Source organism: Trifolium pratense, linkage group LG5 (genome assembly GCF_020283565.1).
Source record: "Trifolium pratense cultivar HEN17-A07 linkage group LG5, ARS_RC_1.1, whole genome shotgun sequence".
Lineage (NCBI taxonomy): Eukaryota > Viridiplantae > Streptophyta > Magnoliopsida > Fabales > Fabaceae > Trifolium > Trifolium pratense.
The window spans coordinates 24292065-24364153 of record NC_060063.1 but is presented as its reverse complement, the minus strand read 5'-3'; the positions used below and the strand labels follow the sequence as shown (position 1 = coordinate 24364153).

At 36.3% G+C, this 72089-nt stretch overlaps 3 protein-coding genes and 3 long non-coding RNA genes across 6 annotated transcripts; all 6 read left to right on the top strand.

Annotated features, from left to right (window-relative positions):
* The first annotated feature begins 5509 nt into the window (after positions 1 to 5509).
* LOC123882999 (G-type lectin S-receptor-like serine/threonine-protein kinase SD2-5) lies at positions 5510 to 8299 on the top strand. Its single transcript, XM_045931681.1, has one exon. The coding sequence runs from the start codon at positions 5538 to 5540 to the stop codon at positions 8037 to 8039; it is 2502 nt and encodes an 833-aa protein (XP_045787637.1). The 5' UTR covers positions 5510 to 5537; the 3' UTR covers positions 8040 to 8299.
* A 17530-nt stretch (positions 8300 to 25829) lies between these two features.
* LOC123882998 lies at positions 25830 to 46234 on the top strand. The gene is made up of 4 exons (XR_006800090.1): positions 25830 to 25925; positions 26307 to 26443; positions 45757 to 45884; positions 46054 to 46234. It is a non-coding gene; the product is annotated as an uncharacterized LOC123882998 (long non-coding RNA).
* Positions 46235 to 47250: 1016 nt separating this feature from the next.
* Positions 47251 to 49624, top strand: LOC123882997. The gene is made up of 5 exons (XR_006800089.1): positions 47251 to 47289; positions 48231 to 48343; positions 48532 to 48628; positions 48974 to 49093; positions 49184 to 49624. It is a non-coding gene; the product is annotated as an uncharacterized LOC123882997 (long non-coding RNA).
* A 10464-nt stretch (positions 49625 to 60088) lies between these two features.
* Positions 60089 to 62110, top strand: LOC123886301. Its single transcript, XM_045935631.1, has one exon. It carries the CDS (start codon positions 60089 to 60091, stop codon positions 62108 to 62110), a length of 2022 nt encoding a protein of 673 aa, XP_045791587.1.
* A 3199-nt stretch (positions 62111 to 65309) lies between these two features.
* Positions 65310 to 65983, top strand: LOC123882996. Its single transcript, XM_045931680.1, has 2 exons — positions 65310 to 65582; positions 65676 to 65983. Exons 1-2 carry the CDS (start codon positions 65324 to 65326, stop codon positions 65828 to 65830), a joined length of 414 nt encoding a protein of 137 aa, XP_045787636.1. The 5' UTR covers positions 65310 to 65323; the 3' UTR covers positions 65831 to 65983.
* Positions 65984 to 71211: 5228 nt separating this feature from the next.
* LOC123882995 lies at positions 71212 to 71690 on the top strand. The gene is made up of 3 exons (XR_006800088.1): positions 71212 to 71272; positions 71366 to 71465; positions 71556 to 71690. It is a non-coding gene; the product is annotated as an uncharacterized LOC123882995 (long non-coding RNA).
* Positions 71691 to 72089: the final 399 nt, after the last annotated feature.

Below are 72089 nucleotides of genomic sequence, written 5' to 3'. Positions count from 1 at the left end.
TGTTATTCCTCCTCAAATCCCCAATAGTATTTGATTTAATGGACTCATCTACCTAATAAAGAGTATATAACCTTTCTCATTGAACAATAAGAACAATAAACCAAATCATTAAAAACATATACCTAAAATCATAAATAACACAAAATTGTTAACACAGTTCAGCATAACAACCTACTCTGGGGGCATACCAAGCCAGAGATAAATCCACTAAATAGTATCAATTCGAAGACCGCACAACAAATTCCTCATTTACGATCTTCTCACTTAATCACTATCCATGCTATACTTTCTACCTAAGACTCACCTAGGTATGATGCCCTCTTCAACTCCCTCTTCAATCATAGACAGCGATTGGATCAACAGAACAATTTTGAACAAACAGTATGGTGGAGACCCACTCCTATAAAACGAACCTATTTTGAATTTTCTATACTCTTTCGCATTAACCTATTTTCTTCCAATTGAAGCAAAATCAGAAACTACATCATGAGAGAATTGCAAAATTGATCTTGGATCATAGATTTTGACTTCGCTTCACTAGGCCTATTAGGACAACTGTAAAACAGTGAAATCACATTGTTTGATCAAATCATAACACAAAAAAACTTATTGCTTTAATCCTTACACTTGAGTGAATTACTCTAATAATAAAACACAGCCAGAATCAAAAGTAAAACAAAACTACTAAGGAATTAAAAAGATAAATCAAGCCAAGCACAGTCTTATAGTTCTAAACCAATTCATATGCCGCGAATGGAAAACCTACGCTTATACCTCTGAAGCGAGTTATATGTTCCTTCCATCGCTTTCCAGTGAAGTTTTACTAAATCATTTACTTTTTTTCGGTTTGTCCCTATGAACGCCGCAGAGTCGCCAACATTATATAAGCTTGATCCATCTCGTCCCTTCTGCAACTCTAGTGCTACAGCAAATAGAGTAGGAAATCTCGAACGATCAAAATGGTGAAGATCAGAAACAGAACAAACATGATTGAAAATCTGAGGAAAATGAGATGAAGAAATAGATACAAGCCTCCTCAAATTTGTCCACCTCAGCCAAAACCCGAAAGTCAGAGAGAACTGGGGATCTAGTCCTTTCCAGCATATCCTTCAAGAGAGTGATGACACACATGTCTCCAGACCAAGATAAAATATTGACGCTTATATAACGATGCAGATCAGTCATTTTTGAATCCAAATCCCAACTATCAAATTTTTCCATGAGGAAAATTGCAGTTTGGCGAAGACTTTGTGAACCGAGCATAGTCCTAATGATTTTTTCTTTGGAGGAACAAAATGGTATATCCAGTCTGTTGCTTGGAGCAACTCCAACTTTCTCGCGTAGTTCGGAAATCCATTTCTTCATTTTGTTTATAAAATCATATTCATTTTCGTTAAACTTGATAAGCTTAAAAAGAATAATGAAACAATACCCAAAGATAACAAGAATTGAAGGCCAGTCCAATGGAGGAAGCTTAGATTCGACGATATTGTAGGCATCAGCCTGTGATGGTAAACTCACGAAACGTGGCCTTATGCCTATTCCAACCAGTGCATCCTCGACAGATTTTCTGAGTCCAGGAGCTACAGAGCATAACATTGATCCTACAAAAGCACATAACTTCTTCTCGTAATTAAAATAACATGCCGTGGCAGCTTCATATGCGACACGAAAAGCCAGAGCAGTGTTGTCTCCTGATTTATCCGGGATATAGAAATCGCAGTCTGTCATGTTTCCCATCACATTGACTTCAAATTCCATAGTTGGCTGATTAGTTGCAACCGTGTTACTCTTAATTGTTAACGGGACGATGCTGAGATTTGGAATCAATGGGACCAATTGGTTACTCATATTTAATATATCAAGAACTACGTACACCAGACTATATTAGTTGAAGAAGAAGAAAGATTTTTGGAGTAGTGTATATTAAACTAAGAGAATGCACTGTATATATTGCCATATTGGAGTCCATGAAATGAGTATTGGGAAAGAAAAAATAGGGAATAGTAAAAAGCATATTCATTCAATGCTCATTATTTGAACCTTACTACATCAATTGAAAAAATAGGGAAAAGTAAAAAGCATATCGGAGTCCAGTGTTAGTTTTGTAATAAAATATAAATTTTAAAATCATTAATGAAAAAATTTATTAGATCTGGTGTGATTTTTTTCAAAATGTTCTTTATAAAAATGATCCGAGAAACAATTTTTTTTTATTAAATTAAATATGCATATTCATAAACCAAATTAAGATGAGTGTAAGATGAGCCTGCAGGTAGAGTTAATTTTATATTTACTGCATTTTCTTTTTACTTTCCCAATATTTGATTTTTCCTTCCCAATATTTGATCGATGGACTTCAAATATCTCATTTGAGTCATTTCCAATGAAAACGGCTAAGTATCTGTCTCTGGTTATTCCCAATACTCTCCATAATTAAAGAAGCACAAATATTGCACTTATATATGTAAACATCTTCCACTACTATTTTGGCAGAGAATGAGGGTAAAACCAAAAAAGAAATTGAAAATGAAAAACACCACTAATCAAAGTAAGGCTACGGTCGCAGATGAAACAAATGCATGGATTCAAAATCTCAGCATCGGACCTTCAACTCTTAAGCAGCCAAAGTTGCAGTTTGATGAGATCAATGTGATGGGATAGATGACTGATATTGATTTCTATGTCCCAGATGTGAATGGTGGCGACAACACTGGTATGGCTTTCTGTATGGCTTATTATGCTGCCAAGTATTATTGCAAGCATAACAAGGAATTATGCGTTTATGTGGGATCTATGTTGTGCTCAGTGGTTCCTGGATTTAGAAACTCTGGAGAAATCACTGAATGAAATATGCGTAAAACCTCGTTTCGTTAGTTTACCATCCCGAGCTAATGAAACTAACATTAATGTTCCTCAATTGGGCTGGCCTTCCATCCTTGTCGTCTTCGGCTACTGTATCATTCTTCTTTTCAAGCCTGATGGTGGATATAGCACTTATGACAGTTATATATCTTACTGTATTGATGGTCTTCAAGCTGAAGTTAAGTGGGATCCAAGCAACAAACTTGTTATACCATTTGATGCTACACAAGCAAAATCAGTTACCACTTTGCTTGGCTCACATGATCTTCGTCATACTGTAATGACATTTCTCATTAACAACTCCAGTCATCCTGATTCACAAATTCGTAACGTGTGTACACATTTGTTGAAAAGGTTATCTTAATCTGAAATGCTGGTTAATTCTATATTCTATGTTTAGTAAAGTTGGGGGATTAATGCATCTACAGCATTTTTGTCTCACTTTTTTCCAGATGTAGTATTTTAGTCATTTATGTTTGGTTTGTGAACTTCTCATGGTTGAAAGTTTGAACTTTCAACTCTTTTCTGATGTACTAAGTTGGATGGTGTTTGTACTTTATTGTTATGTACTTCTCTTTTTTGAATGCATCCTCTATTCTACTCAACTTAATTAATATGATTTTCTTTTAATTCTGTTTGTGCTAAGATTTGTTACTACTCCCTTTGGTCTAATATATTTAAAATACTATTTAGTTATGTCTTAAGCTTTAGCCCGTTTAGGTAATTTTTGGTTTTTGCCAAAACTCTGTTCTGAATAAAAACTTATGATGAGATATTTTAGGGAATTTAATTATGATATATTTGAGAAATATATTTATTTAATTTTTGGGAAACAAATCCGTTAAGAATCCTACTTGTTCCAAGGAAAAGGAAAACATAACCTCCTCTAGAAATAGATCAAAACAACTCAAAATTAGGATTACCACAATTTACACACAAAAATTTGTGTACCCTTTATTTATAACAATATATAAAGTAGATATGGGAGTTTGTGCTGACTTTTTGTTTGGTTCATTTTACCCTTCACTATTATTTGAAATAACACTTAACAATAATACTAATAATGCCCTTGATTTTTTTAGTAGCAATAAAAATCTTTTATTAACAAACTCACAATAGCATAAGACATATGTTTTTTTTTTCCGACATAAGGTAGACACAGGCAGGCGCAGAACGCGCTTGCCTGACCTGCCGCTATGATCAAATAGTGAGATTTGAGAACAACACTAAAATACTCATACTTAATTATGGGGTGAATTTATAAATATTGAAAGTTATATTAACATAATTGAAAATTACTTATATTTTAATGTGACATTTTTTATCAACCAATATATTTATGACATTTAGGATGGGCAAACCAGCCCAATTTTATGAAATGGGTAGCCAAGTATTCACCGAGAAAAAAAGGTTAAAGTCATAAAATGGACCCACACAGCAATGCAACTTGAGTTGGTTGCATAAGCTTCGACACTATTTCCATGTTGTCCAATTCTACATTGAATTGTAGTGATCGCCAACTCTTTATTTATCTTTGTCTTTTCAGGAAGTGGATTCAATTTAGGACTGAGCACGAACCCGCGTTCTTTCTCAAAATCGATATAATTGACAATACGTTGAAGCATTCGGTCGGGTGCGGATTGAGTTTCAGGTCAACAATTACAAAAATCGAACATAAACGATTGTATACAGATGAGTGCGAGTCTCTAAAATTCCATCTTTTGGTAATCGAAACCAACCGAACAATCAATAAGATGAAAATTAATTTTTTTTCTTCTCTCCTTATCTCTATTCTCAATCTCGTATACTTTTCGCTTTGTTATAGAGAGAAATGTTCTAGGAGAGAAATGTTATATTTTACAAGCTTATAAATATGTTGATGAAGTAGGTGTGAAATATATTCTACTCCCTCCGTCCCAATTTGATTGACACAGTTGACTGTTGTGCACTATTCACACATATTGTTTTGACCTTATTTTTCTACTAATAAACAAAATAAATATATTGGGTGCGTTTGATCTGCTAAAAAATAAGGGACTGGACAAGACAATTTCTGTTGTACTGTGTTTGATTTTAAAACTGTTCCTGGTACTGGACAAACTAGGGGCCAAGGGACAGGACAAAACTTGAAATTTTTGTCCCCCACAAAACCACGGGACAACTTTTTGTCCTCAGCACAAGTTGTCTAAAATACCAAAATAACATTTTATCCACCAAACATCGTATAACACAAAGTTTGTTCAATACCTTAAACGTTTGTCTTGTGTTGTTCTGTCTTGTACTGTTCTGTCTAGTATTTATATTTTGCAGATCAAACGGACCCATTGTTTGATTCGTCTCGATGAGTATTGTCAAAATATCAAATTTTTATCATTTTTACTATTATAAAATTAAAAATATTAATCATCAAAATTATGCATCGACATGCGTGAAACAGTCACACGAGTTAAGAATTCAAAAAGTTAAATTTTGTCCGGGTCATCGGTCCGCATTTTTCTTAAAATAATGTAGCCACCACACGACTTTTCCAGCCGCCACACATAACATTTAAAGCGGTTGTTCATGGATATGTCAATTCCTCGTCAACTAATTAACTAACTAACAACCTTTTAAACACGGTGGTGATGCTAAATCAACTAAAGTCAAAGTCAGATATATTACATACACGCTTTATGACATATCCACAAACCCCCACTAGTTCAAATTCTTATCCCTTTTACACTTTTCCAGCTACACCACTCTTTCTTCTACTATTACAAACTTTCATCATGGTAGTAGTAGTAGTAACAAAAACAAAACATTGGTTTTCATCATCCAATCTTATTGTTCTTGTTCTCTTCATTTTCATCTTCCTCATGTCAAAACCATGTTTCTGTGGTGGAATTCAATATATCAGCAAAATCCCACCTGGTACTCAATGTTCTCCATTGGATTGGATTGACTTAAATGGAAAATTCCTCCTCTCAGAAAACCTAAATTTTTCTTGCGGTTTTACCTCCACCGCCAACGACGTAACCAAGCAACTATTAGTAATCGTCCATGTATCAAGCTCCACTGTGGTTTGGACTGCTAATAGAGCAAAACCTGTTTCTGATAATTTTGTCTTTGATAAAAAGGGTAATGCTTTTTTACAAAAAGATGGAATTTTGATCTGGTCTACAAACACTATTAACAAAGGGGTTTCTTCAATGGTGTTGCAGAATACTGGAAATTTGGTTTTACTTGGGAGTGATAATAGTACGGTAATTTGGCAAAGTTTTGATTTTCCTACTGATACTTTGTTGTCTGAACAGGTTTTCAAAGAGGGAATGAAACTTACTAGTGAACCTAATTCAAATAATCTGACCTATGTTCTTGAGATTAAATCTGGTAATGTTGTTCTTTCAGCTGGTTTCAAAATTCCACAGGTTTATTGGACTATGCAGAATGATAACCGTAAAATCATTGACAAGTATGGTCATGTTGTGGTTTCGGCGAATCTCAGTGATAATTCTTGGAGATTTTATAATGAGAAAAAGTCTTTGTTGTGGCAATTCGTTTTCTCTGATAGTGTAGGTTTGAATGCTATTTGGATTGCTGTTTTGGGAAGAGATGGTGTTATTACTTTCTCCAGGTTTAAAAGTGATGGATCAATCGGTTATTCTACGATAAGGATACCGCAAGATCCTTGTGCTACACCGGAGGCTTGTGATCCTTACTATATGTGCACAGGCAACCGTATGTGTAGTTGTCCTTTTGTTCTTCCTAGTTGTAAACCTGGTTTTGTTTCTGCTTGTGATGAAAAATCAGAAAAGTCTATTGAATTTCTGAAAGGTGATGATGGGCTTGATTACTTTGCACTTGATTTTCTTCAGCCCTTTTCAAAAACAAATTTGGTAGGTTGTCAAACGTCTTGCCGTGGAAATTGCTCTTGCCTTGCAATGTTCTTTCATAAAAGTTCAGGAAACTGTTTCCTGTTGGAAAGTGTAGGAAGTTTTCAGAAATCTGATGACGGCGATTCTGGTTATGTTTCTTACATTAAGGTCTCAAGCGATGGAATCACAAAAGGAAGTGGAAGCAGCAATAAACACATCATAGTTGTTGTAACTGTCATATTAACTTTGTTTGTAATTTCTCTTCTGCTTGGGGTTAGATACTACAGGAAGAAAACAAGGTTACCAGATTTTCCTAGAGAATCAGAGGAGGACCATTTCTTGGAGAATTTAACCGGTATTCCGATCCGTTACCGATACAAAGATCTCGAAGTTGCAACTAAAAACTTCTCAGAGAAGCTTGGCTCAGGAGGTTTTGGTTCAGTGTACAAAGGAGCTCTACCTGATGGAACTCAATTAGCTGTGAAGCAGCTAGAAGGTATTGGTCAAGGGAAGAAAGAGTTCCGAGCTGAAGTTAGCATCATTGGAAGCATTCATCACCTTAATTTAGTAAGGCTCAAAGGTTTTTGTGCTGATGGAACACACAGGCTTCTAGTTTATGAGTTTATGGCTAATAACTCATTGGATAAATGGATATTCAAGAAGAAAAAAGGTGAATTTCTTTTGGATTGGGATACAAGGTTTAACATAGCAGTAGGAACAGCAAAAGGGCTAGCTTATTTACATGAAGAGTGTGACTCAAAGATTGTTCATTGTGACATCAAGCCTGAAAATGTACTCCTTGATGATCATTTCACAGCTAAAGTTTCAGATTTTGGTTTAGCCAAGCTCATGAATAGAGAACAAAGTCATGTTTTTACAACAATGAGAGGAACACGCGGCTACCTTGCACCTGAGTGGATAAAAAAATATGCAATATCAGAGAAAAGTGATGTATACAGCTATGGAATGGTGTTGCTGGAGATTATAGGAGGAAGGAATAATTATGATACTAATGAGAGTTCAGAGAAAAGATATTTTCCTAGTTATGCTTTTAAGATGATGGAAGAAGGGAAAATGAGAGATATACTTGATCCTGAGCTACAAATTGACGAGCATGATGATAGGGCTCAATGTGCTATAAGGGTTGCATTGTGGTGTATAAAAGAAGACATGTCTATGAGACCTTCAATGACTAAAGTTGTTCAAATGTTGGAAGGTCGTTGTGCTGTTCCTATACCTAGTGAAGGTGGTAACTCTTCTGGTCCATCAGATAGTAATAGTGAAGGTCTATCAGCAGTTCGTCTTTCTGGCCCAAGATAACAGCAACAACAACAACACTATGATTTTTCTTTTTTATTTTTGGATATTTTGATTTAGTATAATATTGTAATATTGAAGTGAGCGGGTCTCAGAGGCCACATCATCATACGTCGTTGATATTAAATGTAGATCAACACGCAGTATACATAGCTCACATTCATTAATTCATAAACATTTGGATTTCCAATGATATACGGAAATCCACATAATCTGTGGACGAATGCCCACAACATATAGTTCAACCGACTAATTTGTCTTAATATCATTGTCTAGCCATTGGAATCCCATGACCCGGGGTAACCTACATACATATCTAAGGTTCTCATGATCTTAATGCCAACTCATATTCAGCCGTTGACGATATCTGATAAAACACTGAATTAGTTAACCCTCTCACTAAGTTTTAAGGAGTCTTTGGTTATTTAGTTACTAGGGAGTATGAGTTAGTTAAAAGGATATTCCTGGATTTGTTGAATCAAATCTGTCAACTGATCAAAACTCGACATGGTTCCTCCACCATATAGGTGCAAAATTGCAGTTTGAAATTAAAAAGATTGGATTTGTTGTTGATTATGATTTCTATATACCAGACGAAGGAGATGACACTGGTATGGCTTTCCGTATAGCTTATTATAGAGCTAAAAGGTGTTATCCGAACAACGAGCTATGTGTTAATGTGGGATCTATGCTTTGCTTAGTGGTTCCTGAATTCAGAAGCTCTGTGGAGAAATAACTGAATGAAATCGGCATCAGGCCTAGTTTCAGGAGTTTGATGTTACAAAAGCTTATGCAATAAGTACCATGCTTGGTTCCGATGATCTTTGTGCAACTGTCAAGAAATTCCTGATTGATAACTCTGATCATCTGGATTCACAAGTTGGAATTGTGTGTAAATATTTGAGTGTCATTTTATCTTAGTCGGAGATTCTGGTTGTGAATTTTTCTGAAGCTTTTAAGCATTTGGATTTAGTATCAGAGGTAAATGTCTTCTATTATCTGCAAATATTGCCAACCTTCGCAATGTAAACATAATTTCATCTTGACACAAGATCGAAAAAATGGCAAAATATGATCCACCAAAATTAAAGTGAACACAATAACAATAGAAAAAGAGGATGTCCAACTAAACACAAAACATTTGAGTACAAAATATGAAATGAAATGTTAAAAAGGCCTAACAACTAAACCTGTGAAGATTCACCAAAGCTTTTATTGTTATAGGGTTTGCCCCTGCAGTTAAAATAACATCTCAGTTAGTTCCTCTTGAACTTCCACCATCAGTGTCTTCCTCTTCCTTCTTCACCTCCTGTGCAATGGCAATCAATGTAGGAAATCTCGAAGAATTAATGCACCATCATCATTTCAAAGTATGAAGCCACAAACATGTAAAACTGAGGACAAATGTGAGACACAACAGCTTCACACATCGTAACTCCAAATTCGACGAAATTGAAATGACAACAAGGGTAATTTCGTTAGCTTTCCAGACATGTAAATACTATTAAAAAATGAGTTACAGGGTGAGAGACATGACAAAAATACCGGTAGTAGTTCCATACAATAATTAATTTGGACAGACCTTCACTAAAACGATAATTAATCTCTCTATGTAACTCCAAATTTAATGGAATTTTATTATGTGGAAAATTAACTCGATTGCGGTCATTTCGGTACCAGTTTGTTGAATTATGGATCCAAATTGAATTATGTGCGAAACTTTGAAGTTGAGACTCGAAAGCAGATTTTGTGCAAAATTTTGGTGGGGGCAAAATCCAAAAAATTTTAAAACAGGGGGTAAAATTCCGATTTAATCAAAATAGGGGGGCAAAACTGCATTTAAGCCTAAATAATTTTTTAAGCCAAGACTTCTAATTGTATTACGAGCAACGTTGCCACGGCACCGAGTTTCTTGTAAAGCAACCATGTCAACTTTGTTTTTCCTGCAAAAATTATTAAGTGCTCTTCGGAATTTTTTACCTTGAGCACCTCTACAATTCCAATTAATCACAATCATTAAAAATAATAATAATAATAATAATAATAATAATATGAAAAAATACTGCATAAAAGGTTTCATTAATTTAAAGACATGTGGGTATCATGAACCGAGCCCGTTCTTGCTCTGCACGTGAACTCCCTCCATTTCTTGCATTCATAAAGGAAAGGATTGGAACTTGATTTGAAACACCCTCCCTTTGTTGTCCCAAGCCAATATGTTGGAGTTGACTTGTTGGTATGCCATCTATTTTATTGTTGCTGATTTTTGGGTCAGTCTTTAAGTTGTTACTATTTCTCACATGCACTTTTGTTGAAATGTTTTGAATTTTAACAGTGGTGTCTCCTTTGTACACGCCCACTGGAGATGAACTAGTGATGTTGTAGCTCTCATTGACTTTGTTGTTGCTAGCTCCACTATAATCATTCCATAACCGTTTTTTCTTTTCTCTATTAGTATTGCGCGCATTAGATATTGCAGTGTCATTTCCATCATCTTTTTGTATATGTCTCTACATATCCACCTTCCCTACCATATTTAGAATGTCTAGATGTGAATTCTGATTTTCTAGTCCTCTAGACATCCCACCAGATTCGCTCCCATTGTTTTTGTTGTTTTTTTTTTCCTACTCTCCACCTTGATCCAATCTCCATGCAATTTTTCTGGAACCTTTTCCACATTAATGTGATCCGCTAAATCCGCCTTTCCGATATGATTCTCGGAATTTAGTTCATCAGAATTGTGGAACGATTCTCCCCCTTTGTTTCGTTCACCGTCGTGAGTGTTGGCAGCGATATGGTTCACAACATTTTCCTCAGACTGTACAACTTTCTCGCTTTCCACCGTCGTTCAACTCTTTACTTTCAAGGCACAATCTTTAAGCACTTGTCCGTAGCAACCACACTGTGTACATATTATATGAAGGCCTTCGTATTGAACTTGATACCATTCTCCATTGATACCGACGCGCCCTACCACTGGAATAGTAAGATCCACTTCGACACATATCCTAGCAAATCGACCACGAGCCACACACAACGTATGCATATCAACTTTCACAGGATTACCTATCATTGTTGCTAATGCCCAAAGAACACTCTTATCGTAGTAGACAAGGTTCAAGCTTGGAATTCGTATCCAAACCATTGTTTTATTAATCGTTGTGGTTGCCACATTGAACGTTGGGGACCATTGGCTCACAGCGAGGTAGCGATCGTAAATCATCCACAGACCTCCATTTGATCATTGTATTCTTGTCTTTCTCACCATCAAACTTGACCATATAGTAACCGTGCCCAATGTTCATAAGTTCAAACCCACCAAAGAGTTTCCAAACATTCTCAAGCTTTGTTTTCATGGTGTTGTAGCCCAAATTTTTTCCTAGGATTTTGACAACCAATGCATCTTTCCATGGAACACTTAAATCATCGATGACTGAGTTCTCTAGGTGAAGCATTGGCATTAATCTGTTTCCCTGCACAAGTTCAACCTGTGCCATTTTTTTAGCAATAAGATCCACCTTTTCCCTTTCCATAGTAGCATGATTTCCCAATACTTTGTCTCTAAAAGACACTGTTGATTTCACGTGTTTGTCGTTCTCATGGATTCCGCCCTTTCCGCCACGATCCGGTGGATCAGGAGGAGTTTTCATATGACTATTTGGTGGCCTTTCAGCCGTGAACGTGAATGCCATAGAGTTGGAAGCGTTGTTGTTAACCAAAAAACCTAGCAGAGCAAGAGAGCGGCGCAGAGAAAGGGAGCGTTGCTGTTTAAAAGCGCTTATTTTAATTAGGAGTAATATCAAAAAGTTCCAGAAGTTGTACTGCTGATTTACATCTTGCTCTATTTCCTTCCTTCATTTTGGGCTTTACACAAACAAAACATTTATTACTTGTATTCAACAATGAAGAATACAAATGTCCCTCCCATTCACACTTCACCGGAAACTAACCTCAACCGTCTCAAAACCACTTTGAATAAACTCATGCCAAAATACCCCACCGTGTACTTTAAATACATTCAAATTATTGTTTATGGAATAAACTAAGACTATACAATGGTGGATAAATAGTGTAGTTACATTGTAGTTTCATTTTATATAGTTTGTGAAATTTCAAAATAATTTCACACCGCAACAACCGCATTGCGTGTTGCAGCAACTGCAATGGCCGCATTCCAACAACCACACCCACAATTTAAAACCTTGGTTATACCCAGTCACAACATCCACTCCAATAGGAAACTTGACTGATTATACATTTTATCTCTCAGAAGACAAAGTTCATTGTGGCATGGCCTTTTCTGTGGCCTACAACACTGCAAAGAACACTAAAAACAACAAAGAGTTATGTGTTAATGTTGGATCGATGCTATGTAACGTGTTTGTTACTCCAAATCCAACTATTTTCAAAACTTCAGTGGAAGTAGCACTGAGCAGAATTGGGGTAAGACTTAGTAAAGTTGTTTGTGTTGAATATTGCCTTGAAATAATGTAAAAATCAGAAAATCATGTTTTGGTAGTTTCTGTCTGCTCACGCCCAGGCGTGGGAGCTGGCGCCCAGGCGTGAAAAACTAGGCTGAACTCTGCCTGCTCACGCCCAGGCGTGGGAGGCTGCGCCCAGGCGTAGTGTCTGCAGGCCTATATATATGTTATGCGTTTTCTGACTTTTTTAAGGGGATTTTAGGGTTTCAAAGGCTAACAAAAAGGCTAGGGTTGAGAGATTTCATCTTGGGAAGACTCTAGGGTTAGGGAAACATTCTATCACCTTGGGAAACACTTTCATATTGAATTTCTTGGTCACGGGAAGAAATTCGGGCTTAGGGTAGATTTAGGAAAAACTCTAAATCTTGTAACTCTTGTGGTGAATTTCATTGTAATCAAGGAACAAGTTTGATAGTGGATCGGAGAGCTGCTCTCTCCCCCAGAGTAGGTCACATTGACTGAACTGGGTAAACAATTCTCTTGTGTTCCTTTTCTTTATCGCTTTATTTTTGTTTTTTGATTATTATTGCCGATCTCATTATTTGATTGCTTAATCGTTATTTGCTCCACACATCAATTATTTTATTGGTGTGATTCAATTCGAATTCACAACAGTTTGCTTGGCATATATGGCTAAGGAATGTAACATTGACAAGAACGAGATTCCTCAATTGGAATGGCCTTCAATACTTGTTTACTTTAGTTGTTGTATTCTTGTCCTTTTTAAGAAATTTACTGATGAAGAAAGTTATAGTGATTTTGTGAGAAGGTGTATTTGTGAATTAAGAGAGATAGTTGGATTTGATCCTGATGCTACACTTGATATTCCTTTTGCTACACTTGATATTCCTTTTGATATTCCTTTTCGACTCTTTGTCATGATGTGATTAAATTTATTTTGAGGAAAAGTAACTGGGGAGATGAACAAATTGGCGGTGTTTGTCAATATTTGTGTGCTGAGTTAGCATGGTCTGGTATGCAGCATTTCATTCTTATCAATGATGCGTTGGTTAAGCCCCAATCTCCTGTTCTGTTTGATGATCGGGTTTTGTCAGAGGTGGAAGATTTTACCGAGGCTAGTGAAGCTGTTGTGTCTCATATTTGTCCTCAGTTTTACATGTTTGTTGCTTCTTATTGTGAAATGTTGATGGTTCATTCATCGAGGTTTCCTACATTGATTTCGGTAGCCAACTCTTGCATGTTACCAAAGGAGGTGAAGAAGAGAGACACCAGTTGTTCAAGCTCAAGTGTTACCAACTATGAGGTTATTTTGACTGCAGGGGCAGACCCTATAACAGTTAAAGCTTTGGTGATAACTGTTAGGCCATTTTATCATTTCATTTCATATTTTGTACTCTAATGTGTCATGTGTTTATCTATTATTGTTTTTATGTTTGTGATCATTTTAATTCTGATAGATCATATTAAGCCATCTTTTGGTGTACCATGTCAAGACAATATGTTGGTTTGTAGTGTTGCTACATAGAAGTCATATACTACTAACTTTAAGCTTAGGAGACAACGTAGATCAAGAAATTCAAAATTTTATAACACATTTCACAGAATCTTTGCAAATGTCAAATATACTCTCTTCAAAGTTTATAGTGAGACCAAGCATATTCTTAATGACATTTGCTCTTCTAAAATTAACGGCAATTATATCCAACTAACTCTCAATTTACAAATACACTTACTCATAAAGTTGCTATTTCTTGCCTCATCAACTCTCAATCAAAATGAACTAGCTTCCCAGTGAAGTTCAAGTAATTTTTTTACTGCTTTATGGTTAACTTCTGAAACATCTGCAGAGCTGTAATCATTAGCATAAGAACTATCAAATGTTCTGTCCAGGTCGAGTGCAACAGCAAACAAAGTCCTAAATCTGGAAACATCAAGATGGAAAAGTTCAGAATCAGAACACAAATGACTGAAATAATGTGGATAAGTGTGAGCACCGATTGCCTTCATAGTCTCTTCCAAATTATCCACCTCCGCAGTAATTGCAGAGTGAGAGAGAACAGGGGACTTAGTCTTAATTAGCCTCTCATTGATAACAGCGAACACACGCATATCACCTGACCAGGATAGTGTATTGCTCAAATATTGACACAAACTACAAATCTGTGAGTCAGGATGATCAAATTTGTTCATGAGGAATGTTATAACAGTTTCACGAAGATGACGAGTGCCAAGCATGGTCCTAATGGCATATTCATCGTTCTCATTAAATGGTATATTCAAATATGAAGTGCATCCAAGTTTTTCCTTCAGTTTAGAAATCTTGACATGGCTGGGACGACTGAGGCACATATACTTAAAACAAAAAAAGTCCTCGTTGTCAACCTTGAAAAGAAGAAGGACACAGTAGCCAAAGATAACAAGAATGGAAGACCAATCCAATTGAGGAACTTCAGAAATCACAATGTTAATTTTACGAGCCTGGGATGGTAAACTCACAAATTCAGGTCTGATGCCGATTCCTTTCAGTGCTGTCTCCACAGAGTTTCTGAAACCAGGAATCACCGCACATAACATAGATCCCACATATGAGCATAACTGCTTCTTAGTCTTGTTACTATCATATGACTTGGCCTTATCATATGCAACACGGAAAGCCAAACCAGTGCAGTCTCCTGCTACATCAGGGACATAAAAAATACAATCAGTCATGTTCCCCATCATGTTGGTTTTTGGAACACTTCCTATTCTTGGAAGAGTTGAGCGGACAATGCTTCGATCCAATGCATTTTCTTCCTCTTCGTTGCTGTCTGGTGATTGAGTGGATCTTTTTCTCATTTTTTCTATAACAACTCCAAGAAAAGATAGACGTGGATGAGTGAAGATTTAGCTTTTGGTTAAACGAAAATAAGATAACGTGCTATATATAAATGTGGCCTAAGTGTGGGAATTGTGCTGTAACTTAATATATTATGGAGTCCATCAATTAGTTGTATAGGGAAGGAATACAAAAGATATATCTTAATAAGCGAGAGCATTAACGATTCAATTTTCTCATTATTACTATATTTATTATTTAGTGCTTTACTAACACCATTTCCTATGAATGCCATATCGATCTATTCCAATTCTAAATGAAGCATCATAATGCATCATCCACAACGGAGATATTCATTTTTTAGTACTTAATTGGACCTACACATCACTTATTTATTATTTTTTAATAACAGTACCTAATAAGTACTCAATCACTCCAACCCAAATCTCTTAAAAAGTTCTAAGACCATCCCCAATGGTGTAGTACCTATTAGGTACTCATGGTACTTATTAGGTACTACCATTGGAGCACAACACATTTTAGTACATAATAGGTACCACTTCTAATATAAGAACTCTCTCTCTCTTCTTTTTATGGGACCCACTTTATTTAATATATTCAAAAAAATTAATTTGGCAATATTATTTTAAATTAAATTTCAAATTTTAATGATGTGGAGTTCTTGATGGGACCCATTTTAGAACTTTTTAAGAAATGCTCCATTGGAGGGGTTGAGTACCTATTAGGTACTATTATTAAAAAAATAATAAATTGATGATGTGTTTATGTGGGACCATTTAAGTACTCAAAAATGGAGTGCTCCATTGTGGATGCTCTAAATAGGTCTTACCAATAACACATTCTACCAATAACTATGCATCATTATAAATGAGACTCACAAAAATAAAATATGTACCACTTCTTGTTGTAGAACCAATACCTATTAGGTACTCTTTGTGTTTTGCTCCAATGAGAATACCTATTAGGTACTAGTATTTAAAAAAAATAAGTATCCACTATTGGAGATGGTCTAATTCTGTTTCACTTCAATTCCTCCTGCTCAAGTGCTACCAATTTTGGTTTATAATTAGGCGATAAGCTAACTCATAGAGTTATTATTATTATTATTATTAGTATAGTAATACTAATACAAGTTTATAGCGGTTAAACTAACTAATTAAATTTGTAGTGTCAGATATATTTAGTGGTTGAACTAGATTGAAAAATATGAAATGATATAAAAATAAATATGATTAACTAATTAATTTTTTTCCAATTGATATAAACAAAAAGTGATAAGTTGTCAACTTGAGGCCGTTTGTTATAGGTTTTTTTTTAGAATTTTTTTATTTTTTTTATAAAAATAACAACTTTTACAAATATTGCATCTGATTGAACCTCATCCAATGTAATAATGCATTAAAGGAGTGCATCCTGGAAATGCTCATAGGATCTAGGTAAGCAACTCAACAAGAGGAGAGCCTTATCCTCATCATCAAATTTGTTGAACTCTGTTATTTGCTTCACTATGGATTGAGACTCTACTATTCAAAACGCATAGAGTTGTTGCTTCAAACGCAAATGATGAACTAGAGACTTGTTCATGTATAATATACTCCCTCCGGACACATTTATAAGAAAAAATTGACTTTTTTGATACATATATTGAAAAATGGATGTATGTATAAACTATCACATTGGTGATTTTTTGGGTTTTTTGGTACATTATGATTTTTTTATCGCGTTGAAGATATAAACTGTCACATTGGTGATTTTTTGGGTTTTTCACTTCCTTTAGTTTTAGGTTAGTTTTGTGTTTGGTGCTTTGAGTTCTCTGTGTATTTTGGTGCGTTGAGGATATAAACTGATATCATTGGTGATTCTTCTATAACAGGCGGCTCGGTCTCCACCGTATGAGAACATACTTATCACATGTTTAACCGTTAGACTTAGTTTGATCCATCCAGGTCGCTTCTTTTACAGTCAAGTTATATGTGAATTCAGGCGGTTTGCGGGTGCTTGTCCACCTCTCTGCAAAATTACTTTGAAGCCTTGGACAGGTAGTCATCTTGATCATCATCGTCATCATCATTTCATTCTCATCATAATTTTAAATAGTAGTCACTTTAAAAATTCAATCGATTTATGAGTTGTAGTAGTTTTGACAAAATAAAAATTGTTGTGTCGTGGCCTAGATCACAATAGCAGAACTCTATTTAAAACCATAATAGATCTATGATATTATGGAGAATTGTAATCAAATGTAGTTTTAATCGATGTCATGTTGTATTTCCTGCAACATCAAAACCGTTATGTCGTGGCCCATATCTCAATTGCAAACATCTATTTAAAACCCTAATCATAATCATTACATTTATTTTTGTTACTACATACTATCTTCTTACTTCTCATATCTAAAACATTAGTTAGTCTTAGATTTTATTTAAGTATTTGTGAAAATGTATTAGAATATTTCATGGTTGTTTATTTTTCTATAATGTTTAAATAATCTCATTTTTGCTCAGAGATAATAAAGTGGCGGCTCTTGACTTTTATTTGTGTCTAGGCTAGAGCAAGTATCTACTCTCTTCTTTAATTTGAAGTATTTTGAAGAGAAAATCCTCGTTGGACATTGGGATGAGTGTGAGAGTACCTCAATGGTTTTATCAAATTTTTCTTTAGAAACTCAAAAAGTGATATTTTTATAGCTTTATGGCAGATGAAAATTAGTCACACATACACCAAATACCATACAAATCGACCAAGCATATCAAATTGGTCTATATATATATATGGAAAATAATAAAGACATTATTTACAACAATCAACTTTTCTTTTTTTTTAATTTTCTTTTACTTTTATTATAGTCACTACATTCTGACTAGACAAAAGATGAAAATTAATGATAAATGATGAAAAGAAAATTATTCACTAATTTTCATCTTTTGTCTAGTCAGGAAGTAGTGACTATAATAAAAGCAAAAGAAAATAAAAAAAAAAGTTGATTGTAATGTCTTTGGTATTTTCCACATATATATAGACCAATTTGATATGCATGGTTGATTTGTATGTTATTTGGCATATGTATGTGTGACTAATTTTCATTCGGCATTATGAGCTGTGAAATATTACTTGTTCTGTATACACTAAAATAGTCCCACATTGCTTGGTAATTGAGGTTAAGGAGTGTTTATATACAACACACACACCTTTCAAACCACCGAGGCGCCTTTTCTACAAAGGACAATCTCTCGGAGATGTGGACTTGAGGTCGGATCGGAACATTGGCGCCGTCCGTGGGAAACGAAATCGCGCATGCTCGCTGTTCGACACCCTGTAGCCCCTTAGCCTCGACTAGGGGACTACTGTTCTGATTTTAACTCCAAATTAAGTGGACAATCTCTCGGAGATGAAGACTTGAGGTCGGATCTGAACATCACTTTTTTGAGTTTCTAAAAAGAAACTTGGGAATCTAAAAATGACCAGCACTATAGTTGATATAGCATCTCTATATTGTGATAAATGATCATTCTTCATGCGTTTAAACCAAATCCATATTTAAAGTGCAACCAACTTTGAACATCTCTTCGATCCATAGTCAACCACATCATAGAAAAAGTATAGAAATAATTATGCTCCCTCTGATCCGTTTTATAAGAAACATTTTGAAAAAAAAAATTAGACAGATCAAATAAACTAATTTTTCTCATTAATAATTCTAAAATTTTATGTTTTATTCCAAAACTAACCCTGGACTAGTATGGGAATAAGTTTCTTAGTTCCATTTTTCCACAAAGTTTTTTAGTTGTTAGCAAGTCTTGGTGCTAAATATGAAGATCTTCGCTGTTATATTTTCGTGTCCTCAGAATTGTCATCCCTATCATCTGTTTGTTCCACAATTCAAAGAGAAGAAGTGAGGAAGAAAGTAATGAATATAAAAAATAAGTCTCTATTATCATGTCTGTTCCGCCAAATTTAATGCTCATGCTTTTACCGTCAATAGTCAACCCAAAGCAGAAGATTCCTACAAAGGCAATAGACCAAATTTAAAGTGTTAACATTGTCGTTATCCCAGGCATGTAATTGAACGATGTTGGGTTTTTATCCAGAACGAAAACCATAGTTTACTAAGGACAAGGGACCTTTAAAAGCACAAAACACATGTTGCTGAGACTTTGCAAGGAGACATGGTAAATAATTCTAATCCAATTTCACTCATCAATGACTTTGCTGCATTTCTTAAGCTAGGGGAAGAAAAATGAGCTTCAAGCTCTACTAATTCTATGCCACTTCTTGGAAATTTGGCAGGTCTCGCAGATATGTCGGAGAATCCTTTTTTATGGAAAAATTGAAGGTATGTCAAATGCACTCCCTACTACCTTGAAATTTAATATTGTGCATGATTTTTGGATTGTCAATTCTGGTGTGATTGATCACATGATAAATAAATTGACCAACCTAGTAGATTTTGAAAACATTTCTAGTCCTTCTCATTTTGTTTCCTGATCAATTGCTCTCGGTTTCTAACTTACTCAAGCACCTAATTGTCGTGCTATTTTCTCTTCCTCGTGTGGCGCTTTTTCAGGACCTTATTACCAACCAAGAAAACAATTGGTGAAAGATTCTTCTTAAAAGGACTCTACTAAGAAAATTAGGAGAATCTAAATTATAAACTCATCTATTCATCATCATATCATATCCCTCCTTGAATTTCCCACAAGGTGGAAAACATTTGAACCATAACCTCCCGTCCGTAACTCACTAACTCTTGTACCACGTTGTTAGAAATAATATAAAACCATTGATATAGCTCTATCCTAACACCTTAAGGTTTTGGGATAATCGGTTATTTGACATGGTATCAGAGCCTCTATGACTAAGTGGTCTAGAGTTCGATCCCCGCTCCCCTCACTTTCTAATTAAAAAGTGGAATTTAAGCATATGGTAGGTGGGCCTATGCATTATCCACGCTTCAAGCCCAAGTGGGCTCTTGCGTGAGGAGGCGTGTTAGAAATAATATAAAACCATTGATATAGCTCTATCCTAACACCTTAAGGTTTTGGGATAATCGGTTATTTGACACACGTAGAGTCTGAAAGTAAATCCAAATGCTGAAAGCTTCAGCAAAATCACAACCAGTATGATTGGTAAGACACGTTTGGTAAGTTTATTTGGCTATAAAGACATGTTTGGTAACAATTTTTGTTAATTCCCAGTTTATAGAAAATCGATTAAAAAAAAAATAGGTAAGGAGAAATTACTGGCCGAGTTGCAGTTCGATACGCTCTCTCTTTAAGACGTTTCACGGCACTACCCAAAATTGTGCAAGGTAGACTATCAACCGTGAAGTCCACAGGATATCGTTTTCTACTGCACTGTAGAAACGGGCAGAAAACACCTTCGATGGTTATTCTATACCAAGTTCTTATATAAATTGTAGATTTGTTCCAACAGTTTTTGAAAAAGAGTTTATAGCTTATTATTTTACTAACTTATAGCTTATAATTTTTTCTTTCAATTTTACCTCTATCATCTTACTTAAAAAAAATTAAATATTAATTACACATATATTTTTTATGTCATTTCACACTTATAAGCTAGTTCAACTGTTAATTTTACCAAACGGTACAAATTCAATTAGTTTTGAGAATATAAATGTAAAAGTTTGAAATTAAGTGAGTCCAAATATCTTTTATACACTCCAAAATATTTAAAAACTTTAGTAATGAAAGAAATGTTAAGATTAGGAAATAAAAAGGATCCCAACTCCAATTAATTAGCTTATTCGTTATAAGCTCATCCACTATGAACTACTATTTTTTATTTTTTTTTGGCTTCCAATATTTGACAGACAATTGGACTTCCCAAAACACTCTTTTAATGGTTCCCAATGTTTGGTTAGCTAGCGTGATTAGAAAAGCCAATCTGAAAAGGCACCTGCAACCTACTACACATGCATATTGTCACTTTCAAACCACCCAATTAAACACTATCAAGAAGTTCTATCGTTAGTTATTTTCATCCTTTTCTTTGCTCCATTAAACAAACACAACTGTTACCTGTATCAAGAATGAAGAAAGCAATTGTTCCTCCCATTCACACTCCAAAAACTACTAATCTCAACCGTCTAAAAACAACCATGAACGAATTAAAGCCAAGATATCCCAATGATGATGAGTGGCTATTCCCAATCAAGGTTTTAAATTGCGGTTGCGGTCGTGGATGCGGTTGCGGTTGCAGGTATTGCGATTGCGGCTAATGCGGACACTGCGATGCAATTGCGGCCGTTGCGACGTGAAATAATTTTTTATCCGCACAAACACAGAAAAAATACTATAATTATTGTAATTCCTTATATATCTTTTACTTATAATTCTATATAAATTTTAATTCATTTTTAAGTCATCGAGACATAAGAAGACAGAAACTCTAAAATGAAAGGACATAAAGGAAAAAATAAAGGTGAGATTCTCTGAATTTTTACGAAAAGGAATATTGGATTGAACCGTTGCGGCCGTTGCAGTCAAAACTCCGTTCTGTTGCGGTGAAATGCTGTTGCGTTGCGGTTGCGTTGCGGCATCACGTGTGATTTGAGTTCACACCGCAATTGCGGTCCGATGCGGTTGCAGTGCCTACCGCATCCGCAATATTGCGGCCGCATCAGGTGATGCGGTCCGCAATTTAAAACCTTCCCAATAACAACATCTGTTCCTATTGGAAACTTGACAGATCATACATTTTATATATCAGATGATAAAGTTCTTTGTGGTATGGCTTTTTCCGTTGCCTACAACACTGCAAAGAACTCTAACAACAACAAAGAGTTATGTGTTAATGTATCTTCTATGCTATGCAATGTTTACGGTTCACCTACTGTATTCCGAACTTCAACTGAAGCTGCTTTGAACAGAATTGGTGTAAGACCTAGTAAGGTTGTTTGGTTACCATACATGGCTAAGGAATGTAACATTGACAAGAACGAGATTCCACAATTGGAATGGCCTACAATACTTGTTTACTTTAGTTGTTGTGTTCTTGTTCTTTTGAAGAAGTTTACTGATAAAGAAAGTTATAGTGATTTTATGAGTAGGTGTATTTGTGATTTGAGAGAGTTAGTTGGATTTGATCCTGATGCTAAGCTTGATATTCCGTTTGATTTTAGAAGAGCTAATGTTATTAAGACTATGCTTGGTTCTTGTTCGACTCTTCGTCATGATTTGATTAAATTTATATTGAGGAAAAGTAACTGGGGAGATGCAGAAATTGGCAGTGTTTCTCAATATTTGTGTGCTGAGTTAGCATGGTCTGGTATGCGGCATTTCAGTCTTATCAATGATGTGTTGGTTAAGCCCCAATCTCCTGTTCTGTTTGATGATCGGGTTTTGTCAGAGGTGGAAGATTTTACCGAGGCTAGTGAAGCTGTTGCGTCTCATATTTGTCCTCAGCTTTACATGTCTGTGGCTTCATATTTTGAAATGTTGATGGTTCATTCTTCAAGGTTTCCTACATTGATTGCCGTTGCACAGGAGGCGAAGAAGGGAGACACCAGTTGTGCAAGATCAAGTGCTTCCGACTCTGAGGTTATTTTAACAGCAGGGGCTGATCCTATAACAGTAAAAGCTTTGGTGAATCTTCACAACAGTAATTGTTAGGCTTTTTTCCGATTTCCTTTCGTATTTTGTACTTGATATGTCATGTATTATCTGGTTTCTGGACATCCCTTTTTAATTATTGTTATCGTGGTTATGTTCGGTTCACTTTGATTTTAATATTGGATTTTATTTAGTCATTTTTTGGTGTACCGTGTCTAGAATACAAGGAAATCTGTTTCTCGTGGTAGTAAATTTTTGTTTGTAATGTGCTGCTAATAGAAGACATGTACCTCTAATTTAATTAACTATATGATATTCTTGCAATTCACCTTAAGCTTTGGAATAAACAACTGATGATGTAGCTAATTTTGTAGAATGGATTCATTATGTTTTTCTAATTGGCTACCCTGAGTGTTACTTTTACTTATCTGTTTTGTGCTACAAAACATTCTCAAACAGTTTGTAACAGCACATATATGCAGAAGTATTTTGAGGCTGCAACTCAAGTTCTTCAATACATCAAAGGCCACACTTGTAAATAATTATTCATCTTGTCTTCTTAATTTCTTTTTTGATGCAATCTTGTCTTCTTAATTATGAATGCAAATTAATGTCATTTGGTGATTTTAACTGATCATGTCCTAAATGTAGAAATACAGTCACTAGTTTTACTGTTTTTCTGTGCTTCTCCCTCATCAAAACAATTTACCATATCAAGATCATCATTAGAGGCTGAATGTTGTATTTGCCTTGAAATTGTGATCAGAAAAAAACTGGTTGAGCTGCAGCCTCCTGTGCGAGGCGCAGGGTATTCTGCGCGAGCCGCAACTTTGATACGCAGGTGGAGCTAAAAGCTCCTGCCTTCTACGGGAGGCGCAGCCTGCGCAAGCATATTTATAGGCAGTGCATTTTTTCTGATTTTCAAGAGGTTTTTAGGGTTTCTGAGGCCAACATACAAACTAGGGTTATAAGATAAACATCTTGTGAAGACTCTAAGGTTGGGTAACCATTCTATCACCTTGGGAAACACTTTCATATTGAATTTCTTGGTCACAGGCAGAAATTCGGGCTTAGGGTAGAATTAGGATCAAGGCTAATTCGCATTGCTCTTTTGGAGAATTTATTTGTAACAAGTACTTCAAGTTTGATAGTGGAACGGAGAGCTGCTCTCTCCCCAGAGCAGGTCACTTTGACCAACTGTGTAAACAATTTTATTGTGTCCTTTTTCTTTCTCGCCGTTTACCGATTATTTTGTGATTATTATTGCCATTCGCTTATTTGATTGCTTAATTCACAACACTAAATATAGTCTTTCCAGACCTTTGTCTCAGCCTAACTATATATAATGCCATTGGTAAATGGGGGAATATAATCATCTTCCAATCTTTCATCTTCTTTCTTGCACATTTACATGTAACATTAGCCTAAAAGGACAAAATCTTTACAGGGGTAATATGGGGAAAAAGATTACAGGGGTAAATCAAAATTGCCTAACATCACAGAGTGTAAACACTACTAGTATATATTTTTTCTATATTTTATCTTTTTTTGAAATACCTAAAAAAAAATTTTCATTCTTATATTACTGGGAGAATTTATTCAAGAAAAAAATTTAGTAAACTTGAAAAACACTTTTTATGTATTGAGTTGGAGAACTCTTTATACTATAGCTCAAAAACAAAAAACAAACTCTATACTAAATAACGGTATAAACTTCTTCAATGAAGATGCCTACATTTTAAGAAAGATGATATTATATAGAGAATTAAATCAACATTGTCAAAAAATATGGTGACATGCTAGGTAACTAATATTGATCGAAAGATCGAAACAGTAAAATTGACAACTTTTCAAATACTGATAAATTCAAGAGAAAGATTACGAAAACAACAAAAGAATGATGATGGCAAAAAACGACACTACGTACTATTGCTACAGAATATTATTATGGAGTCCATCAAATAGTATTGGGAAGGAATACAAAAGGTCATCTCTGTTGAAATATGATGCACATTTCTAGATATTTCTAGAATACATTAGTAGTTTATAGAATAACTTAGCATTGATGCACATGCTAGAATTTTCTAGAACTATAACACTTTAGAAGTTGATCATGAAATAAATCAATAACATATATGTATTAGGAAAATGTCATGAAAATTCTAGAATGTAGTATTTAGAATATACACTCATACCTATAAATAGGTAAACTATGTGCAATTGTACTCAAGCCTTTGAGATGCAATGACAATAACAATAAGGCTTCACCATGCTACCACTACTCTCCTCCTACTACTAATGTGTTAGCTCTTGTTCCATGTTACTGAATACTTCTATATTAGCTTTCACACTACTTGTTACTATCCTTCAACTATCAACCAAAGTCTTCTACAATATCAAACTAATTCTAAACTATCACTACTACCTCAACTACTAACAGTGGTATCAGCACTAGTACAAATATGACATATTACTAAAGAGTTTTACATCAGTGGAAGAGATGTCAGATGTGAAAAGTAATATGGAGTACTCTTTACATCTGGTTTCAATTGTACTTGATGTGAAAAATACATAGACGCAACTTATTACATCTGATCAAAATATCCCCATATGAAAAGCTAAACGCGGTGGCAATTCTGTAATTATGGTGAAAATTGTCTAAAATACGTTTATATCTGGCCCATAATATGCTATGATGTAAAAAGTCTTTAATGTGATTTTTTATTTTATTTGAATGGAAATTAATATAAACTTCACGCACGAAAAAAAAAAACCCTAATCTTCTCGAACTCGTTCTCTCTCTCTCACACTCTCTCGAACCCTAGCCTCCAATCCCTAATTGAAGATCAAGGCTTCCTGAACGCGGAGTACAGATTAAATTTCATCTTTGTTTTCACGATTTCCCTCAAAACAAAACCCAGATCCTCTTCCCTGCCATAATTTTTCTTCGCCCTGGCTCTTCTTTGCCTTTGTTCGTCTTCATCGTAGCTTCTGCCACCGCAGTTCCTCTTGTCACCGCCATATCTCTTCCTCAACGAAGGTTTCACTACTCTCTCTTCCTCCCTCTCTCCCCGTGTCTTCAATTTTTAATTATGTTAACTTTTGTCTTCCATTTATTGAATCTTCTCTTGTTAATTTATGGATTCTTCTCTTGTTTGATTTTGAGTTTATGTGTTCAATTTCCATTTCCATGTTCTATAATTTAGGGCTTTTGAGTTTAGTGGTATAATATTGTTCAATTGTTCAATTTGTATCCATTAATCTAGGTTTTTGAGTTTAGTGGTATTGTTCAATTTTATTATCCTCTGCCTTAGTTTGCAGTTTATATAGATCTAGGTATGTTTGTGCCTGCTTTACTGTTAATTGTGATTTTAACAAGTTTTATTATCATTGTGTGTTTTAATTTCTCTAATTTATACAGGGCAGCAATACTCTATTTTCGCTTCTCATAAACCCATAGTGCTATCGCAAAGTTTTTTATGCTAAGGAAGTGTCAACTTGGTAGGAAGTGTCAACTTTCTCTTGCCAGATTTCTTCACATAATTGAGGCTCTTGCAGGTATACTTAAAAATCATATATGTGGTTGTTGGTTTTTCAAAATTACTATTGTAATTCCTATAGTTATATAGTTATATTTTTCTCCCAAAATCACAGAATCTATGAGACTTCACAAACTCTTCACGGAGCATTTGTGACGATCTTCAAAAACTCTCGTGATTCTTCGATGGGAAGACATAACTCTTAGTGTCCTTCCTTTCCAATCGAATTCACTCATTAACAATTATATAATATATTACTAGATTGTTATAGAATATTATAAATGAGTTAATTTTGTTTTGGCTTAAATGCACTTTTGATCCCCCTATTTTCAAAAAAATGAAGTTTTGGTCCCCCTATTTTAAAAACCAACTTTCTAGTCCCCCAATTTTAATTTTTTTTTTAGTTTTGATCCCCCATCCCATTTTAAGGCTAATTTTTTTGATGTGGCATTGCCACTAATGCATATCAGCGTCCACGTGGACAAATTTAATATCCATGTCATTATTTATTTTTAATTCAATAAAACTTATTTTATAAAATATTTTAATTATTAAAATTATAGTATTTTTTAAAAATAAATCAATCAAAAAATAATTCAAAAATATCAAAAATCACACCAAACAATCCATAGCCCTCTTTCATCATCATACAACTTTATATAAAATCAATCTAGAATTCAACTTCAAATTTAAAACAATTTATGGGTTTTCATTCAAACTCATCCAAAGTCATAGATAGTTTAAAGAGTATGAGTAATTTTTATTGAAACACAAAATCATCTCTAATTTCTTTTCGTTTTTAAAAATCCAAAAATTGTTGAATTTGAACGGAAAGATTCTCTCTGACGGTGAATAAAATTCTAGTAGTTGAAGGTTTGATAATTAGGGTTTCAAATTTCATATTTTATAAGATTTAACAATTATATAATTCTAATAATTAAAATATTTTATAAATAAAGTTTTATTGAATTTAAAAATATAATAATGACATGGATATTAAATTTGTCCACATAAATGTTGCCACATCATTAGTTATAAGGACACATCAACAAAATTAGCCCCAAAATGGGATGAGGGATCAAAACTAAAAAAAAATGAAAATAGGGGGACTAAAAAATTGATTTTTTAAATAGGGGGATCAAAACTTCATTTTTTAGAAAATAGGGGGACCAAAAATGCATTTAAGCCTTTTGTTTTATATTTTCTCATTATTGAGCCAAATTATGATTAAGTTTGTTTGTCATCTTTCCCCTTTTTCAATATTGAATAATTGTTCTTCCTGTTTAGTTAAATATGAAGGAAAATCGTGTTTAAAACAGAGTGTAAAACGCAGCGGAAATTAAAATTTTCCTTCGATGGATCCTTGCGAATGGACATGATCAGGGTTTCGGTTATTACCTTTGAAGAAAAATTCCTCGATTCTGAATTGATCACAAGCACCGCACGATCGCAGCACCTCTAGCCGGTCCACACGAACAATTTCCGTTCACCTCTTAGTGCTAGCTGCGAGACGACGATAGAGGGAGATTTAGTGCGGTTAGGGTTTTATAGAATTTCAGGGTTTCTCTAAAATTCGGATTATATGTGTAACACCAGACTGAATTGCATAAGGCTCTATTTATAGAGCTTCTTATGTTGTCTTCAGGCCAAAGCGGTTATTGGACTTCGCAAGCCCAATAACCTACTGTTACTAATCGCACCCCACTAATAAGTCATACTTATTTCTCCCGTCATTAACTGTCCTTATGTGTGTGACCCTGTAGGTTCCTATGATGTTGGCAATAATATTAATCTCAATATTATAAACAGTGAGCGGTATCTAGCAACACATCACTGCTACCCAAGTCACAAGAATGTCACGTGATCTGACAAACCTTTCCGTGATAAATATCTTGTGTATAATTACCCTTTTACCCTTATGTCTATATTGAACACAAGGCATAGTACGTCACCCTTGTTAAGTTCAATATTGGGCCCATAGGCATATCTCCTGTTATGTAGGAGGGGTAAATTCCATCTAGGTCACTCATGTCCCTTAGCATGATTCGTGGAATACCCATCAACCAACTTTATAGTCATCCTGTTACGGATAACTTTGAATGGCAACAAAGTACTACACTCCTACATCTAGGGAACATAGTGGTTTCAGGTCGAAGGGTGGAATACACCACTTATCACTATGAGAATATCTTATGTCATTTCATAACATACTATGTAGTATTCTCATGGTGGGTCAATCCGATATAAATATTACTCTTAATATTTATATCTATGTGAAGACTTGATAACTCTTTATCTATGATCCGTGAGACGTGATCATCAGTCTACCAACATAATAGTCTCTATGCTTTGATGTTATCCCAATTCACATTAAAGCTCGACTACGGATGTTTTAAGAATAGTGTTCTCATGTGTAATGGATTCTCACGATTAAGTCACACTTAACGTTCCATTCAATGAACTTACTATTCTAGGGACTCTATTATTATTTAACACATAAACATAATAAAGAAAAGCCTTTATTTAATAATTAAATTATCCAATACAAGTATCATGCAATTATAAATAATTGGCCTCTAGGGCTTACACCAACAATCTCCCACTAGCACTAGAGCCAATCAGGCATACTCCTAATACCTATGCCCCTAGTGTGGCCCTTATGCTTCGGCTGAGCAAGAGGCTTTGTAAGTGGATCAGCAGCATTGTCAAGTGTTGGTACTCTGCATATCTTCACATCTCCTCTATCAATTATATCTTCACAGCGCCTGAGTATGTGTTTCGACTTTTGGTGAGATCTAGGTTCCTTAGCTTGTGCGATTGCACCATTGTTGTCACAAAATAATTCAATGGGATCCACAATGCTAGGGAATATGCCAAGTTCAGTAATGAACTTCTTTATCTAAACAGCTTCCTTTGCTGCATTTGATGCAGCAATGTACTCAGCTTCGGTTGTAGAATCAGCAACTGTATCTTGCTTTGAACTCTTCCAGCTCACAGCGCCACCATTTATGCAAAACACATAGCCTGATTGCGACCTAAAGTCATCCCCATCTGTTTGGAAGCTAGCATCAGTGTAACCAATTACATTTAGCTCTTCTTGGCCTCCATATATTAGGAATGAGTCTTTAGTCCTCCTTAAGTATTTAAGGATGTTCTTGACAGCCACCCAATGAGCCTCACCAGGATCAGACTGATAACGGCTTGTTGCGCTTAAGGCATATGAAACATCTGGTCGAGTACATATCATGGCATACATGATAGATCCTATAGCCGATGCATAAGGGATCTTACTCATGCGGTCCCTTTCTTCCTTAGATGAAGGAGACTGTGTCTTTGAAAGACATAGGCCATGTTGCATAGGAATGAATCCTTTCCTGGAACCATGCATATTAAAGCGTCTTAACACTTTATCTATGTATGTACTCTAGCTTAGGCCAAGCAATTTCTGTGATCTATCTCTATAGATTCTTATTCCTAATATATAGGCTGCTTCACCCAGATCTTTCATAGAAAAGCAATTCCCTAACCAAGTTTTAACTTGTTGCAAGGTAGGGATGTCGTTTCCTATTAGTAATATGTCATCTACATATAATACTAGGAATGCGACTATGCTCCCACTAACCTTCTTGTAAACACAAGGCTCATCTTCATTTTGAATGAATCCGTACTGCTTTACAGTTTCATCAAAACGAAGATTCCCACTTCTGGAAGCTTGCTTCAATCCGTAGATTGATCGTTGTAATTTGCATATCTTTTTGGCTTCTCCTGGAATGCAAAAGCCTTCAGGTTGTGTCATGTACACATCCTCAAGGAGACTCCCATTAAGGAAGGCAGTTTTTACATCCATCTGCCAGATTTCATAATCATAGTATGCAGCGATGGCAAGTAAGATCCGAATGGATTTGATCATCGCAACTGGTGAAAATGTTACATCATAGTCTACCCCATGAATTTGTTTGAAACCTTTAGCAACCAATCGCGCTTTGTAGGTCTGTACCTTTCCATCCATGTCAGTCTTCTTCTTGAAGACCCACTTGCATCCTATGGGTTTGATCCCATCAGGAGCTTCCACCAAGTTCCAAACTTGATTTGTGTACATGGAATCCATTTCAGATTTCATGGCTTCTAGCCACTTCTCAGATTCAGGGCCAGTAATAGCCTCTTGGTAAGTCACAGGCTCATCTTGATCCATGAGTAATACATCACCTTGCTCCGATAAGAAATATCCATATCTTTCAGGTTCTTGACGTATCCTGTTAGACCTACGCGGTTCTTGTGTTACTTGAGTGGGACTCTCTGTCACAACCTCTTGTGCATCCTGCTCTTGTTCCTCCATTGGTGTGTCATTACTTTGTGGATCATGAATTTCTTCAAGATCTACTTTCCTCCCACTGATTCCTTTGGAAACAAAATTCTTTTCTAGGAATACTCCTGTCCTAGCGACAAACACTTTGCCCTCGGAAGGATTGTAGAAGTAATATCCTTTTGTCTCTTTAGGATATCCCACAAAGAAAACTTGTCAGATTTAGGTTCAAGTTTAGTAGAAATTTGGCGTCTTACATAAACTTCGCAACCCCAAATCTTTAAGTAAGACATATGTGGTTTCTTGCCACTCCACATCTCATATGGTGTCTTTTCAACCGTTTTAGAAGGAACACGGTTAAGTGTATAAGCTGCTGTTAATAGGGCGTGTCCCCAAAAGGAGTTTGGAAGATCAGCGTGACTCATCAAAGACCGCACCATGTCCAACAAGGTTCGGTTTCTTCTCTCAGACACACCATTCCATTGTGGTGTTCCAGGAGGAGTGAGTTGGGATAAGATCCCACACTCTTTTAGATGGTCATCAAACTCTAGGCTTAAATACTCACCTCCTCGATCTGATCGAAGGGTTTTGATTTTCTTTCCTAGTTGGTTTTGTACTTCATTTTTAAATTCTTTGAACTTTTCAAAGGATTCCGACTTATGCTTCATTAGGTATACATACCCATATCTACTGTAGTCATCAGTAAATGTGATGAAGTACTGAAAACCTCCTCTAGCATGTGTGTTCAATGGTCCACATACATCAGTATGTATGAGAGCCAAGAGATCATTTGCCCTTTCACCTTTACTAGTGAATAGAGTCTTTGTCATTTTTCCCAATAAGCAAGATCTGCATGTTTCAAAAGATTCATAATCGAATGAATCCAAGAGCCCATCTTTATGGAGCTTTGAAATGCGTTTCTCATTTATATGGCCTAAACGACAGTGCCAAAGGTATGTAGGATTTAACTCATTAGGTTTAATCCTTTTTTGTATCAATGTTATAAATTGGCATTTCAAGATCAAGAATATATAATCCATTACTCATTTGTGCTGTGGCATAAAAGATATCATTTAAATAAATGGAGCAACAATTGTTCTTTATTATAAATGAAAAGCCAAGTTTATCCAAACAAGAAACAGAAATGATATTCCTGCTAATGGCAGGTACATAAAAACAGTTCTCTAACTGTATTATTAGTCCACTAGGTAAAGTTAAAGCATAAACTCCTACAGCTAATGCGGCAACTCTTGCTCCATTTCCCACTCGTAGGTCGACTTCACCTTTAGCCAATACTCTACTCCTTTGCAGCCCCTGCACATTAGTACAAATGTGAGAACCACATCCGGTATCTAATACCCATGTAGAAGAAGTAGATAAATTAATTTCAATAACAAAGATACCTGCTGAATTGGAGCTCTCTACTCCATTCTTTTTATCTTCCAGGTATTTTGGGCAGTTCCTCTTCCAATGTCCAGTCCTGTTACAGTGGAAGCACTTACCCTCCTTTGCAACTCCCTAGTGGGCTTAAAAGCTTGAGGGGTAGGTTTGGGTTTGGCAACTTCCTTGCCCTTCCCTTTGCCTCCCATCCCTTTGTTGCCCTTCCCTTTGTTTCCATTGCCAATCATAAGAACATGGTTGGACTTCCCTTTTGCTTACATGTTCTGCTCAGCTTGCCTCAACATGCCTAGCAGTTGTGGCAGAGTCTTCTCCATGTCCGACATGGTGAAGTTCAGAACAAACTGATTAAAACTCTCCGGCAACGATTGCAGGATCAGATCAGTTGCAAGCTCATTTCCGAGTGGAAATCCCAATTTTTCTAAGTTACCCACGTACCCAATCATCTTGAGCACATGTGGACTTACTAGAGATCTCTCAGATAGCTTGGCTGAAAACAGGGCTTTGGAAACCTCAAACCTCTCAATCCTGGCTTGCTCTTGGTAGAGCGTCTTCAAGTGTTCGATCATATCGAACGCATACATGTCCTCATGTTGCTTCTGAAGCTCAGAGGTCATGGTAGCCAGCATGAGGCACTTTGCATCAATGACATCATCAAGACGCTTCTGATAAGCATCCCTTTGAGCCTTAGGAGCATTGGTCGCAGGTTCATCCTCAGGGTTAGGTTGGGGTTCCTCAATAGCATACAGCTTTTTCTCGTGCATGAGGACTATCCTCAAGTTACGATGCCAATCAAGAAAATTTGTCCTAGACAATTTCTCTTTGTCAAGAATGCTTCACAAAATGTTGTTCGCAGTATTGGTGTTTGACATGGTGATCTACAATTGTAAAAGTGAAAATATAAGTATTGAACAATTTTAATACACATTTAATTAGGCCTTTAATTAAACATGTGCTCCCACTATTTTACTCAAAACAAATGACCCTCGATATTTGATTCGGAAAATCCCGTTGGAAGATTTTCTAGTGAGAATGAGATCCATATTTCACTTTGTAACACCCTAACCCATACTACCCTTAAAAACGTAATTTTAAAAACTTTTCAACAAGTGTAAAGGCCGAGTGCCACGCGGTAATTAAAACACAAGCATACACACAGAGCGTCATGAAATTTAACATGAAAAGCAACAGCGGATCAATCACATCAAGCATGCATATATATACATATATATGTACATAAGCCATATTCATCCCTAAGGATGTCACTTATACAAAAACTAGCATATCAAAAGGTAACACCGATATACGATGAAATCCAAGCGTAAACCCCTACTCGATGTTACATTACCAGAGCATTTACTATTTACAAACTCTAGTCAAAAGCTAGTACTAAGAGGAGTAATCTATTCTAAGTCTCCTCACCAAAAGGTACTTCAACACCACGCTAAAACCGCAGTCTAAACGTCGGCACCGTCCTCAGCCTGAATATCTGAACCCCCAAAGGTCCAGCAAATAACACAAAGCAGAGAGTTAGAAAACATAACCGCATATCATACGAGTATAAGAAAGGTCTTACACTTTCGAACTACATCATACATATTCTAACTCACGTCAAAACATCGCACCAAACAGTTATCAATTAATAAAGTTTAGCACAGTTCAACCAGATAATGTCACATACCATTTATCAAATATATGCGCATTTACCCTAATGTATCTAATGCCAATCATTCTATGTCATGTCATCCCTAGACACGACTAATGCATGTGGTACCAATTGCCTTTTACCCCTCATGGATAAGTTAAACAGTTTTACATCTTGCCGGATTGTTCGGAACTTACCAAACCTTCATATCCCTCATGGATAAGTTAAACAGTTTTATATCCTGCTGGATAGCAGCTCTAGACCTTATGGATTCATCTAATCCGATCCTCGGCTTCCTTATGGACTCAAAAATCCATTTAAATCTATTGGAACCCTAGTTTCCAATTCAACATATATATACATGAATGCATGTATGTTTACACATATCATCAATATGATATTTCTCTAGCTCGAAGCTACTCTTTTATGAACGCGGGAACACAATCCTAACACATTCACTTAACATTGCAAATTAATGCCAAAACATAACATTGCTCACATTAAGCTACAATCTTATTGCATATACGTTTATCAATCATATAACGATTAACAATAAGCATTAACAGTATCAACATGTATCAACAATCATGTAAGGATACCCTTAAACCATGTTACAAGTGCCTGAATACACTTACAAACATTAACAAAAGTTGCAGGTTCAGTACTGTTCGCTAAGCGAATCCATAGCGAACAGGTAGCGAACTCATTCGCTAAGCGAAGCTCAATTCGCTGTAGCGAACTACATCAGAGGATTACAGGTACATGGCGAACAGGTAGCGAGCTTGTAGCGAGCTTATTCGCTGTAGCGAGCTACTGTTCGCTAAGCGAACTACACCAGAAAGAAAATATCTGTTCTTGAGCTATCTAAGGCGGTTTAACCTCAAATCAACTCAAAAATGCATCCAAACATGTTATAAATTCATATAAACAGCCATTCCAAACATATATGGTATCAAGGAACATTAATCATCCCTTCCAAACATCCAAATACCTCAAATGACCAAAATCATGTCAATTTCTTGGGTTTTAAGTAACTTTCATAAACTTTTCAAAAATGATCCAAACATATACATATTTATCATGGAATCAAGTTAGTGATTAACACATACAAAGTGATGATGAAGAACATCACACTCACATACAAAATCTTAATCAAAGGTCTAAAAGAAATTGAGTGGGAGAGTTCGGGAACGGAGACATAGACAATCTCCCCCCTCCTTGTCACTCAAGAATCATGAATTCTAATCTCTTACCTTAAGCAAAGATGATGATCCAAGCCTTCTCTTGCTCAAGCTTTCTCTCTTGATCAAACCCTAGCTTAGCTCTATGGTTTTGCTCTTGCTCTACTCACTCAAAACTCAAGGAAATGAAATTATGATACTATTCAAAGTTGATATTGCTACTTATACCATTCCCTAAAGTCATGGACCAAGCCCAATTGGCTTAGGCCCATATGGCCTCTCACGCCCCTTTAAGCCCAAAACAAGGTTCTCGCGCCTAATAACTTACGATCGGCTAAATAATTATTCGTCGCTCACTAAAATAATAAAAGCCAATTAATAAATAAAATAACATTTAATAAAATATACGAATACGAAAAATGGGTCGTTACAATCCTACCCCCCTTAAAAGAATTTCGCCCTCGAAATTACCTAGAAACAGATCGGGATAAGAATCTCTCATCTTGCTTTCCAGCTCCCACGTTGCATTCTCACCAGCCGGTCCTCCCCACACGACTTTCACGGATGCAATCTCTTTGTTTCTCAACCTCTTCACTTCTCTTCCTTCGATTCTCAAAGGCACAGTCTCGATGGTCAAGTCATCCCTCACTTGAACATCGTCCGATTCAATCACGTGTGTCGGATCAGACACATACTTGCGCAACTGTGATACATGGAAAACATCGTGCAAATTCGCCAATGATGGCGGTAATGCAATCCTATATGCAACTTTCCTAACTCGCTTCAAAATCTCAAACGGCCCAATAAACCTCGATGTCAACTTCCTTGACTTCAACGCACGTCCTACTCCAGTAGTCGATGTAACTCGTAGGAATACATGATCCCCCTCTTGGAATTCAATGTCCTTCCTCCTCTTATCATGATAACTCTTCTGTCGACTCTGAGACGCTTTCATCTTCTCACGAATCATCCGAATCTTCTCTGTTGTTTCTTGCACAATCTCTGGTCCAAGAATTGCACCTTCTCCAGTTTCATACCAACACAGAGGTGTCCTACACCTTCTCCCATACAAAGCCTCAAACGGTGCCATTCCGATACTAGAATGGTAACTGTTGTTGTATGTAAACTCTACCAACGGCAAACAAGAATCCCAATTCACGTTTTGCTCCAAAACACAAGCTCTCAACAAATCCTCTAAGGATTGTATCGTCCTCTCCGATTGACCATCTGTCTGAGGATGATACGCTGAACTCAACCTCAACTTCGTTCCTAAAGCTTCTTGCAAGCTTTCCCAAAATCTGGAAGTAAATCTCGGATCTCTATCCGAAATAATACTTGTTGGAATACCATGTAGCTTCACAATCTGCTCCACATAAATCTCGGCCAACTTAGGCACCAAGGTACCTTTCCTGATAGCAATGAAGTGAGCACACTTCGTCAGACGATCTACCACTACCCAAATCACCTCGTTACCTTTCTTGGTCTTCGGTAAACCTCCCACAAAATCCATTGCAATGCTATCCCATTTCCATTCGGGTATAAACATTGGTTGTAACAAACCAAACGGCTTCTGATGTTCAATCTTCGATTTCTGACAAGTTAAGCAGGAATAAACAAATTCAGAAATTTGCCTCTTCATTCCCGGCCACCAAAATAACTTCCTCAAATCCTGATACATCTTGGTTACTCCAGGATGAATACTCAAACCACTTCTGTGACCTTCTTCCATGATCATTCTCTTCAATTCGGGTACATCCGGTACACAAACTCTTCCATGAAATCTCATGACTCCACTTTCGTCAATCTTGATATTGGTCTCTTTACCTTCATTGATGAGTACCATCTTCTCCATCAATTTCTTATCCGATTTCTGACGTTCTTTAATATCTTCCAGAAAAGGATTCGTCAATCTTAACATTCCAAGCTTCACACTTGAAGAAGTAACCTCACACACAAGACTCAAGTCTCGGAATTCCTCAATCAACTCTAACTCTTTCACCATCAATGATGACATATGCAAAGTTTTCCTACTTAATGCATCGGCCACCACATTGGCTTTTCCAGGGTGATAACTCAATCCAAAGTCGTAGTCCTTTAAGAATTCGAGCCATCTTCGTTGCCTCATATTCAACTCCTTCTGGTCGAATAAGTACTTCAGATTCTTGTGATCACTAAACACTTCAAACCTCGATCCATACAAGTAGTGTCTCCATACTTTCAAAGAAAACACCACTGCGGCTAACTCCAAATCATGCGTCGGATAGTTCCTCTCGTGAAACTTCAGTTGCCTTGAAGCATATGCTACCACATTACCCCCTTGCATAAGCACTCCACCAAGTCCTAACTTCGAAGCATCGCAATACACGACGAACGACTCTTTGGCATCAGGTAAAATCAACACGGGTGCAGTAGTCAATCTTCTCTTGAGCTCTTGGAAACTCTTCTCACAAATACCATCCCAAACAAACGCTTGATCTTTCCTCGTCAACTTGGTTAACGGTAAAGCCAACTTCGAAAAACCTTCGATGAATCTTCTATAATAACCGGCTAAACCAAGGAAACTTCTAATCTCTGAAACAGATTCCGGCGTTCCCCACTGTGACACAGCGTCAACCTTCGCAGGATCTACCGCGATTCCTCCACTTGAAATTATATGCCCTAAGAAACTCACCTCTTTCATCCAAAATTCACACTTTGACAACTTGGCATACAACTTCTTCTCCTTCAAGACTTGTAAAACAATCCTCAAGTGCTCTTCGTGCTCTTCCTCGGATTTTGAGTAAATCAAAATGTCGTCGATGAACACCACCACGAATCTATCCAAAAATGAATGGAAAATTCGGTTCATATACTCCATGAAAACTCCGGGTGCATTGGTCACACCAAACGGCATAACTGAATACTCGTAGTGCCCATACCTCGTCCTAAATGCAGTCTTAGGTATGTCTTCCGTCTTCACTCTAATCTGATGGTATCCAGATCTCAAATCGATCTTACTAAACACGCAAGCTCCAACTAGTTGATCCATCAAATCATCTATCCTCGGAAGTGGATATTTATTCTTGATCGTCACTTTGTTCAACTGACGATAGTCTATACATAATCTCATGCTTCCATCTTTCTTCTTCACAAGCAGTACCGGCGCTCCCCATGGCGAAACACTCGGTCGAACAAACCTCTTCTCAAGCAGCTCTTCAAGTTGCTTCTTCAACTCATTCAACTCTGACGCTGACATTCGATACGGCGCCATCGATATCGGACTAGTCCCAGGTACTAGGTCGATAGAAAACTCTACCTCTCGCTTTGGAGGCACGTCAGATATGTCATCCGGAAACACATCTGGGAATTCACAAACGATCGGTAACTCTTCTATCTTAACTCCTCCTTCGAGTTTCAATGATGCAAACATCATGAACATCTCGGCATGTTCTTTCAACGCTTCCGATACTTCCTTCCCGCTCATCAAATGCAAGTTCTCCTCCGGCTTCGGAAAAACAACGGCCTTCTCACGACAGTTGATATGAATTCGGTTGAAGATTAACCAATTCATACCAAAAATCACATCCACACCACTAAGTGGAATACATACTAAATCCATACCAAAGTGCCTATCAAAAATGGTTACTGGGCAGTTACGACATACTTGTCGGGTAATCACTGAACCATTAGCAGGAGTTTCTATTTCCATCCTACCCATCATATCCGTTACTGGAATACTAAGACGCTTCGCACAATCCAAAGAAATAAAAGAATGTGTCGCTCCCGTATCTATAATCGCAATTAAAGGAGTGTTATAGATGAAACACGTACCTCTAATGAGATTGTCCTCAAGGCTAGCATCCTCTAATGAGATTGTCCTCAAGGCTAGCATCCTCTCCACTCAAAGCAAACACCTTGCCCACCACCTTCTTGGGCTTCTTGCAGATTATACTCTTGTGGCCCTCCTCACCACAGTTGAAACAAAACACTCTTGTCCTACACACTTCAGTTTTGTGGCCTAACTTCCCACAATTCAAACACTTGTCCAATTTCTTCGGGCAATCATACGACATATGACCCCGCTCTCCACATTTGTAACAGTTTCCATTATTCGGTTTCCTACTTCCACTTGTATTCCCCTTACCGCGGTTGTCATAAGGTTTCCCGCGCTCTTGCCCTTTCCCTTTTCGGTCATTCACAGCTTTGTAGTAGTTCACCTTTGCCCTACCATCTTCATCACAAATCCTACTCTTGTTCACAAGGGTCGCAAAATCCCTTATCTGCGAAAATCCAATCATATGCTTGATGTCTGGACGTAGACCACTTTCAAACTTCACACACTTGTCGTTCTCCGCTTCCATAGTGTTGTAATGCGGGCTAAACGCACACAAAGTCTCAAACTTGACGGCATAGTCAGCCACCGTCATATTCCCCTGTTTCAACTCCATGAATTCCACCACCTTCTTGTTCTTCACATCCACAGGAAAATACTTAACCAGAAATTCTCTTTTAAACATTGCCCATGGTATAGCCATACCACCGGGTCCTAGCCTCAACTTGGCGTTCTTCCACCACACATTCGCTTCCTCGCGCAACACATATGTTCCAAGGGTTGTCTTCCCTTCCTCGGAACAATCCATTGCTTCAAAAATTATTTCAAGTTCCTCCAGCCACTTGTGAGCTCCATCCGGGTTGTAACCTCCGGTAAATGTTGGCGGTTTCTGCTTCATGAACCTTTCCAACCTCATCTCTACCTCTCTTCCAGGTTGATGATCTCTAACCACTATGTTGGTGAGTGCGGCCAAAGCCTCCGCAATCTGAGCATTCGTTCTCGCAGCAGCCATGATTCCTGAACGAATCACAACTAGACGTTAGAAAGTACTAACAGTGTTCCCTACACATGCTCATACGGGGAAAAGAAAAGTCCTAATTGGTTCACACGAACCGACCTGCTCTGATACCACTATTGTAACACCCTAACCCATACTACCCTTAAAAACGTAATTTTAAAAACTTTTCAACAAGTGTAAAGGCCGAGTGCCACGCGGTAATTAAAACACAAGCATACACACAGAGCGTCATGAAATTTAACATGAAAAGCAACAGCGGATCAATCACATCAAGCATGCATATATATACATATATATGTACATAAGCCATATTCATCCCTAAGGATGTCACTTATACAAAAACTAGCATATCAAAAGGTAACACCGATATACGATGAAATCCAAGCGTAAACCCCTACTCGATGTTACATTACCAGAGCATTTACTATTTACAAACTCTAGTCAAAAGCTAGTACTAAGAGGAGTAATCTATTCTAAGTCTCCTCACCAAAAGGTACTTCAACACCACGCTAAAACCGCAGTCTAAACGTCGGCACCGTCCTCAGCCTGAATATCTGAACCCCCAAAGGTCCAGCAAATAACACAAAGCAGAGAGTTAGAAAACATAACCGCATATCATACGAGTATAAGAAAGGTCTTACACTTTCGAACTACATCATACATATTCTAACTCACGTCAAAACATCGCACCAAACAGTTATCAATTAATAAAGTTTAGCACAGTTCAACCAGATAATGTCACATACCATTTATCAAATATATGCGCATTTACCCTAATGTATCTAATGCCAATCATTCTATGTCATGTCATCCCTAGACACGACTAATGCATGTGGTACCAATTGCCTTTTACCCCTCATGGATAAGTTAAACAGTTTTACATCTTGCCGGATTGTTCGGAACTTACCAAACCTTCATATCCCTCATGGATAAGTTAAACAGTTTTATATCCTGCTGGATAGCAGCTCTAGACCTTATGGATTCATCTAATCCGATCCTCGGCTTCCTTATGGACTCAAAAATCCATTTAAATCTATTGGAACCCTAGTTTCCAATTCAACATATATATACATGAATGCATGTATGTTTACACATATCATCAATATGATATTTCTCTAGCTCGAAGCTACTCTTTTATGAACGCGGGAACACAATCCTAACACATTCAGTTAACATTGCAAATTAATGCCAAAACATAACATTGCTCACATTAAGCTACAATCTTATTGCATATACGTTTATCAATCATATAACGATTAACAATAAGCATTAACAGTATCAACATGTATCAACAATCATGTAAGGATACCCTTAAACCATGTTACAAGTGCCTGAATACACTTACAAACATTAACAAAAGTTGCAGGTTCAGTACTGTTCGCTAAGCGAATCCATAGCGAACAGGTAGCGAACTCATTCGCTAAGCGAAGCTCAATTCGCTGTAGCGAACTACATCAGAGGATTACAGGTACATGGCGAACAGGTAGCGAGCTTGTAGCGAGCTTATTCGCTGTAGCGAGCTACTGTTCGCTAAGCGAACTACACCAGAAAGAAAATATCTGTTCTTGAGCTATCTAAGGCGGTTTAACCTCAAATCAACTCAAAAATGCATCCAAACATGTTATAAATTCATATAAACAGCCATTCCAAACATATATGGTATCAAGGAACATTAATCATCCCTTCCAAACATCCAAATACCTCAAATGACCAAAATCATGTCAATTTCTTGGGTTTTAAGTAACTTTCATAAACTTTTCAAAAATGATCCAAACAGATACATATTTATCATGGAATCAAGTTAGTGATTAACACATACAAAGTGATGATGAAGAACATCACACTCACATACAAAATCTTAATCAAAGGTCTAAAAGAAATTGAGTGGGAGAGTTCGGGAACGGAGACATAGACAATCTCCCCCCTCCTTGTCACTCAAGAATCATGAATTCTAATCTCTTACCTTAAGCAAAGATGATGATCCAAGCCTTCTCTTGCTCAAGCTTTCTCTCTTGATCAAACCCTAGCTTAGCTCTATGGTTTTGCTCTTGCTCTACTCACTCAAAACTCAAGGAAATGAAATTATGATACTATTCAAAGTTGATATTGCTACTTATACCATTCCCTAAAGTCATGGACCAAGCCCAATTGGCTTAGGCCCATATGGCCTCTCACGCCCCTTTAAGCCCAAAACAAGGTTCTCGCGCCTAATAACTTACGATCGGCTAAATAATTATTCGTCGCTCACTAAAATAATAAAAGCCAATTAATAAATAAAATAACATTTAATAAAATATATGAATACGAAAAATGGGTCGTTACACACTTCGTTTTAAGTCAGCGTTTGGCTGATTACACAAAATTTAGTTATTTAGGTAGGAAACTCCTTTCCAATTGTATCTCATACAACTCTCATATCCTTTCTATTGGGTGAATAACGCTTATTCTAATCCATCACATGGAATAACCCAATGCTTGCTTCTAAAGTCATATAATCTTATTATATTTTCTTTAGTTAAGTTAGACCCATTAAATAACGATCGGATAAACAAATTACCTCACCGCAACTTATCAATATTGACAATGCACTTCGCGTTGGCAAAACCTACATTGATCGATATTGATCTTGAAGGGCGCTATTCGTTGGAAAGCGATAAAACTTAATATTAATTCCTTTGAGGGCTTTTATAATTAGTTTGATCTCACCTTACCACGGCTTACATACAATGACGTCACTCCATACATAACATGCATCAACATACATAATATAATAAAGTGACATGGTTATGGCCCCTAGCGCGATTGTTCCCTCAAGCCAATGAGAGAACCTATGCTATATCTAAGAACGACCTATACTTCTCCAAGATAGATCTTCATTGTTGTCCTTCCTGTCCTATTTGCTAATCTTATATTACATCACTACAAGAAACTCGTGTTCATACGAGGGAGTGAGATGAGAAGAGAAATTACATCAAGAGAATATAAGAGAGGCACGACACGCAGGCCGTATTTAAAATCCCAAATAAAACGAAAAGAAGAACTAAGGCCATAACCATTCATCATGCAACTTTAATAACAATAAACACATAATTTATTATTATTATTAAATTAGTCCAATTAATAAAATACCATGATTGATCACCTTAAGCTAAATTTCGATGAACACTTCATCAGTGAATCCTAATCACACCAACACTTGATGCTTCAGATATAAACCCTAGCCGTACTCTGTTTGTATAACAATACAACCCTTGTATTGTTAAAATAATACAGTAATCATTCATCTAAACGTTTCAGAATTTTGTTCATCATAGACGATTGGATATATGATGCTTCACCAGTTATCGGTTCCGAAGCTCACGCTCACAATCATCCATGCTCACGACAATCACTTAAAACTTTCAATGAACAATATGTTCTGTTTATATAACAACACAACACTTGTATTGTTATAAACCCTAATACAACGACCATTCATCAAAACGTTTCAGGAATTTGTTCATCACAGACGATTGGATATATGATGCTTCACCAGTTATCGGTTCCGAAGCTCACGCTCACAATCATCCATGCTCACGACAATCACTTAAAACTTTCAACGAATGATACTATCAGTATATCACATACACTGATGTCGTATCAGAATTATACCATAAATCACATATATGTTAAGATTGATCATTCAAATTTTATTAATCTTTGTTATTATAATTATTAATACCGATTCTGATCATATTAATAAAACTGTAAATAACAACAAAACCGATTCATGGTTTCACAAGTGGCTCTGATACCACTGAAGGAAAATCGTGTTTAAAACAGAGTGTAAAACGCAGCGGAAATTAAAATTTTCCTTCGATGGATCCTTGCGAATGGACATGATCAGGGTTTCGGTTATTACCTTTGAAGAAAAATTCCTCGATTCTGAATTGATCACAAGCACCGCACGATCGCAGCACCTCTAGCCGGTCCACACGAACAGTTTCCGTTCACCTCTTAGTTCTAGCTGCGAGACGACGGTAGAGGGAGATTTAGTGCGGTTAGGGTTTTAGAGAATTTCAGGGTTTCTCTAAAATTCGGATTATATGTGTAACACCAGACTGAATTGCATAAGGCCCTATTTTTAGAGCTTCTTATGTTGTCTTCAGGCCAAAGCGGTTATTGGACTTCGCAAGCCCAATAACCTACTGTTACTAATCGCACCCCACTAATAAGTCATACTTATTTCTCCCGTCATTAACTGTCCTTATGTGTGTGACCCTATAGGTTCCTATGACGTTGGCAATAATATTAATCTCAATATTATAAACAGTGAGCGGTATCTAGCAACACATCACTGCTACCCAAGTCACAAGAATGTCACGTGATCTGACAAACCTTTCCGTGATAAATATCTTGTGTATAATTACCCTTTTACCCTTATGTCTATATTGAACACAAGGCATAGTACGTCACCCTTGTTAAGTTCAATATTGGGCCCATAGACATATCTCCTGTTATGTAGGAGGGGTAAATTCCATCTAGGTCACTCATGTCCCTTAGCATGATTCGTGGAATACCCATCAACCAACTTTATAGTCATCCTGTTACGGATAACTTTGAATGGCGACAAAGTACTACACTCCTACATCTAGGGAACATAGTGGTTTCAGGTCGAAGGGTGCAATACACCACTTATCACTATGAGAATATCTTATGACATTTCATAACATACTATGTAGTATTCTCATGGTGGGTCAATCCGATATAAATATTACTCTTAATATTTATATCTATGTGAAGACTTGATAACTCTTTATCTATGATCCGTGAGACGTGATCATCAGTCTACCAACATAATATAGTCTCTATGCTTTGATGTTATCCCAATTCACATTAAAGCTCGACTACGAATGTTTTAAGAATAGTGTTCTCATGTGTAATGGATTCTCACGATTAAGTCACACTTAACGTTCCATTCAATGAACTTACTATTCTAGGGACTCTATTATTATTTAACACATAAACATAATAAAGAAAAGTCTTTATTTAATAATTAAATTATCCAATACAAGTATCATGCAATTATAAATAATTGGCCTCTAGGGCTTACACCAACAAAATATTGGTTACATTGCCTAATGCTACGCTAGAAAAGACAAACGCTTTGGGGGCGCAGCGCCAAGGCACGGGCAATATTTATTGCGTTTATGGGACTGTCCAACACCACTTGCTCACATGTAGGGGTGGGCATAGTTCAGTTTATGTGAGAAACTCCAATTGAACCCAACTGAACTGGTAAACCAGTTTGTCAAACCCAACCGAACTGTTTTTCGTGCAGCTTTGAACCAAACTGAACTGGAATTTCAGTTCCAGTGTACCAGTTTTACAGTTTTAAACTGAGAAGTCAGAACCTAATTGTGAATATTATAAATTACAAAAAAAAAATAGCAACTAGGATCTAGATTTTAGAGATAAGTTCACAATCATTAAACTTAATTTTATACAATTAAACAATAATAATAGAAAATTCTATACAATTAAACACTAATAATAGGAAAACATCAAGATATAAAGTTGAATTGTGACTTCAGTATGGTTTAGAGGGTTTTACGGCGGAAATTCCATTAACGATGGGAATTAGGGGGGAGAGAATTCTTCAAATCTACCCCTAAATTAATATTGTGTAGGTAATATTCTTAGTCTTAAAGCCGTCACTTGTAGTTAGACTTAGATGATTCTGTGATATATACTACATTTAGCTATTAGGTGATTATCACAGTTTGTCTTAGGAGGGAAACTGACAGTAGCATAGATTTTCTGATTTCCTTCACAGCAGTAATACACTGATAAAATAGTTATATGTTATACCAGATGATTTAAAAAGGCTTGGTCAGCTTTGCTTCAGGGGAGCATTTTACTGCTTTCTTATCTAGTTAAGGTTTTTATCTAATTGAGATGTTCTTGTTTCCTTTTTTTCCTAAAATATTATTTTAGATGAGGGCTATAAAAGAAGAACTTGGTGATAATGAGGATGATGAGGATGACCTGGTTGCCCTTGAAAGGAAGATGCAGAAGGCAGGAATGCCACCAAATGTATGGAAACATGCACACATATAGTTGAGGTATTTTTTGATAGAATCATAATGAAATATGGTGATGATTGATCTTTGTCAGGAATTACTTGCTCTATATGTTAAGTAAATTGATGAAAAATCAGATATTGTCATTATCAAAGTGATTCTACAACCTTGTAGAGACAATCAGTTCATTTTACTATAATTGTTCTCTCAGGAGGCTTAAAAAAATGCAGCCTCAACAACCTGGGTATAACAGTTCGCGGATTTACCTTGATCTTCTTGCCGATCTCCCCTGGCAGAAGGCCAACGAAGAGATTGAAATGGACTTAAGAGCTGCACAAAAGCGACTGGACAGTGATCACTATGGTTTAGTGAAGGTCAAGAGAGAATTATTGAATACCTGGCAGTTCGCAAGGTTGCTAAATACTCTGTTACTATGCCTGTCAGTATCTAATGGATTGTATAATTTACTGTCACTACAAGAAAAATTGAAGACAGCGACGGTCCATTTGAGGCGGTATCAAGTGAACCGCCGCCGCTCATGTCAATACTGACGTTTAATGCGGCATTCATTCAACCGCCGTTGGTGTGTGTAAATCTCGGCGGTTGCTGTGGTAAAGTGGCGGCAGTTTTATTGTGTTCCGCGGCGACTGGATTAGAAATAAATGTTCGTTCACGATTAGGAATGAGTACCCCCCTCTCTCTTATTCTCTCGCACGAAAATTTCACAACCCAGTTTTAGTGTGTATCGCACGACCCCTTGTTTTCAAAAAAGAAAGCTTCAACACTTCTCTTCTCTTCTCTGCTTGTTCGACCCCTTGTTTTCAATATCATGTGATGAAATTTTTATATGAATTGAGACAAATTTCTATAATTTTTCTATTTTTTGTCTTTGATTATGATGATTTAGAGTTTTTAGTCCATTTAGGGTTTTGAATTTTATCAATTGATGGTTTAGGGTTTTTGCTAGTTATAGTCATTCAATTAGTTTTGAAAGGGTTTGACGGCACATGCTATATTCCTTATGAAATAATTTATTGCTAGTTTGCTTATGAAGGGTTTGATCTGATATTGCTAGTTTGCTATTAGTTTTCTTAACATTTAAATATATTCTCATGAATATTGTTTTTGATCAGTAGTAAGTGAAAGTGTGCAGCAACCACTACTCTGCTATGACAACTTGATCAGGACAATTTTTCTATTTCAAGAAGGTAACTTTATTTGCTTTCAACTAATGAGTTTGTTGGTCTGCATGCTTGGGTTTAACCCCCAACATGTGTGTTTGTGGATTGTCTTGTACATTTTTAGCATAAGTTGTTTATCCTTTGGTATTTGATTTAGAACATGATTTGAAGGTTAACTATGTTTATTTAGGATATTGTGTTTTCAAGGCTTACTGTCTTTGATTGGTGTTGATTACGGCATTGGGAAAAGTACTCTATTGTTGTAGGTATGACTTTAGTTAGATGATTTACTTGCTTCAATTTAATATCACTATTTTGTGGACTTTTTCTATATTACCCAAAAATTAGGAAGTAATATCAACAATATAGGCTCCTCAGATCTTAGGATGGACCAAAATTTCTTTAAAATATTACTATAGGAATTTAAAGTATCAATATAACCAAGAAAAGTTATGAGATAGTATTAATATTATAGTGCATTATATGTTCTAGTGTTGATGCTTCATGGATTTATTTTGTTTGGATTGTCAATTAAACTTGACTTTATCTCCTATTGTTGATTTTCATATGTAGATTCTACTCTTTTTGTGGCTGCAATTCTGCAGATAGTTGAATATATTATAGATAATATTTTTTTGGCTTGCACAACTCTTAGATTTTGGTACTATCACTCAATTTTTATGTTTTAATGTGTTTTACATGAGAAAGCTTAGTTCTAGATTTTATTTTGAGTAAATGCACTGTTATAGGTGGAGACATGACAAAGTTTTATCATTAGTTGTATGTTTGAATACATAGTCTTTCTTGAGTGAATTTATAGGTCCTTTACGTGTGTTGCTCTAGTTATTGAATTATTTACAGATTCTTTTCTTGTATGTGTATGTATACATGTCTATTTATTTGACGAAACATAGATGCTTTGGATGAAACAAAGATGCTTGGACCAATGAATTTAGTATGTTTGATTATCTCAACAAGAATGCTATCTTGCTAACATGTGTTTATTATGTGTTTGTTAAATGTATCTTTTGGATAAACTTTGAGATTGATTGACCTTTTGACTGTATAGTATATGTTTTCGATGCGGTCTTTATTATGTTGATTTGGTTCTTTCGAATGTTATTTTGGTTCCTATACTGCTTGTCATCAAGTGCCGGTGAAGTTTAGTGCAAGAATTATGTATTGATTTTGGTCATGATGTTTGTAGACAAGGGGCAGTAGGAAGCAAGTGCCATAGACATGATCGTGCCAGTAGGATTGAGAGAATCTTAAGCTTTTCATGCATCTGATGGCAATGCTGAACTGGTCTTGTCAATGCAGGTAAAATCATTGTTAACTCTGATAGTAACCCAACTCTCGTGAAGGAAAAAGAACTTAAGCATCTTGGTAATGGAGATGTCAATTCTCATGTTTGTAAAGTGTATTAATTCATTATATTGTGTTTCCTCACTAATAAAGTTTGATATTATTTTTTATGGAATTGTGGCATATAATTGATTTGAAAATAGGAACAACAGTACATCACCAAAGGGGAGCAGCCAATTGAATTTCCATGACATCTATGTTTCTATTCAAAGCTATTGGCCCTGTTGCTGGTGGTACAATGTGAGTCTGAATTTTTCTTTTTATCTCAAAATCTACACTACAACAGAGTAGTGAACCTTTAATAGCTCAAACTATTACATTGACTATATGGTTATATGGTATAAGGCATTGTTTATCCAATATATAAGCTTTAAGAGCCAGGGCAGTGTGGTCTCTTCCACTTTTGGTTGACGTTCTTATTTATGCTTCATGTTAGTATTAATTTTCTGCATACTTTTAGTTTACCCTTATGTGACTAGTGGCAGTGCAGCCTCTAGGCTCTTCAGTAACATTTTTTAGTAACATTTGTACACTTCTGTTATGTTAAGCTTTGTAATTCACTTTTCTCCAACTATAATTGTGCAGGCACAAATAACTTCAATATTGAGGATGGTCCATTATTGTGACAAAGTGCATGTGCTTAGGGAGGCCATTAATATCCTGTGGAAATCGAGCATGGTCCATTATATATTTTCTTTCTTCTTGGTAATAATTCTGAATTATTGAGCAATGATTTCTGTTTCATCTCATCACACTGATATTGATATTAAATTGTGGCTAAATCATTGTGTTCAGAACTTCTCCTTTAAAAGTTTGATTTTCTGCTCAGAACTTCTCCTGTGGAAGTTTGAGGAAAGGAATCTTCATTGCTGAAGCAGTTTTCATCTTTGCAACCATGATTCTTAAAGTATACTACTACATGTACTTCACAAAGGCAACCACAACTCCACTTTCTCAGAAGACTAACAGGGTTAGTTCGTCAGTTGGAATGACTGGAGATACATGATGAATCATGGATGAATCATGAAAGGGTAACAAATTTTGAGTATTCATTCTAATGGATGTTAAACTCAAAGGCAAGTTATTGTACCATTTAAGTTTAGGTGAAGGGGATATACTAAGTTAAATTTTTGGAAGCATGTGTCATATGCAATGAGGTTTCAGATAAACTTTATATTGTATTTTTTACTATTAATTAATTATTTGTCTGAGTATTTTTTTATTGTGACTTAAATAATTTTTTTTGGCTACTTTGTATGAGTATATATATTTTATTTTTGATTTTTTTGCAGGAAACAAAAAAAATAGCGTTTAAAAATTGCAGGAAAAAAAGCGTTTAAAAAAATTTGTGGGAAACAAAAAATAATTGATTTTTTTTAAATATAAAAGCGAATAGCGGCGCTGCGGCGGTTACAACCGACGCTAAAAGCTTAAAAATAGTTGGAAAATAATTACAAAGAGCGACGGTTCGAAACCGCCGCACAATCAATACAACCGACGCTAAGGTCCATGCAGCGGTTATTCCAACGATTTACTGGAAACGCTGCTGTATGCTGTAGCGACGCTGCTTGTTGCGTCAGTTGTCCAACCACTGCATTAGTCAATTAGCGACGAAAAAAACCGACGCTAATGCTTTTTTTTCAGTGGTCGCCGCTTTCCAGCTTTTTTTGTAGTGTGTGTTTCTAATTTTAGTGTGTATGCATCACAGCTTAAACCAGATGCAAGAGGTCCAGCGTTGTGCTTTGTTGGGCCACCAGGTGTCGGGATAACATCATTGGCATCTTCTATTGCTGCTGCTTTGGGAAGAAAGTTTATCCGCATATCCCCTGGTGGAGTCAAGGATGAGGCCGATATTAGGACATAGGAGAACATATGTTGGAAGCATGCCTGGATGGCTTATAGATGGATTAAAGGTGTAGGGAGGGGCAACAATTACTACAAGATAATTGCAACCAGAATTTCCTGCATGTCCATTATATGTAAGATAATTATTATGATGTTTTGTATTTTGGATTTCAATGGTTGTACTTTAATGACATTATTACTATATATATGTTGAATGTTGAATTTGGCTATGGATGTTGAATTTTAGTATTATGTTCTTGATGCCAGTTATGTTATATTGTTGGTATTGTGGGTTAGATTTTTTTAATAAAAAAAAAGATTTCAAATATATAAAAAAAGGTAGGTTTTTGAAAAAAAAAAACATAAAGTTAAGATTTCACATCTGGTGGACTTGGTCAGATGTAAAACGTTCAATTTAATTTTAAAAAAATAATATTTGATTTTCGCCTTGGTCAGAGGTAAAACGTGTTTTTTTACATCTGACTACGCCAGATGTAAAACGTGTATACTTACTAAGTCTCGTGCGCCTACATCTGACATTTTTCAGATGTAAAAAGTGTGTTTTGCCAGATGTAAAAAAGATTTTTTCTACTGGTGCAAAGCTGCGTTCGGTCATTCACTGGGCGTAGCAAACTATTTTTTCTTGCCACCAACTATTTGTTTAAACTAGAAAACAGGATCTATGACTCAAACACAAAACGAGTACAGGTAGCCACACGGCTCGACTCTGTTTGAGTTCAAACTCAAAACTAAAAATGAGATAGAGGAGTTCAAGTAGCCTAACAGCTCGACCCTCTTAAGTTTATGTCCAACTAATGTCAATCCTATGGCAAATAATACTCGAGTTCAGATAGAGCACAAGCACAGGTGATAAATACAAATGGAGACCTGTTGCCTCTGAGGCTCAACTTGAGTACAAGCCCGGGAAGCCAAATGCAACCACTAAAGCAAGAATGAGTCCCTGTCCAAATTCTACTACAAGTGTGACAAGGAGACTCAAGAAATTTAGAAGCAACAAGAGTGGTCCTTGTTAAATGTCTTAACAAGACAAACAAGGAAGATTACAAGCGCAACTAAGGAGCAAGAATATTGGTGCTCGTCAAAAGTCTTTAACAAGACTAACAAAGAGTTGTGGCAAGAGGTGTGACAAAATTGAATCATGAAGGAGGTAAGAGAAGATAATTTAATAAATTCAAATTTGAGCAACTACAAACTATGCATGGAGTTTCCGAAATATGCATCAAGGAGGAGTGTTGAAATATGATGCACATTTCTAGATATTTCTAGAATACATTAGTAGTTTATAGAATAACTTAGCATTGATGCACATGCTAGAATTTTCTAGAACTATAACACTTTAGAAGTTGATCATGGAATAAATCAATACCATATATGTATTAGGAAAATGTCATGAAAATTCTAGAATGTAGTATCTAGAATATACACTCATACCTATAAATAGGTAAACTATGTGCAATTGTACTCAAGCCTTTGAGATGCAATGACAATAACAATAAGAGTTCACCATGCTACCACTACTCTCCTACTACTACTAATGTGTTAGCTCTTGTTCCATGTTACTGAATACTTCTATATTAGCTTTCACACTACTTGTTACTATCCTTCAACTATCAACCAAAGTCTTCTACAATATCAAACTAATTCTAAACTATCACTACTACCTCAACTACTAACAATCTCATAAAGAGAGCTCTGACGATTCAATTTTCATTTTGTTAGTACTACTAGTATTTACTGCATCGTCGGAATAAAGCATTTAGGTTTCTCTTCTCAGCGTAGATTTTTTAATTTTTTTTACGATAATAAACTTAATTCGTTTCATTATTCATGTAGTATTCAATACAAGGAAGAATCGACTCAAAAACATTGCGACTAGCTAAGGAATAGGTTGCCCTTGCTAAGTGGTGAGCTACCATATTCGCTTGCCGCTTGACAAACTTTATCTCAAAGTTTTGAGCTAATAATAATAATAATAATAATAATAATATCGACTGCATGTGAGAAATTACAATACTAAATTCCGACGAACCAATATGCCTAGAGGAAATAGCATCAACTATCACTTTAGAATCACTCTCAAATATGACATGAGAAAATCCTCTATTGATTCCTTCTTCAATTGCTTCTTTGAGTGCCATTGGTTCCAGCAAGTATGAATCGTCCGCGGTGATCGCGTAAACACCAACTCCAACACTTGCTCTGGTTGCATCAAGGAAACTGGCATCCACGTTGCACTTCAAATAGCCTTGTCTTGGTGGCCTCCACTGTGGTACTGCTGTTTGTTGCTGCATATTTTGCTCCTCAAATACTTCTTGTACTGCAGCCCATTCACTCCACATCTGATTTGCCTTGGCTCCTACTTGCCGTGCATTAATACTGTGCTGTCCCAGACTAGTGTGTTTCGATTCTGCCATATCTGCCACATAAGAACAGCCACCTTCCCTGCAACTGCAATCAGCGTGCTTTCAGTAGTACTGCATATGTTCTAAATAAACTCATCAAAATTCTGTGTTGCATGTTGGCGCTGCTGCAGTATGTGTCCAAGTCCCATGATATTCCACGCTTCCTTGCTTCCATCACAATCAAAGAATATATGCCATTCTTCTTCCGGCTCCACTGTGCATGAAGGACACTCCAACGGACATTGTACATATCGATTTCTTAACCGTACCCGAGAAGGTAGACATTCCTTGCAAATTCTCCATAACAAATGCTTGGTCTTTGGGGGTGCTTTAATCTTCCATAACCTTCCCCAATCTGCTTCCCTTCTTGGTGGTCGATTTGCATACCTTAACTCATAAATACAACTTTGTTGGAAGTTACTAACTGAACTACACTTACGAGACGAGTTACATTTTTTTTTTATGAAAAGTTGCATAAATTTTTAATAAATACTAATATGTATAATTTTTAATAAATAATATGTATAACTGCGACAATAGTTTTATACTAAATACACCTGCAAAATAAAAATACGTCTTTTCCCAAAACATTATCTAACTTGACTTATTAATATATACTATTATAATATATTATAAATATATTAAAGGTCTGTTTGGATTGACTTATTTCTAAGCTTATGAGAAATAGTTTAGCAAATAAATACTTTTAAGTTTTTTTTTTCACCACTAGTATCCGGCTCACTGGACCGCCTAATCTGATTTGGGGTCAGTTTCTGGCGTTAAGTGGTTTCAGCCCCCTCCGATCACAATTGCGGGAATCAGATGGAGTAAGTTTTTATGTTTATTGATACTCCCTCCGTGATACTTTTTATAAGCAAAATTGTACTTTTTCAGTTAATTATATATAGATTAAATAAAATGTCACAGAGGAAGTATGTTTTTACTATTAAAAATTATATCTTTATAAGATTTTTTTTTCATAAAGTTGTACATTTTCATAAAAATTTATTTATTTATTTGTAAGAATTATTTTACATAAGCTACAAAATAAATCAATTCAAACAAACCTTAAATATCAAATGCAAAAAGAGAAAATAATTGTAAAAGACTATAAGTTGTGTCTCGTAAAAAAAAAAAGTGTGCACTATAAATGCTGGTTGTTGGTGTTTTGATTGGCTACATTTTGCAAAAGCCAACCAGCCAGATGCTGGACTGAGGTGCTGTAGCATTATAGTACAGCATCCTGATGCTCTGTTTTTCGTGCAGAATTTTTATTTCAAATCTGAGTCAAGATTTGCTTCAATTATATATTCAAGCACGTGCGTCTGGGCAAAACGAGCCTTTCTCAGCAAGTTTTATTGAAGTCGGCTGAAGGAATGTTATTTAAAACAAAAATATAATTATATTATATTTTTGGCGTTTTTTTTGTTTGGTACAACATGAAACAAACAAATTATATTTTTGAAATTAATTTAGGGTTGGGCCGCAATTCCTACAGCTGTACATGTCTGAAGACCTAACTTGGACATCAAGACAATTGAAGACTATAAATATGTGAAGCCTCAAGCCTTTACAACTCGTGAATTCTAAACCTTGTATTACAAAAGTGTGCGTTTTTAAGGTTTAGTGTGTGTGTCTTTTGTGAGCCTTTCTTGTGTCGTTTTTGATGCAAGTTTAGGACTGGGTTTGTGTTGTTTATTGTAAGCTGCTCCTAAGCTTTTAAGCACGGAGTTAGTTTGTGTGATTCACTCATAAGCTTTTAAGCAAGAGTGTGGTCTAGTTTCTAGGAGAGTGTCTCCATCCTGATTATTATTATTGACAGCAACATAGTACGTGTTGTTAGAGGGAATTTGGGACAGGGTCTCATTATCTAAGAGGTTCTTAGGTAGGATTGCACGGGTAGTGTCTAGGTGATAAGTCAAGTACCGGGTGTTGGTCGAGGGCTTTGAACTAGAGCTATTATAGTGGATTCATTCCTGGATTGGTATCCCCCAGAGTAGGTGACGTTGCACTGAACTGGGTTAACAATTACCTGTCTTATTTATTATTCTGCAAGTTATTTATTTATTTACTGTGTTCTGCGACTGTCTTGCTGCAACGTGTGCTATAGCATCTTGTGCAGCATTGTGTTCACTGCGTGCCAGATTTCAATTGGCATCAGAGCAGGCACCCTTTCTAGTTATAGGGTGAGCTCTAGGGAGAATGTCTGGCAACATGGAAAAAGAAGGAGGGCTTGTAAGCAGACCACCGCTTCTAGTTGGTGTCTCCAACTATGATTATTGGAAATCACGCATGATTGCTTTCCTAAAATCTATGGATAGCAAAACTTGGAAGGCTGTTCTGAAAGGATGGGACCCCCCTGTGGTCATGGACAAGGATGGAAAGCCAACACTTGAACTAAAAGCTGAGGAGGACTGGTCTAAAGAAGAGGATGAGCTTGCTTTGGGAAACTCAAAAGCATTATATGCATTATACAATGGGGTAGACAAACACATTTTCAAACTGATCAAAAAATGTGTCTCAGCAAAGGAAGCTTGGAAGATTCTTGAAACTGTTCATGAAGGTACTCCTCAGGTAAAAATGTCTAAATTACAGATTCTTACTACTCAGTTTGAAAATTTACGTATGAAGGAGGAGGAAACAATTCAAGATTTTCATATGACTATTCTAGACTATGATAATCAATTTGATGCTTTGGGAGAGAAAATTCCCGAAGAAAAGTTAGTAAGAAAAATGCTTAGATCACTTCCAAAGAAATTTGATATGAAAGTCACAGCTATGGAAGAAGCTAAAAACATATCTCAGATGAAGCTGGATGAACTGGTTGGATCACTCCAAACTTATGAAAGTGTTGCAAATGGAAGAAGTGAAAAGAAAAAGAAGAGCATTGCCTTCTCATCTAAAAATAATGAAGAAGAACTGGAGGATGAAGAAGAATCTAATGAGAGTATTTCTGAGGCCATGGTGTTATTGGGAAAACAATTCAACAAAGTTCTGAAACGAATGGATAAGAGACCCAGGTCAAATTTCAAAAACAATGCTCCAGGCACTATGCGCAGCAATGAAAATCAAGGAAAACCAAAAGGTGAGGAAAAATCAAGCTTAAACAGAAACATTCGATGTCATGAATGTGAAGGATATGGTCACATCAGACCTGAGTGTCCAACATATCAGAAGAGAACAAAGAAAGGGCTAACTGTCAGTTGGTCTGAGGATGATGACTCAGAAGATGATACAGCATCTGTAACTGCTAAACATATCTCAGTCTTAACAGGTATTGTTACATCTGATACAGAATCTGATGATGGAGAGGTAACCTATGAAGAGCTTGCTGCATCCTACAAGGAACTTTGTCTTAAGAGTGAAGAAATCTGCAGGGTTATTGGGAAACAAAAGGTAACCATCAATGAGTTAAAAGCAAAAAAATCTGAGAATATCTCAAAGATGGAGGAACTTCAAAAGAAGGTAAATTTTCTATCCTCTGATCTTGAAATCTGCAGGGTTATTGAGAAACAAAAGGTAACCATCAATGAGTTAAAAGCAGAAAAATTTGAGAATATCTCAAAGATGGAGGAACTTCAAAAGAAGGTAAATTATCTATCCTCTGATCTTGAAGAAGCTAAGGAAGTCATTGAAAAATTAAATGCTGACATTTGGCGGCTGAGAAAATTCTCTGACATGTTGTATAAAGATGATGAGCATCTTGACAAACTTCATAAGGCTGATGGTCAACTGGAGGAAATCTTAGAGAAAAATGTTCGAAAGCCTAGGAATATTGGGCTTAGCTATGAGAATGTCAACAAATTCAAAAAATATAGTCCTGACCTCATGTACATGGATCCTAGAGAAACTCAAAAGCAAAGGATGCCTTATCAAAAGCCGCAGCATCATCAGCAGCATTCCATGTCAAGAAATAGAAGAAAACACCATGCTTGAAGATGTCATTACTGTGGTAGAAAAGGGCACATAAGGCCTTACTGCTACAAACTATATGGGTACCCTAACAGACGTCCTCAACATAAACCTGTTTCCACAACTGCCTCTACTCAACAAGAATGGAAACCTAAAGGTGAAAATGAGAAGAAAAGTGATACAACTCAAGAAGAGACTACTGCTCTGATTGCTCACACATCACTTAGGGCTTCATCAAGGGAAGACTGGTACTTCGATAGTGGCTGTTCAAGACACATGACCAGAATAAGTAAATTTCTTGTTGGTATAAAGTCTTATTCAACCAGCTTTGTAACCTTTGGTGATGGTGCAAAAGGAGAAATTGTTGGGATAGGGGAGCTCAGAAGTAATAGCTTGCCTAAACTAAACAATGTGCTGTTAGTAAGAGGATTGACTGCAAATTTGATAAGTATTAGTCAACTATGCGACCAAGGAATGAAAGTAAACTTCACCAAGTCTGAATGTTTGGTTACAAATAACGAAGGTGAGATTTTGATGAAAGGTGTCAGATCAAAAGACAACTGCTATCTATGGGTTCCCCAAGAAGAAGCAAATATGTCAACATGCTTAATCACTAAAGAAGATGAAGTAAAACTATGGCACCAAAAGCTTGGTCATCTTAATCTAAGAAGCATGAAGAAAGCAATATCTAAAGAAGCCATCAGAGGACTGCCAAATCTCAAAATTGAAGAAGGTAGCATATGTGGAGACTGTCAGATTGGGAAACAAACCAAGATGCCACATCCAAAGCTGCAACATCTTACCACCACCAGAGTTCTTGAACTTCTACACATGGACTTGATGGGTCCTATGCAAACTGAAAGCTTGGGAGGTAAAAGGTACGCATATGTTTTTGTTGATGACTTTTCTAGATACACCTGGATAAATTTCATTAGAAAGAAGTCAGAAACCTTTGATGTGTTCAAAGATCTATGTATTCAACTTCAAAGGGAGAAAAACAATGTTGTATTAAGGATCAGAAGTGATCATGGTAAGGAGTTTGAAAACTCCAGGTTCTCTGACTTCTGTGCCTCTGAAGGCATCATACATGAATTCTCATCTCCCATTACACCACAACAAAATGGTGTAGTAGAAAGGAAAAATAGAACTATACAAGAGTCTGCAAGGGTAATGTTACATGCAAAGAAGCTTTCACATGGTTTTTGGGCAGAAGCTATGAATACTGCCTGCTATATTCATAATCGTGTCACCCTGAGATCTGGAACAACAACTACTCTGTACGAATTATGGAAAGAGAGGAAACCTACTTAAGCACTTCCATGTGTTTGGTAGTAAATGCTACATCTTGTCTGATAGAGAACCAAGAACCAAAATGGACCCTAAAAGTGATGAGGGCATATTCTTGGGATACTCAACAAATAGTAGAGCCTACAGAGTATATAACAATAGAACCAAAACCATGATGGAGTCTATAAATGTGGTAATAGATGACACCTCAAGTGAAACTGCTGAAGATGATACAGAAGATGCTACAGCATCTATAACAGGTGGTGTAGATTGTGAAACTACTAATGAATCCAAGAATGATACAGAGGTTACTGCATCTGAACAAATCTCTGCTACTCCAAAGAAAGGACCTTCTACTCGTACTCAAAAGAATCACCCTACAGACCTGATTATTGGTAATCCCAATCAAGGAATTACTACTAGAAGGACACTTGACTTAGTTTCTAATGCTTGTTTTGTGTCTAAATTTGAGCCAAAAAATGTGAAGGAAGCTCTGACTGATGAGTTCTGGATAAATGCTATGCAAGAAGAGCTAAATCAGTTCAAGAGGAATGAAGTTTGGGACTTGGTTCCTAGACCTGAAAATGCAAATATAATTGGTACCAAATGGGTCTACAAGAATAAGTCTGATGAAAGTGGAACTGTGACCAGAAACAAGGCAAGGCTGGTTGCACAAGGATACTCACAGATTGAAGGGATAGATTTTGATGAGACTTTTGCTCCAGTTGCTCGTCTTGAATCCATTAGATTACTTCTAGGAGTGGCATGCATTCTAAAATTCAAGTTATTCCAAATGGATGTGAAAAGTGCCTTCCTCAATGGGTACTTAAATGAAGAAGTGTATGTGGAACAACCAAAGGGGTTTGTTGATCCAAGCTTTCCAAATCATGTTTACAAATTAAAGAAAGCTCTATATGGATTAAAACAAGCACCTCGAGCATGGTATGAAAGATTGACGGAGTTCCTTATTAGTCAAGGCTACAGGAATGGAGGAAATGACAAGACTCTATTTGTGAAAGATGATCAAGGCAAATTTCTAATAGCACAAATCTATGTTGATGACATTGTCTTTGGAGGAATGTCTAGTGAGATGGTACATCATTTCGTGCAGCAAATGCAGTCTGAGTTTGAGATGAGTCTTGTAGGTGAACTAACCTACTTTCTTGGGCTCCAAGTAAAGCAGATGGAAGATACTATTTTTATCTCCCAAAGCAAGTATGCAAGAAATATAGTGAAGAAGTTTGGTATGGAAAGTGCTGCTCATAAAAGAACACCTGCAGCAACCCATTTAAAGCTTACCAAAGATGAAAAGGGAGTTGATGTAGATCAAAGTCTTTATAGAAGCATGATAGGAAGCTTATTATACCTTACAGCCAGCAGGCCTGATATTACTTTTGTTGTAGGAGTATGTGCTAGGTACCAAGCTGAGCCAAAGATGAGTCATCTTGCTCAAGTAAAAAGAATTTTGAAGTATGTGAATGATACATGTGACTATGGGATCATGTATACTCATGGTGAGAATTCTATGCTAGTAGGATATTGTGATGCTGATTGGGCAGGTTGTGCAGATGATAGAAAAAGCACCTCAGGAGCTTGTTTCTTTTTGGGCAACAATCTTATATCTTGGTTCAGCAAGAAACAAAATTGTGAATCCTTATCTACAGCTGAAGCAGAGTACATAGCTGCTGGTAGTAGCTGCTCCCAGCTATTATGGATGAAACAAATGTTGCTGGAGTACAATGTGGTACAAGATGCTATGGCATTGTACTGTGACAATCTTAGTGCCATCAATATTTCAAAGAATCCTATCCAACATAGCAGGACGAAGCATATTGATATTAGGCACCATTTTATTAGAGATCTAGTTGAAGAAGGTATTGTAACGCTTGAGCATATTTCAACTGAAGAACAATTGGCTGATATATTTACTAAAGCTCTAGATGCAGTTCAATTTGAAAAATTGCGAGGCAAACTTGGTATTTGCCTATTTGAAGATTTGTAGCAGTTACAGCACAAAAGGCGTGCAGTTGAAGTGGTTCTCCTCACTTCATTCATTGGTGCACGCAAATTAAGGGAAGTAATCAAAAATTTCCTTAACTTCCCCTTTCACGCGCTACAACCTCATCATCTCCTCCATCACACTATCTTTCTTCATTCTCTCTCTTCAACAACCACTCAACTTCTCCTCTCAACCTCCATTGTTGAAAACCTTCCTCCAAAAATACAAACCACCATGTCAAGCTCTCAAACTTCATCCCCTTCCAAAAACGACGAAACTTTTCATTCACAAACCACCATATCACCCTCATACGATTCTCTTCCTCAACAAATCACAATCGCCTATCCAATCTCAACCATTTTTCCTGAGGAAACAACGAAGAGGAAGAAGATTTCAGCGAAGAAGACAACGCCAAAGAAAAATCAATTTACTTCGCGTGATGCATCTGCTTCAAAAACGGGTAAGAAATCAAAATATAAATCTACACCTAAAGCTGTTCATACGATGCGTGAACTATATCTTGATAGTCCTATTAAGTCAAATGTGGACGTTAATGTTGGAGCACCTGAAAGTAGTATGAAAAATTTGATGTCTGATATAAGGTCTGAAAACCTAGGTCTAGAAAACCCTAGGACTGCTGAGAAATTGGGGAAACCCACTTTGGAAAAGCCTGATGATATTCTTGATGATATTGGCGCTACTACTAAGGCCAATCCTGAGTCTGAGATGACTTTTAGTGAGAAATCAATTCCAGAACAAGATGCTGCAAATGATGCTACAGCATCTGCAGCACAGGTTGATGTTAACACCACTGTGGTTCCTGATTCACCAAACTCTCCTGTGGTCCCTGTTAATGAAATAAATACTGAAACTTCCATCCCTGCTGATGTCATTACACAGGATAAGGGTAAAAGTGCGAGTGTGCCTGATACAAGTGAGGCAAATGTTATTGATGTTGAAAGCCTCCAATTCAAGAGTACTCCTAGGGCTGGTATATCTAGGAGGCTGAGAAGTAATTCAGGAAAGGATATAGCCACTCCTTCTGAAGCCACCAAAACTAAAATTGGGCCTAAGAAACAGTGGAGCAAGGTCACTATACCCTCTGGAAGTAAGAAGAAGACTGTGAAGAGAAAAACTATCTCCTCTAGTGACTCTGACTATGAGGAAGATCAAGATGCTGAAGCATCTCCTCAGAAATCTGCCAAGAGAAAAAGAATGGCTCCTAATGTCCCATCGGTACCAATTGATAATGTCTCCTTTCATTGTGTTGAGTATGTTGACAGGTGGAAATTCGTGGTCAAGAGAAGGATGGCCATTGAAAGGAATCTAACTGAAGATTTCTTGAAATGTCAAGACATTGTAAATCTGATAGAGGAGGCAGGGCTGATGAAAACTGTATATGAGTTGGGTAAATGCTATGATAAGTTGACTAGAGAATTCTTAGTAAACATCCCAGCTGACTGTGATGACCCTTTAAGTCCTGAATACTTAAAGGTGTATGTAAGGGGCAAATGTGTTGATTTCTCACCAGCCATCATCAATCAACATCTGGGAAGAAGTGATGTTCCTGCACCTGAATTGAAGATATCTATGAATGAGATATGCAAGACTATAACTGGTGACAAAGTAAGAATGTGGCCAAGAGCTGGAAAACTGTCTGCTGCAAAATTAACTACAAAATATGCTCTGCTAAACAAAATTGGTGCAGCAAACTGGGTCCCCACTACACACTCCAACAGTGTAGCTACAGGTTTGGCCAAATTCATCTATGTCGTAGGAACCAGTACTGTTTTTGATTATGGCACTCATATTTTTAATGCAACAATTCTCCATGGGTCTTCTACTGCTGTAAAAATGCCAATAGCCTTTCCCACTGTGATCTGTGGTATTATCTTGTCTCAACATCCTGACATCTGCACTAACTCTGATGTGCCTGTCTCTAGACCCTCAGCCTTGACCATGGATTTTAGATTATTGGAAGGTACACATGCTGCAGACATTGCTGTAGCATCTTTGAAGAAACCAGCTGCAGGTATGACCAAGAGACAGATGATTGCTAATCTCAGGGAGGTTAGTAAAATGCTAGGTGAGAAGAAGGAGCTGGTAGATGGTGTAATCCAAGCCTTGGAGCTTGAGCAGTCACAGGCAAATAAGGATGGAGTTGGTCCTTCCCTTAGCGCTTCCCATGATGATGATCTTGCAGGTGGTGACACTGTAGAAGAGGAGATGGCCTCTGATGAAAGTCCCTCAATATGATCTGCTTCTGTAACTTTTTCTTTATTTTGGATGTTATTTTTTGAAGGCTTAGCCCTTATGGTTTGTAACATGTACTATGTGGTTCCTTATGTTCTGACATCCTGTGACTTTGTACTACTTGGTATTCTATGGTTCTTTGCTCCTATTCTATGGTACTGACTTTATTTGTCAGAATTTGTGGCTAAAAAGGGGGAGTAAAATGTGTTTATGTGTTTATGTGCATGATGTGATTAAGAATGCTATAGCATCTAGTATAGCATGTTTTATGTGATATGCATAATTTGAGGGGGAGTGAAAGTTTATGCATATATTGAGGGGGAGTAGGTAGAATTTATTTTTCTACTACTTTTAATATGCATGCTTATATAGGAATTTATTTTTCCTATTCTCTGTGGCGTTGCTTAAATTTTAAGGAGTTTATTTCTCCGATCTTGAATCCACTATGTGAGAGTTTATTTCTCTCTGTCTGTACTTTGAGGCTAAGATGTGTTATGTTCCGCTGTTGCATGCCTCTGATGCTTACGTGCTAGCTATCTATTCATCTGATGAATTTCTTTACTCTCTTTCCTAGTTGTGTGCGTATGTTGACTCGAAGAAAAGTTTAAATAGCTTAGCATCGTTCTACTTTCTTTCCTAGTTGTGTGCTTATGTTGACTCGAAGGAAAGTCTAGACTGTATCTCTCTATGCACTGGCCTAAGGTTGTTTTAGCCAAAATTTGCCAAAGGGGGAGATTGTTGGTGTTTTGATTGGCTACATTTTGCAAAAGCCAACCAGCCAGATGCTGGACTGAGGTGCTGTAGCATTATAGTACAGCATCCTGATGCTCTGTTTTTCGTGCAGAATTTTTATTTCAAATCTGAGTCAAGATTTGCTTCAATTATATATTCAAGCACGTGCGTCTGGGCAAAACGAGACTTGCTCAGCAAGTTTTATTGAAGTCGGCTGAAGGAATGTTATTTAAAACAAAAATATAATTATATTATATTTTTGGCGTTTTTTTTGTTTGGTACAACATGAAACAAACAAATTATATTTTTGAAATTAATTTAGGGTTGGGCCGCAATTCCTACAGCTGTACATGTCTGAAGACCTAACTTGGACATCAAGACAATTGAAGACTATAAATATGTGAAGCCTCAAGCCTTTACAACTCGTGAATTCTAAACCTTGTATTACAAAAGTGTGCGTTTTTAAGGTTTAGTGTGTGTGTCTTTTGTGAGCCTTTCTTGTGTCGTTTTTGATGCAAGTTTAGGACTGGGTTTGTGTTGTTTATTGTAAGCTGCTCCTAAGCTTTTAAGCACGGAGTTAGTTTGTGTGATTCACTCATAAGCTTTTAAGCAAGAGTGTGGTCTAGTTTCTAGGAGAGTGTCTCCATCCTGATTATTATTATTGACAGCAACATAGTACGTGTTGTTAGAGGGAATTTGGGACAGGGTCTCATTATCTAAGAGGTTCTTAGGTAGGATTGCACGGGTAGTGTCTAGGTGATAAGTCAAGTACCGGGTGTTGGTCGAGGGCTTTGAACTAGAGCTATTATAGTGGATTCATTCCTGGATTGGTATCCCCCAGAGTAGGTGACGTTGCACTGAACTGGGTTAACAATTACCTGTCTTATTTATTATTCTGCAAGTTATTTATTTATTTACTGTGTTCTGCGACTGTCTTGCTGCAACGTGTGCTATAGCATCTTGTGCAGCATTGTGTTCACTGCGTGCCAGATTTCACTAGTGGAGTAAAAAAAGAGTAGTAGATTGAGAAGGTTGGTACTATAGCGAGTAATTGGTCAATTTAGTTCCTAAACTATCACTCTCTCACCAACTTAGTCCCTAAACTATTAAAAACAACTAAAAGGTCCCTAATCTATTTTTCATCCGTCAATTTAGTCCCTAAACTATCACTCTCTCACCAACTTAGTCCCCAAACTATTTAAAACAACTAAAAGGTCCCTAAACTATATTCACATCCTTCAATTTAGTCCCTCATAAACATCATTTTATGATTCCTAACAAACCTGTTATAATATCTCCAAGGCACTTCTTAACAAACTGGCATGGATGAAAAAAGCTAGCTCCTACTAGTATTACCAATAATACAACCGGCCTGCAAAGATAATTCACCATACAAATGCTTGAAATTTAATAAGTGAGAACAAAAAACAGACCTGATTTTAGCGTAGTCTCTAACAAGAAAAGTAAATGCTTGAGCTTGAGAAGCTTCCGGTCCAGTGAGACCATAAAACTCACTAGGATAAGCAGTATTATTAAACCAGACAAAACAACAAGCAATAAAACCCAAAACGGTTGAATCATATTTTTTTTTTTTGTAATCTTTCAGTCAAAAAGTTTAATAAAAAAAATATTCTGTGTTAAAAAAAAAAAGAAATCAACAATTGCCACTTTTTTCATATTAAAGATCTCTTTCGTTCTAAATGATTATTCTGAAAGAATGAATTGAGTTATGCGACTAGAGGTTGTTTTCATCGAAGCACGTGGAAGAAGAAAGGGTGCTAATATTTTAGGGTTTTATAGACAAGTTAACCGAGGACTAAATTGACGGATGAAAAATAGATTAGGGACCTTTTAGTTGTTTTTAATAGTTTAGGGATTAAGTTGGTGAGAGAGTGATAGTTTATGGACTAAATTGACGGATGAAAAATAGATTAGGGACCTTTTAGTTGTTTTTAATAGTTTAGGGACTAAGTTGCTGAGAGATTGATAGTTTATGGACTAAATTGACAGATGAAAAATAGATTATGGACCTTTTAGTTATTTTTAATAGTATAGGGACTAAGTTGGTGAGAGAGTGATAGTTTAGAGACTAAATTAACTTATTACTCTACTATAGCAGATTAAGGTTGGTACTATAGCAGATTCAAGTGCCAATGGATCGAAAATGTTGTGTGAGAGCAACGTTAATGTAAGAGAGGAGAATATGTTTTGGGAACTTAACTCTATTGTTTTTGGTAATGGAAAAACATTAATATAAGGGGTTAAATTGCTAATAATAGACGCAATGAGAAAATTATACACTTTTTTTTTTTTGACAAAATGAGAATAGAAAGTGGATATGGATAGACCAATATGCTTTTGACAACTAAGTTGGGTAACTCTAACCCAATCACTTTGAATGGATAGTTAAGAATTTTCCAAAAAAAATGGTAGGGTTTAGCCCTAATAATTGCAACAGTCCAAATATCTTCTCCATCTCTCACCATGGCTCCACCATCACCACCATCAAATGCACAATCCTTGTTGGCCCCACCACCAACACCATCAAACAAGACAACGTTTTATGCTTTGCTTGGATTCTCTTTTCTTCATCTTCTTGTACTCGGAGCTTATCTTATTGTGCATGCTACAGGCCACACTCAGCTATTGGAGAAAGGCCGATATTTGGTCTACGCATTGTTGGTTATTGTCGAGCTGTGTTTCAGTGTTTCTTTCATCATAAAGATGCCGCGCCCGGGGGAAGGTTTGGCGATGGCATATTCCTCTCTAATGGTGTCCAATACCATAACATCAATATTGATGTTATATTTTGTTAATCCCTTCAGCTTTTTTGCAGCCAAGTATGTGTGGCTTCCTCTCACTGGGTATGTGGTAGGGTCTCTCAAGAAGGCTATTTGTTTTGATTTTGTTACAAAAAATCCTCATCTTTTTTCTGAGATTGAAGATTCAACTTCTTCGATTGAAGATTCCTCTTCTTCTTCCTCGTCATGATGCTAATGTCCATCCTACTCCTCCAACCCCTAAGAAGAATGGTGCCTGAACTCTGTTTGGTGTGAGTAGTATAATAAAACCCCACTTTTTTTTTATTATTATTATTAATACACTCCAATGCTCCCTTTATATGTTTAATAAAATTCATCATTAATGTTTCTTGTTTATTTATCTTTAATCATAGTGTCTCAAATCATAGTTGTAAACACATTTGATTTTTAATTTAGGGTTTCCGGTTGTGGTTTTGTGACTCAAAATTTCAAAAACTATAGTTAGTCTCTATTCATAGTATTGATTACCTCTTAGGATTATTGTTCATATTACTTATTGTTATTATTATTGTGATGTGATTTTTTTCCTTGAGTGGTTAAGACCAACATTTTAAATTGCGGTTCGCATCCGCAATTACGGCCGCAGTATTGCTGATTGCAATGTGATCTTAATTCACGTGTACGGCCGCATCGTAACCGCATTACAACCCGCAATTACGGTGTGATCTTAATTCACGTGTACGGCCGCATTGTAACCGCATTACAACCGTATCAGAAGCTGCATCAGACATTTTCGGCGATGTTTGTTCAAATTTTCTCACCAAAAAATAAAATTTATGAACTTCAAATCCTAATTTGTGTCAAATATAATGAAAAATCTTACTTTTAACAATCTCTTAACCGTATATTTCAAGAACATTCAAAATAATGTTTATGGAATAAATAATGTAGTTACATAGTAGTTTCATTTTATATAGCTTGTGAAATTTCAAAATGATTTCACGCCGCAACAGTCGCATTGCGTGTTGCAGCAACCACAATGACCGTATTCACAACAACCGCAACCGTTACCGCATCCACGGCCGCAATTTAAAACCTTGGTTAAGACTTAAATTGTAGAGCCCATAGTTATAGGCTTATCTGCATAACTGTTAACCTTTATTGACAAGACAGACAAAAGATTGCTTTTTTTAACCGAAATATCACGAAAACAACAAAAGACTCATGAATGTCAAAAACAACTACTACAAAATATTCTAATAAATTTAAACATAAATGACCGAAATACTGTGGATAAGTGTCAGCTCCAATTGCTTTCATAGTGTCTTCCAAGGTTTTAAGTTACGGTCGCAGATGCGGTTGTGGTCACGGATGTTGCGAATACGTTCATTGCGCGCAATGCGACTGTTGCGGCGTGAAATCATTTTGAAATTTCACAAGCTATATATATGAACTTCATAAATTGTTGAGAAAATTTAAATTGTTGTGGCCAACCTTGCAAAAAAGGAGGATACAGTAGCCAAGGTTTTAAATTGCGGATGCGGTTGCAGTTGCAGTTGTTGTGAATGCGGTCATTGCGGTTGCTGCACGCGCAATGCGGTTGTTGCGGCGTGAAATCATTTTGAAATTTCACAAGCTATATAAAATCAAACTACTATGTAACTACACTATTTATCCATCATTGCATAGTCTTAGTTTATTCTATAAACAATAATTTGAATGTATTTAAAATACACGGTTGAGAGATTGTTAAAAGTAAGATTTTTCATTAATTCGACATAATTAGGATTTGAAGTTCATAAATTTTACTTTTTGGTGAGAAAATTTGAAGGAACATCGCCAAAAACATCTGATGCGGCTTCCGATGCAGCTGTGATGCGGTTACGATGCGGCCGTATACGTGAATTAAGATCACACCGCAATTACGGTGTGATGCGGTTGCGGTACCGCATCAGCAATATTGAATCTGGGATATAGAAATCAAATCACAATCAGTCATGTTACCCATCATCATATTGAATTGAAACTGCATATTTGGTTGATTGTTACCCATCATCATTTTCTATAATAATAATAACTCAAAGAAAGAATAGACGTGAATGGATGAGTTAAGATTAAGAAGGTTTTATGTTTACACTAAACCAAGACCACACGCTATATATAATGGAGAGCATTGGAAAGTGGGTGTATGGAGAGCTCTAACGATTCAATTTTCATTTTCTTACTAACGGCATCTTCTATGTATTCTCGAACTATTCAAATGGGAATAAAGTATTATGGTCTAGGTGACTTGTTTGTTTGTAATAAAAGGGTTTGTCTAACATGTGGGTTGGTTTTTATGATTACCTGCATTTTGCAAAAGCCAACTCTAGCCAGATGCTAGATAAGATGCTGTAAGCATACGAGTACAACATTATCTGCTTTGTATTGCGCAGAAATTTTTATATCAAATTGTAGGAAGATTTAATTCGTTTTTATGCATCAAGCTTATGAGTCAATCCAAACCGCCCCTTGTTGTCCAAGTCTCTGAAAGTTCTGGAAGGTGGTGTATGAGTTTTATTTGAAACAAAAATATAACGTGATATATTTTTGTATTAAATCAAATATTGTTTTATTTTTAAAATAATCTAGGGCTGACTGCAATACTCCAGCCGTGTTTGTCTGAAAACATAGCTTGCACATCAAGACAATTGAAGACTATAAATACATGAAGACTCATACCTATTTTTCTCATGTAATCTAAACCATGTTTTACTAAAAGTGTAAGTTTTAGGGTTTAGAGTGTTTTGTTAATTGTGAGCAAGTTTAGGACTGAGTTTATTGAGTTTTAATTGTGAACTACTCCTAAGCTTTGAAGTACGGAGTTAGTGTGTGTGTTTCACTCAAAAGCTTTTAAGCGAGAGTGAAGTCTAGTTTCTTAGAAGGGTGTCTCCATCTCTTATCGTTATAAAGTTGACAGCAACACAATACGTTTTGTTAGAAGGAATTGAGACTGGGTCTCATATCTAGGAGGTTCCTAGGTAGGATTGCACGGGTAATGTCTAGGCGATAAGTCAAGTACCGGGTGTTGATCGAGGGCTTTGAACTAAAGTTATTATAGTGGATTCATTCGTGGATTGGTATCCCCCAGATTAGGTGACGTTGCATCGAACTGGGTTAACAAATAACTTGTGTTATTTCTCGTCCTGCACTTAATTTATTTTTAACTTGTCTATTGTGTTATGTACTGGTACGAGATGCTGTAGCACTACTAGAAAATTGGTCATTTGGGACGGATTTTTGGGACGGAATGGATTTTGTCTAAAGCAAAATTGCACTTTCAGACAAATTATGGACAAATTTCAAATTTGTCTAAAAGGTTGAGACGGATTTCAGACGAAATGGATATTATTGATTATTTTATAATTTTTTCATGATTTCCGTCCCAAATCTGTGTGAAATATTGGGACGGCTTTGGGACGGATCCATAATTTTGTGTGTTGTTACTTTTTTTAACTAGTTCCGTCCGAAATTCGTGTGAAATGTTGATATTAAATATATCACAAAAACTCATCACCGTTAGATAAGTCCCAAAATTATTGAGAGAGAAAAAAACTAGCCAACTTTGTGAGAGGGAAACATAAAAATTTAGCCAATTTTGTGAGAGGGAAACATTTTTCATTTTCTTTTGTTTTTACCTCCAAAATCCCAAATCAGACTTCTTTTCTAACTTTGTGACCTAAAAAAAAAACCCAAATTCCATTTCTCTCTTAGAATGAAAGAACCTAAATCAGACCGAGAACCCAAATCTCATTGCTCTCAAATCGTGTCGCTCAGTTCTCCGTAGCTCATCTTTACTGTTCACGTCTCTTTCGTCGTTCTCTACAGTCGCCGACCCAGCTCCCTTCTTTGCCGTAATCACTATCGTGTTGCTCAATTTGTTGTCCTCCATTCTTCGCAGCTCATCTTCGCTGTTCAGGTCTTGTCCTCCATTCTATCTATATTTGGTTGTTGTTTTGAGCTATTTAGTGTGTTTGATTTGGATTTGAAGAGAAAAAATAGAAAATAATAAGATTAAAAATAAGTGTGTTCAATTAATTAATTTTGCTTTGTTTGGTATAGGTATGGTAATGCTGGATTTGGTTGTATTATGTTGTTTTAGAGCTTTTGCTTGTCTTGGCCTTAAATTTCCATTGAAAATAGAAAAGGAATTTGGATATTTTGATCATTTGATAGTTGAAATGGGAAGAAATCCTTCTTCAAAAAAGAAATGGGAAGAAATCTCACTAGACTTTTCTATATTCTTTTATTATCTTACCAGTTTTTCAATTTTAGTTTCAAATATTGTTTGATAAAACTACTAAACAAATCTTTTTAGATTGTAGCTTAAACATTTATTGATGCTATGCTATGATAATGGTACTTCTCAAAGAATTAGTTGTTCTAGTTTCTGGTGTGTGGTATAATGTGGTGTCTGTTTTGGTTTGTTTTGGTTTTGTATCACTAGAGCTGTTATGTTTAGGTATTAGGGATGGAAATCAATTTATAATTGTAATGGTTAATTTGATAGTGTTTATTTAGAAGTGGAATTTTGTTTTTTTGTAACGTATGGACTTAGTTGTAGGTTTGATTTTTACTTATAAGACACTTAAGATTTCAATACTTCTTACATAAAACAGAATATGGAAATTCCTAAACATCGGAGGTGGATGTATAATAGGCTTCTTCCACGCCAGGGAGGAATACGAAGGGAATTTCTAGAAGGGGTTCAAGATTTTGTCGATCAAGCAATTGGGAGACCTCAATTTTTAATTGATGGTGGTACACTTAGGTGTCCATGCAAATACCATGGAAACAAATCTTTCCAAACTCCAGATGATGTTAAACTTGATTTGTACAAGCATGGTTTCATGCCAAGATATTGGCGTTGGGATTCACATGGGGAGAGTCCATTCACTCCAAGCAACAGAAATGCAGATGGAGGGAATGACGAGGGTACACATAGTCAGCCGCTAGATGTTGAACCACTAAGAAATGCATATGAATCTATGGTTATTGATGCTCTTGGCCCAGAGACTTATGCTCTACATCTGTAAGAGAAGAAGATCTGATTCAAATTGAGCATAACATACCAATTGTGTTATGTAAATTAGAACGTATTTTTCCTCTTGGGTTTTTTGACTCAATGGAACACTTACCAATTCATTTGTCATATGAAGCAAGGGTCGGGGGTCCAGTGCAATATAGATGGATGTATCCCTTTGAGAGGTACTACTTTAAAAGAAATATATGGATTTCTTCTTTTTTTTTTACAATAATATGGATTTATTCCTATGTAGTTCATTTATTTATTTTTGTCATGTGTGAAACTATGTTGTTTATGTACCAGGTATCTTCATCACCTTAAAAAGAAGGTTAAGAATAAGGCTCATGTTGAAGGATCTATAGTTGAGTCGTACCTTATTGAAGAAATTTCCCATTTTTGTACTTACTATTTTGAGCTAAATGTACAACCTTTCCCCACTGACATTCAATGAAAAGATTTTATGGTTGAAGAAGAGTCATTTTCCATTTTTAATTTGCCTGGTCGATTTGCTGGTCAATGCAAGACTCGGTTTTAACAGGATAAAGAATTTATTGCAGCCCTGAATCATATATTAATCAACTGTGATGAGATTCAACCATATATTGAGTAAGTTATTTTTAAAACCAAAGTGCTTCATTTGTTGATATAGTTTTGGTTGATCAGATGTAGTTTATTGAATGAATTCCATATCAATAATAGGATATTTGTGGAGACGTTGCGTGTGGTTGATCGCAACATAAGTGATGAACATGTTGATAAGTGCATTGAAGAAAACTTTGCAGTTTGGTTAAAGAATTATGTAAGTATATATTTTGAAATAGATTTGTATATATGTTATATTGTAGATGTATTTCTAGTAACATGCTTCCTGTTGAATGGTTTTATTTAGGTTGACAATCCTTCAAATAACGTGACAGATCCGAATATAAGTGCCTTGGCTTGGGGTCCTTTAAGAATTGTTAAAACCTGGCCAATTTATTGTGTGAATGGCTTCAAGTTTCATACCAAAACACATTCATTTGGAAAGGCTACTATGAATTGTGGTGTGTGTGTTACTGGTATACAGGTTATGGTGAATATGAAAATGATTTCTATGGTCAACTTGAAGAAATCATTCAAGTTGAGTATCCTGGATTACCATTGAAAAGAGTTGTCTTGTTCAAATGTGATTGGTTTGATCCTACAATTAATAGAGGGACTAGGGTGAATACACAATATGGCATCATACAGATACAGCACAATAGGCATTATAGAAAGTATGATCCATTTATTATTGCACAAAAGGCAACTCAAGTGTATTTTGCCCCACATCCAATAAAAACAAGGAACAATGCAGACTGGTGGTTTATAATTAAAACCAAAGCTAGGGGAGTGATTGAGAATCAAGAAATTTGTGACTTTGCATATCAAGAGGATTTTACTT

What these genes read in the sequence shown, in the direction of transcription:
- LOC123882999 (XM_045931681.1), top strand. Translation starts at nt 5,538, where the DNA reads ATGACATATCCACAAACCCCCACTAGTTCAAATTCTTATCCCTTTTAC.
- LOC123886301 (XM_045935631.1), top strand. Translation starts at nt 60,089, where the DNA reads ATGTCAAGCTCTCAAACTTCATCCCCTTCCAAAAACGACGAAACTTTT.
- LOC123882996 (XM_045931680.1), top strand. Translation starts at nt 65,324, where the DNA reads ATGGCTCCACCATCACCACCATCAAATGCACAATCCTTGTTGGCCCCA. An exon ending in GATGCCGCGCCCGGGGGAAG is followed by an intron (nt 65,583 to 65,675) that starts GTTTGGCGATGG and finishes GCTTTTTTGCAG; the next exon opens with CCAAGTATGTGTGGCTTCCT.